This window comes from Phaethon aethereus (assembly GCF_964289735.1).
Source record: "Phaethon aethereus genome assembly, chromosome: 6".
Lineage (NCBI taxonomy): Eukaryota > Metazoa > Chordata > Aves > Phaethontiformes > Phaethontidae > Phaethon > Phaethon aethereus.
The window spans coordinates 35,368,439-35,440,527 of record NC_138580.1 but is presented as its reverse complement, the minus strand read 5'-3'; the positions used below and the strand labels follow the sequence as shown (position 1 = coordinate 35,440,527).

Here is a 72,089-nt window from a genome sequence, read left to right as displayed (position 1 = left end):
TGGTGAGAGAGGCAGCAGCGGCATAAAGGGTCATCGAGGATTTCCTGGTACCCCCGGTCTCCCTGGTCCACCTGTGAGTATTTTGCATTGGGTTGGGAATTACATCTGGTTTTAGTTCCTGTGGTTTGGGTCCCAGGTTACTAGTAAGCTTCAACTAATTTACGGAGGAATGAAAAATGTGTAAAGAACCTGTGTGTAGTTTGGTTGTCAAGTGTGTTCGAAAGTCCAGATTCCCTGAACCAACCTGAGAGAACCGTTAACGAAGAACTGGAAGAAGCTGCTAGGAGCTAAAGCCGGGTTTGCTAAAACCCCTTTGAGCTACAGGTCTGCCTTTGCCTGGAACAAACGCTTCTCCCGTTTGTTTGCATAGGCTATTCCTGATTAAATTGTAAAAGATAGAAATAGGGGTTGAAATATTTGTCTATTAGAAATCTGTGCTGGACGGACATCTTAAATGCAAGAAAAAGCTACTCGGAGTCCAAAGACCTCTCTCTTGTCATGCATCTCTTGCACCAATTAATACTAGGGCAAAATGAGCACAAAATCCTAAAGTTTGTAAACTGCTGAATTGTAAACATGCGTTACCATTTTGAGCAGTTCTTAATGGCTAAGAGAATTGAAAGGTAATGGACAGGCATGCCCTAGGTATTTATGACAACTAAAAACTGATTTATACCAAAAAGAACTATTAATAGCACTCATGATACCAGCAAGAATCAAGGAACTAAAACTCACCTAGTTACTTTACCAATGATGTCAAAAAGGTGCAAGAGTTAACTCTAAATGCCACCAATACCAACCTATTTAACAAGACAATATAACAGGAGTAAAAAAAAAAAAAAAAAAAGTCTGATAAGTGCTCATTTACGCTATGACAGCAAGATGGTCAATCAGTTTTAAACATATAGCTTAGTTCTTTGTGGTGCATACAGAGCAAAGTTTTTAATGCATTTGAAAACATGTTTGTCTAGTTATTTAAATAACTTGACTGGTAATATGATTTTATGGTAATATGCAGACTTTGGGGCCTCTAGCTATGTATTCTTACGAATACAAGATTTCATCCAAAGCTCGTTGATGTCGGTTGGCTTTCTTGCATTTTGGATGATACTGCATCACTGATATTTTCATACACAGAACATGTGATAATTCCTTCTAGTTAAAAAATAGCAACCATTCTTTCTCATACCTGACATAGGGTTTTTATAAGGATATGTTACATAAAATCTTAAAGATGTTTCAGCGTCTCTCTATTTAAGGTACATCCAGCTAGATACAAAATATTCCTGGGAGGTGTATGACTGACTTCTCTTTTCTTCATAGGGTCCCCTGGGTCCACAAGGCGCAATTGGAAGTCCAGGAGCTTCAGGTGCAAGGGTAGGAAAAACTCCTTGCTTAGCGTAACTGGAAGGAAGATTCAGGCTCTGTAGTTAAAAACCAGAAAAATATATTTTTTTAGACTTTGCCATCTTAACAGGCAGCAGCTGAAGGCAGACACCTGATAAATCATACAGAACTGTTTGAAATCTCTCACAAAGTATTTCTGAATTTGAGATTATCTGTTAAACTATTTTGACCATGTTATTTGTGTTCAATGTTGTTCTAGGGTCCCCCAGGACCAGCTGGGCCACCTGGAAAAGATGGTACAAGTGGGTATCCAGGTCCAATTGGTCCTCCTGGCCCTCGCGGTAACAGAGGTGAAAGCGGCCCTGCAGTAAGTAACTTGTGCACACTCAAACAAACAAGTCTTCAGGAATTACTCATAGAACATAGGGTGCTCTCCCACTTAAAGATCTGCCTCGGGAAATTCTGTATTTCATGGACAGAGTTAGTGCTAGGAGGTATCTAGCCATCAAGACTAAATCCAAAAAAACCCCCAGATCATTGGGAGTTCAGTGTAACCATTGATGCACTTGGGCTAGTCGCAGACAATCATTGATTTTTCTGTCTACCACGGGAAGGCAGGGTCTCCACTTCAGACCACAGACTCCCTTTATGCCTTGGAAGCTACGAGGCGGGTTTCCCAGACTCCTCTAGAGAGGCCAGCACTGCAAAGGTCACCGGCGTAGTCGCTTCTCCTAAAGCCAAGAAATGGTTACGCTCTGGATTTTGGTGGAAAGGGTTCCTTCTCCTTCTCAACGCCCAGCCAGAAGAAGGACAGTCGCAGCTTGACAAAATTAGGAAAAGAAAATTCCCATTTTAGGAAAATAAAGGCCTGAGAAGTCTAACACATGTTTATACCTAGCAAGTGCCATTATTTAATGAATAACTAAGTCAGATGTTTATGTGAGAATTCTCATTTTTTTTCAGATTAGGGCCCATACCGACTTTTAGTTTTAACCTGTGATCTCTAGTCAGCGCTATGTTCACTAATTTTTTAGGGTCCACCAGGCCAGCCTGGTCTTCCGGGTCCTTCTGGTCCTCCTGGTCCATGTTGCGGTGGTGTGGCTTCCCTGGGTGCTGGTGAAAAAGGTCCAGTGGGCTATGGGTATGAATATCGAGATGAGCCAAAAGAAAATGATATCAATCTGGGTGACATCATATCTTCAATGAAATCAATTAACAACCAGATTGAAAACATCATTAGTCCTGACGGGTCACGGAAGAATCCAGCTCGTAACTGCAGAGATCTGAAATTCTGCCATCCTGAGCTCAAGAGTGGTATGTGCAGTTTTCATTTTCACCAGTGGCAGCAGATGAATGTATTGAGTACATTGTCTTTGAGTATTTAAGCGCAGACATCTGCTATAAAAAAAATCTTGTGATACGTTTTTTCTTATCATGACATTTGTTTAAAAATGATAAATATAATAATAATTTTAAATTTTAATTTACTAGGCACTTACGCAGTAAGTGCACTGACTTCCACTCCACTCCATACATGCTTATAAGTGAACATTTGTTTAAATAATTTTATGGAAAAAAACCCCCATGACAAGTATAACTTCTATATTTACTTCAAATGTCAGTCATATTACAGTATACTGAGTATGAACTCAGTGTATTTTTTGATTATCTTATTTTCTGTGGCATCTCTTCTATCAAAATTAATATGCTTCCTAACTTGGCTCAGGAATCTGGCAGACAGATAAGCTTCACCATCATATAGTCAGATTCTTCTCCAAATATATTAAGCCCCTTAACTTTGTGTTTTACCTCTAGGAGAGTACTGGATTGATCCTAACCAAGGCTGCAAGATGGACGCTATTAAAGTATATTGTAATATGGAAACTGGTGAGACGTGCCTCAACGCTAACCCCAGCACTGTGCCAAGGAAAAACTGGTGGACCAGCGGAAGCAGTGGAAGGAAACACGTTTGGTTTGGAGAATCTATGAATGGAGGCTTCCAGGTAAGAAATTGCCACAGTTAACAGCCCAAAACGTAGTACACATATTGTACTCGCGGAGTACGTCGCAACACTCTAGTAAATAATCCTGAAATCAAACTAAGCTAAACTATTTAGTATGTGAAATAATAACTATATGGACTAGCCCGAGCCGTGACTAAACAAAAACTGTTGGTTATGCCTTGTACTCTGCAGTTCAGCTATGGAGATCCCGAGCTTCCAGAGGATGTGTCGGAAGTTCAGCTGGCCTTCCTCCGCATCCTCTCCAGCCGCGCCTCCCAGAACATCACCTACCACTGCAAGAACAGCATTGCCTACATGGATCAAGCCAGTGGAAATGTTAAAAAAGCTCTGAAACTGATGAGCTCTGTGGAAAGTGAGATCAAGGCTGAAGGAAACAGCAAATTCACCTATGCTGTTCTGGAAGATGGCTGTACTGTAAGTAAACAAGAATTTAGTATGATAGTTTAATAAATGATTCCCTCTAGAGGACTAGACGCACTTTGCATCACCTGGGTAAGGAAAGGACACAGTTACACCTAATTGGGGCAATTTAGATTCTGTAGGCCAGATGTGCCACTCCTGTAGCAACTGTAGAAATGAGGTGTGCTCCCATTTAAATCTGTGCTTTACAGGTATCGCCTTGCTTTAGAGTCAAAGTCAGCGAAGTCACAGTGACCAAGTTTTGAACCATCCTGTGTCAAGTTTAAAACTAAGTCATACCAAAAAGGGAAGGCCAGCTGATGCAAGCCATGGGCTATGATTATGGGAAGGGGCAAACACAGTCATTTCACAGGTGCAACACTGCTTTACTGTACCTTGCTCACCGCAGCAGAAAGTGCTGGAGAGGCGCAGTGACATCGACGGGCAGCTGCAGCCTTTTCGGTAACAGATCCAAAACACCATCTACACTTTCTCCCTCCTGCTGTCTAAGGTCCCAAAAGCACAACCACCGCTGACATAAATGGCAAACCTGCCATTTAAGGATGCACGAACACATCTGCTTTCTAGCTGTTTTGTGGCCATTTAACATGAACAGCTACCTCATTATTACTACTGTCACTTTTTCCTGAGGCTAAAACCACTTTCCAAGCAGAGCAGCCATTTTGTACCATCGCCCAGCAGGCAGAGCACAATTTCCCTCCTAAATCAGGGCACCGGCCTCACTCCAGAATACTCTGCTGCCCATCAGGGACCCCATCCCTTCTGAGGCGCAAGGTCGGCAGCCCCCCAGGACCTCACATAAAAGGTCCAGAGAAGAATGTCTGTCTGTTCATTGCTACAGAGAGTACAGCCAGTTTTCACGGTGTGGAGGGGGACGCATGACCAGAGAAAGTATGAAATCCAGTAAACTGTAGGATAACTTTCACATAGCCCAATGCTGATTTCTCTAATGTGTGGTTTTGTTTGTTTTCTTTTTAACTTCGCAGAAACACACTGGTGAATGGGGTAAAACAGTCTTTGAATACAGAACGCGCAAGACAATGAGGTTGCCTGTGGTTGATATCGCACCCATAGATATTGGTGGTCCTGATCAGGAATTTGGCGTGGACATTGGCCCGGTCTGCTTCTTATAAGTCAAAGATCCTGCTCTTTCTGAAACCCCAGCAAACAGATTCACACTCCAACCGTGCTCCTTTGTTTTAGCCTTGTCAGCTAGTACAGGTGACCATCTGTAGCCCAGTTATTTATTAACAAAATTTCTGGGGGAAAAATAAATTTGATATCAAGGGTTATTTTTTTTGCTATTACACAAAGTACAGTAAAAATGCTTTTTTGCTCTATTTTTTTTTACCAAATTCCATCTTCAAAACATGTCTCCGTGGTGCTATAATACAACTTCAACACTTAATAAAACAACACTGTGTTCTATTAGTTGAATGTTAGCCAATTTACAAAGCACTGATTGCTCCCAGTACCAAAGTTTACCCTTCTTTCTAAGATGCAGTCCATGAAGCTAGTAAGGCCTCCCTGTTTCAACTACCTCAACACGGACAGAAACTGGGATGTGTCTGATGAGTCAAACCAAAAATCAATCAAGTCAATCAAAACATATCAGACCCATTGGTCAATTCAGTGGAATCATTTGGTACAAAATTGTCTATTTCTGTACTGATTAGCTGTGAAAAAGTACAGTGTATTTTAAGACTTTGATACCTTAATGGCAGTAGTCACCATAATTTTATTGTTGGATTGTATTCTGTTATCAAAGGTGCTTCTCTACTTTCCTGTCGTTGCTGGTCAAGACCACTAAAATTAGGGAAGTGTAAAAGACTAATATGATGGTGCTAATGTATTTTTTCACTCCTAACTCTGCAAGTCAGGGTTATTGACTTGCTTTTTTAAAAAAAAAAAAAAGTAAAGGATTTAAAGCAATTGTAAATGTCTCCTGTCAAAGATTGTCATTGGCATGTCATAGCCGAGAACTTTGTCCCTTCACTCTGTAAAAGTCAATAAAGATGCAAAATTGTGAATTTCTTCTGTCACGTTAACACATTTATAGTGTTGAAGGTTAACCATCTTTGTAAGCTTTTATATGGTTGTTGGTCTATTCCTTACAGAGACACATAATAAAATATCTTAATAAAACTCCTTGTTGTTTCATAAAACTGACGACTTTTTTTAATTCTACTATTTGTGTCTTTTTTTTTTTTTTCCCCCAACAAATTATTAAGGCAGGACACAGCTCTGGTACCACTCTTACCTCATTTTTCTAAGATAATTTGTTTGAAGGACAGCTTGATGATCCTCAGGGATGCAGTTGTGAGTGCATCGTACTATGAAATGTTCGTTCTTACTTTTTCCACTTCTCTCCATCCAGTGGCTCATTTTTTCGAGCGTGGTGAGCTTCTCTGACTATCAGCATGGATTTGGCTCCAACAGCAAGATCCAAAACAGCGCCCATCCACCTAGGCAGATCAGTTTGGACAAAATGTAAGAGCTTAATCCTCCCTCCCCACAAAAACCCTGCCTCGGTCTAAATAAATAGGCTGTCATAGGCTACTAACTTTTCAGATGGCAGCTTTAAATAAATGGCCGAAGGGTCTCCTACAGTTTGATGTAGGAGCTGCACCAGCAGGCTGATGGAGCGGGCAATCTGAGCATCTGGATATTTTTTATGGCCGTTGGAGCTGCACAACTAAGTCCATCCCCAGATCTTAGCAAAAACTCAAGGAGACACAATTACCACAGTACTTAAGCTCCAGGTCAGAAGGAGGAAGCCGCACAACAGAATTCGGGCCATGCAATCTCTCCCAGGGGTGGATGCCGATAGACGCTACTCAGTCTTTCTCGTGCAGGAAGGTACAGACGCCTGCTCCCACGTCATTTACTGCACCGCCACGCGTTGCTCTGCAGCCCAGGGTCATTAAGGACCCTCCAAAACAAGGTGAGACAACAACAATCGGAGAGAAAGAAATTCTTGAGTCTTAAAGGTTCTCATTGATGATTATGGATCGTGTATCCTCTCAGAATACTTTCTGGATTGGAGCAAGCTGGAAAACGGGGCAGAGAAATGCTGTGTTTTTTAAGAAATCTCACCAGATTTGAGCCTGAGCCAAGACACTGCCCTGCTCTCGCATCACAGGATTTGGACATGCCCAAGTCTGGGGAGACCTTAACAGCACTTCATGCAACTTAACGCAGTATCGACACAGGCATGACTGTACTTAATGCTACATAAGAGTGCCAACAATTCATACAAAATACTGGCTTTCACAGGAAACCCCCTCATTTTCTGGTGAAAATGGTCACCATTCATGGATGATGAGAAGTACGTGTACATAATAATATTCATCTGACACAAATTACGTGGTAGGAATTCTTTTGATTGGAGTTGAAATTTTATGAAAGCAGCTGGTAAGAATGCTGACTGGTGGAAAAATGCATTGGAAAAACCCAGTCTTAATCTGCACGACAAAAAAAAAGCCTCTGTAATCTCCAGTACTAATGTGAATGACTAGTAGCAATTACTCAACATTACAACTGGAGCTTTGGGGACTTTTTTCCTAAAGAAAACATCTAGTAATCAAGTCTTTGATTAATAATTTCTACTGGTGATCACTGGAACATTTGCAGAAAACACAAAGAAACAGTCAAAACCACCATTAAATAATTCACTTGATCTAAATACCTTCATTTTTTTCCAGAGGGTCACTTATTAAGCCACTATGATTCTGATGTTTCTATTATCTCAAAGACCTTTCTATAACAGTACAGAAGTATGAAACAGATCAGGTTAATAAACAACAATTAGCTTAGAAAATAAAGCTAGCCTTCGGAAGGCTTGCATTCTAGGCTCTGATTTACTGGATCAGCTTGCAAAAGGCTCTAGCTTTTATTTTACATGGGAAATATAATTAAAAAAACCCAAAATCTTACCTGACGCTTTCAGGCTAGCAGCACCATTACTCCCTGCAGCACATCGAGTTCCTAGCGTACAGCACTTCTGGGAATAACCCCCTTTTGCACAGGTAACTAACAGAGGTCTTTCAAGGCTGTACGGAAACACCAACACCTGCTTTCAAGCTCTAAGACAAGTCGATTTTTGCACATACTCAAGTGCATCTTCCTTTGGCATATGAATTTAAAGTTGTATTGGAGAAAAGAAGGAAGAAGAATACCGTAGTCCACATCGCTGAAAAAAAGGCACGAAGTTGAAACAGAGGCATGAACAAACAAGGAAGGAAGTTGCCCACACAGTGACAAGATTGAGATAAGAAACTTCTCATTCTGATCCACAGCTTCTTATTCAGTCCTATGTTACACCCGTTCATATTCATACACTTCATAGCACCGCATTACTATGGCTCTTTGGGGAAAACAAGAAAAGAAACAAACAAAAAAAAAAAAATCCAAAAACAACCGTGCATCAAAGAGTTTCCCAGAGCACACCAGCAGCTTTAAGATATCACTAATTTAGGTTTTGATACTTGCTTGGAACTTCACCTTTCCAATGAATTGCAGGTTATCACCTAAAGGTGTTGCTCTTTCATAGGACAACGGAGCTTTTCTTCTGGTGAACGTGGACTCCCCGCTTACTGTCTGTGGCATGGGGACTATTTCAACACCTACTTTCTAGATTATTTGTGGAAATTACATTCACAAAACCGAAAACACAACAACAATCTAGCAAACTGTGCTGGTTTTGTCTGGGATAGTGTTAATTTTGTACACAGTAGCTAGTACAGGGCTACGGTTTGGATTTGTGCTGAAAACAGTGCCAGTAACACAGGGATGTTTCAAGGCCTTTTCTGCTTCTCACCCCAACCCACCAGTGAGGAGGCTGGGGGTGCACAAGAAGCTGGGAGGGGACATAGCGGGGACAGCTGACCCCAACTGACCAAAGGGATACCCCAAACCATACAATGTCATGCTCAGTACATAAAGCTGGGGGCAGGAGAAGGAAGGGGGAGGACGTTCGGAGTGATGGCGATTGTCTGCCCAAGTCACCGTTAGGTGTGACAGAGCCCTGCTATCCCGGAGATGGCTGAACCCCTGCCTGCCCATGGGGAGTGCTGAATGAATTCCTTGTTTTGCTTTGCTTGCGTGGCTTTTGCTTTACCTGTTAAAATGTCTTTATCTCAGCCCACGAGTACTCCCACTTTTACTCTTTCTTTTACCCAATTCTCTCCCCCGTCCCACCACGGGGGAGTGAACGAGCGGCTGCGTGGTGCTTAGCTGCCTGCTGGGTTTAACTGCGACACAAACCCTTCTCTAACAGAAAAATTTTGCTATCTGATTAGGCCCCAATTTCAAAAAGTTTATAAACACCTGTGAGTCACTCACACAGCCTTACCTCCCTTTGGGCGATAGGTAAGGCATTCTCCGTGCCCATCATACCTAGGAGCTCCAGGCATGGCTTTCAAGTCCCACAAGCCGCCTTTCACAACCTCCAGTGTGCGCAGCGTGAGGAATCGCTGCAGAAGCAGCTTGGCTTCAGCAATCCTCCCCACTGGAGGTAAGCGCCTGGGGACAGCTACTGGCAAGAGTTTGTGTCTCTGCAGCTCTTCATCTCAGCGGCAAGTCTGCAGGTAGAACCAGGCCAGAGCCTTGCTTATGTCTGGGTTGTGATGGTTTCTGAATTTGAATAGCTACTAGGAATTTTCTTCTGAAGCGGGCTAATAATCAACAGCTTTCCTTGCTATAAAAAGGACGTTAGACATTTAAATAAGCAGCAGTGTCATTTGTAACCCTCACTTTGTTGTGACATCAGCTAAGTAGCCTTAAGCCTCCATTTGCAGGCAGCAACTTGGAAGAAGAGCTCTCTATGAGAGCTTTGAATTCATAAAGGGTAAAGACCTTCCCAACGCATGCTTTGCCACGCTATGGCTGTCCTGATAGCTTTTAGCAGAGAAATTTCGTTTCTAGTATTCCTTGTCAGCTACACATCATTCATATAAGCTGGAAAATGTGTTATTTTGGAGGACTGGTTATTATTTACGATGGTAACACAGTTTCACTGTAGTCACCAAATTAGAATGTATTTCTTATTACAGATAACATACCCATTTCAACCAAGACTGAAAACATAAGGGCTCTTTCAAAAAATCATATTCATTTCTCGTCACCAGGAAAGAAGTCAGGTCTGGCAGGCTCTGATTTTTGATTTTTAAATGAAGTGCCTCTCTCCTGTGAGTAGTGAAGCATTTATTGCACAAATCCTAAGCTACAGTAACATATGAAATATTTTCATTATGATTTAGCATTTTAATTCAACATGTGCTTGTAATCACATGCCCTTGATTATATGTTGTTATGCTCTTAAAGAAAACCTGTAGAAACCTAGATTTAAAGTATTAGAAGAGGAAAATATCTGGCAGGAGGTTTTGGGGTTTGGGAGATTGAGAGACGCTTACTGTGTTTCCGCCTACCTGTTCACTGGGAGGAGAGGAGATGTAGTTCACCCTACACTGAGGGATTGCTGTTCTCAGATGAATGAAGTCCACCAGAACAATTTCCTGGTGGTCTGGTCTTCCCACCTGCACTTTTTGTCTGGCAGTAGCTTCAGCCTAGAGGATGTCTTCTGGAAGCATTGACTGTAACCCACACTGCTTGTGACATCTCCTTCAGAGAAGGCCATTGGTCACTTTTTTTTTTTTTTTTTTTTTTTTTGCCATAAGTTGTCCCAGACAAAGCTATGCTTATCCAAAATTTTCTCTGCCAGAGGAGCTTCATGAGAAACTGTTTTCAGCATACCTTTAGCCATGGACATCTCTAGATTAAGGGACAAAATTTAAGTTTTATTGCTGAATCCATGTCCACATCCCCTGAGAACTCAGTCATTAAAAGATCACTCTTGGTGGCACTGGAGGTGTTCCGGTTCCAGTGAGGTTTTGTGATTGTTCCTATCATAACTCACATTTTGGCTTTACTACCTTAACAGTAACTCCAAGATACCCGAAAAAGTCTCCTCATTCCTCATTTCAGTTTGGTAGCATCTGCAAAGCAGAGATTAAAAGTCCTATCAGGAAATGGCTGAATTGATAGGGCAGCAGGAAAAGCTTTTGACTTACTCTGATTTTTGTGTAGAATCACACATCATGTTCCTTAGAGGGCAGAGGCTCCTAAATAACAACGGCTCCTACACAATATTCTGTCAATGTTGTTTTTCTTTGTTGCAGGGAAGATTGCTCCCTACCAAACACGTAAAAATATTTTGCTGAAGTTTCTAGACTTAAAAATTATGTTCTTTTGTTACGGTTGGTTAATTTTGTATCAGATTTTTCACTCAGTTGACTAAGGCCGAAAAGCAGTTCTGTGATGCTTTGTCAGATATGAATTTGCATGGTTTTTTTCCTGCACAGACACTCGTAAACAGGGTTGCAATCTTCCCTGGAGGATGGATAGTTATACCTCAGTTAAGAACTAATTTTGCAATAGAAACATCTGATAGCGCACCATTCTCTGATATTGGGAACACAGCAGAACATATGATTATGAAATAGTATTTAGAGAAACCTTAAGCCAGAGCTTATGGAAAGATAGTTTCTTACTGTAAGAGCAAGGAAATAAAAACGTGCAAAAACTTAACATGGGGGGGATGGAGGAAAAAATTGACTCTTCCAGCACCTGGATCAAACTAGTTGCCTGATACCTTAATAGTTTTCCAGACCTTCTCCCAACAAATGATAAAACATGTAATGGTGTTAGCACAACAGATGCATTACCAGTCAAGCCCCCTGAGATTTCTGCTGTGTTGTGTAAATCTACAAAGCATTTCAGTTTTAATCCTTGCATCACTCTGCTCAGGTCTTCCTCAACACTGTCCAATCCATTGGCTCTACTGGTTTGGGTTGTGGAAAAAGCAGATTGTTTCTTTTACCATTCCTAAAGATATTGGCCAATAATCACTTCATTAGTGATATTCTAGCTTCACTAGAAACTGGTCTTTTGTACCTAGTTTTCCATTTGTGACCATACATATGCTCTCTCGGGGCAGTCAGGTTTTAACGTAGGTGATTCTTAATCATAATTCATGGTATCCTTCTTAAAGGTTCTCACGATCTCTATTTGATAAATTAAACAGCATTATCTCCGATTTTAACACGTTATATTTCTGAATAGCATGATAGCAGGTAAAATAGGCTGACTAAAAACATTCTACCTTTTAAAAAACTGAATCTAACCCTCTGGTACCCATCTAGCAACTTTCCTCAGGCAGGCTCCTTTATAGATATTCTGAACTCCGCAGAATATGCTTGAAATCACACACTTCAATACAATCTTTAAACTCCTAGCAAGCACATTGCGATCCACTGGACATAATAATCCAGAATCAAATTTTTTTTTTTTTTTTTTTTGTCTGTAGCATAAACACACAGTTTCGCCAACAGGGTCAATGGGTCTGCAGTTTCTTTGGCATTTCTATTTCAGCTGTTGAACTGCTGATTTTGTCTTATCTTTTCTCATGACAGTTTTTAATGATAATACCGTCATCGTCTAATATCATCATTTTTACCTTGTTTTCTCTATGGTATTTGCCTACTTGCTGGAAACCTTTCTTTACTACCATTGCCACTTCTACGCTTCCATGTAGTTCTGCTAAAATGTTTTATAAATATAGCCTCTCTCAGCATGACCAACTGCCCACTGAGTATTAAACCTTCAGTATAGACTTAACTGCTGAAAATAATAATAATTTTTAAAAATTCCTTAGATTATGAGAGTGTTTACCAGTCTAATAACTACTTTGCTCAGTCTCGGGCAGCTACAGGAGATAAAAGAAACCTAGCGGCCCTTATCCAACAGAAAAATAATACTTTTTGCTTTTAATCCATTTTTTGACTTTTTACTTGCCTTCATAGAGTAAAAGTCTTCCTCACTCTCTTCTATTTACTTGCTATGCTTTGTAGACTTTGGTTGTGTTGTTTCTAGCTGTAATGCCATGACAATTTCATTCTTGCATTTCTGTGTTGCTTGATGCATTCTTGTACTGCACGTAGTACTCCTGGTACTCTACAGAATCTTTTTAGTATTAAAAACTTAGAGTCAAATATTTATGATAGCTACAAGGAAGCTAACAGATAGGAAAGGAAGGAGTTTGGGAGGGAGAGGCCATGAGATTTGAACTTACACTCTCATCCACCCAGAGATAAGAGAATAACCACCAAGCTAGAGGGGAGTACCGAAACAGAAGAGAAAGGAAAAGGTCTGCATGGAAGGAGGCTGGAGGAGATGCATCATAAGCTGCTCCACCAGCCCTTTCAAAAGAGCAAACATTCACCCAAAATATAAACTCTTCTTCATAGTTACTCTAAAACTGAAGTGCATAAATCCCAAACCATGATTTGGAAAAACCCTCTTGTTCAGGGAGGACTTAAACCATCAATTCCTTGTTTGCCTTACATTTTAAGGATCCAGAAGCACGCAGTATAGAGAGCTCTCTGCAAGAAGGCTCTGATGTAGTAGGGAGGCTACGATCACATTTGACACATGCATTCAGAGCTGGGGTCCTGAAGGAAATACTGAAGGAGCAAGAACATTCTTCTTTTTACAATATTAATATTACTTAATTATACAGTCTATAAAACAATATTAATACCGCCCAGTTAAACCACTGGGCACGCACGTTAGCTGATGTATCCAATAAACTGTAGCACTGAGATCAATTCTATCCTCTGTATCTCTTTCTGCTCAAAATAAATTAAGATAAAATATCAAGCAGTAATAAGAGAAAAAGCCTTGGAGAAGGCATTATTAAACTCCTTACAAAATATAATATATATTTAATATAAAGGTGAAAGATCATTAAAACTAGCCAATAGCAAAATAAGAATATGCTCAACAATACTTGAATCTCAATTCTTTGTTTGCTGTGCTTGCAGATAAACAAACTCTTTCACTTCTGGGAACATTTATCATAACCTCCAAGGCCCACTGAGCTTATCTGAAAGATCTTTCACATTCTTTCTTCCCTCAGCAAGAATGTATTCTTTCAAAGTTTTAAGTCGAAAAAAAGTTAGAGGTAAAATACACTGTAAAAAGCGGTCAGCGTTAGGAGACACTGCTTGAGCAAAGAAATCCAAAATGGACTCTACTGTGCAGCTGTAGAAAATCTAGGCCGTGAATGTGAAAAATTAGTGTTAAAAAAATCTCTATATAGAGAGATTGGCCCTGTAGACCAAAGCTGTTTCTTTTCATACTTGGCTGCTTTTTTGTTCTCGGTGAGATATTAGGAAGGACAGGCTCCCATTCCACTGATAGGGCCCCTCACACTAGGGGAGCTCTTCTTGGTCCCAAGTCTGTAATCAACTGTATAATTACGTACAAAATCTGGTATTTTATGTCTAGAGTTCAGTGGCACGGGGATAGAAGTGATGACACAAGCACCCTCGGAACAAAGATCGCAAATCCAGGTAAGCTGGTTAAAATCAAATTACAAAAGAATCCAAATGTCTTTCTCCAGAACTACCGCATCATCAACTCCATCACCGATGTAAACAGAGTAAGTGCCAAATTATGAGTAGTGAATAACAGAATTTTACCTTCTAGATGAGATTTTAATGAATAGCTGCCACACAACTATTGCATTACTGGTTTTGAGAGACCGAGAGAGAAGGTGTCAGCTACTGGCAGTCCTGGGGTTCATTTCTCACTGAGGACAGGTCAGCTATGGAAAACAATAGCAATAACCAACTCTTATAACTCGATTTTAATTTAAATGCAGTCGCTGATATTATATTATCGTAATCGCTATGCAGTGATAAATAGCTGATACTTACTTAATGCTACTTTATAGATTAATCAAACTTTTGCAAACTATCACCTCATTCATTCTAGGTTCAGGAAATTGAAACTGTATTTACGTGAGGCTACGCCCCATTGCCCGGATAAGAGGCAAAGCAGTTTAAAGCAGTGAAATTCCTCCCACCCACCCCCCATTTTATTTTGAAGTGCTTAAAAAGATTCTACTACGCTTTGAAGAATGCTTAAACAGGGAAAGACATGAAATATGCGTGTATCCTATAAACATAGTCAAGAGAAGAAAAAAACCCAAACATGTCCAACCACTTGTATGACAAAGACTCCTCAGTTAACTACTTGTATGTCCTGAGAGCTCACACTTCAAGTGAGACTTCAGTTCAGTGATTCTCCAGCGATGGTTTTTATAGATTAGAGTGCTTTCTAGTTAAAGCTCTTTTGCAGTGCTCAAGGCACCCAGCTGAGGAAACACTGCATGCTTCACATAGAGAGACAGATGCAAAGAGAGACTTGAAAAGGAAAAAAAAAAAAAAAGTACTCTTCATAATGAAATACTCCAACAACCTCACAAAACTTTTATACTAATAATGGACTATAATACTCTGCTGATGAAAATCAGATATTAAAAATAACTTTCAAACGTGCATCTATGCGTGAAACGTTATTTTGCGCATCTGGATAAACGTCCTGTAGAGGTATGAACACGCCCAGTGGATAGCTACCTTTGCATGAACGTGTTGGAGCAAGCCATTACACCTCAGATTATTCAGTGAAATTAGCGTTATCTGACACCCCTCAAGGATCCAATGCGATAGAAGCTAACTCCCGACATGTATTTATAACATTTATTTCATGCTAGTAAAAAACAAATCATAGAGCTCCTGCTTGGGTACTACAAGCAAACAGGTAATATCAGTGTGAACCGGTCGACTTCCCTGTTCCCAGGCCCTACGCATGCATATGGACAACTTGGAAAATTGCAAAGCTCCTACCCTTTCAGAAGGGGGAAAGGAATGCAAATTCTTGCCTGCCTTGCTACAACGCAACTTTATGGCTTGCCCACTATCAGCGATAGCTTACATTGACACTGGGAATTGGCTAAATCACATTTTATTTAGCCTTGAATAAAAATCCTCTTTCCCTGCAGTCTCAAACAATACTAGTTAGGTAGCTTTAATAGGACTGCTGGTGGAGATTACTCCATACAGATTGACACCTGTCTTGTAAAAACTGGCACAAAGAGGGTGTTATTCAAAATACCTTAATATTCCTATGCGTAAAATACTTCAGGAGAATACATTGCAAATGAGTTATTCAAAGAGCAACATAACAAAAGTTAAATACTTCTGTTTTTAATTTGCTGGAAATGAACTGATACGGGACACAACTGGAAGGAATTCTACAAAAAGGAAACCACTTACATAGCGAGAAGCATGTATTTAATTAAATGCTTTGCAAAGATACATGAATAAAGCTATGTGCATGACTTTCTTTAGGGATGGCCCCAGCTGTTTATTTTTTTTTAAAGGAACAAACAAAAACTGTGGAGAGCACAGATGCAATAAAGAAACAAGAAACTAAGTAAGTTTGTACCCACATACTTTACAAAATAAAGCATGCCAGCGGTACAAAACATTCTATATACTGTATGACCAACAAATAAATGCACTGTAACATTGTTCTCTCAAACACCATAAGCCTAACAGCTAAGCTCTGAAAATGACATTGACAGTAGGCATCTTTATTTCATCAGCCTTCTACAGAGTCATTTAGCACCATCACTTTTCTGTTGATTTTGCCCTGTCTATCTCCTTTCTCAAAATAACAACAGAAGCATAGCACCTTTTAACAGCTAAAATAAAAACAGGAATATTAAATGCATCCCAACTTCCAGAGATGAGGTAGCTCATGCTAAGAAACGATGGAACTTTCTTGCCTTGACAAGTCAAGGCCAATACGTCAAATTACTGGTGATGCATGTCTGGATGTCAGGTAAAAACAATGAATTTCTAAACTTTCTTTTTCTTTATTAGCAATCGGTCTGGTATACATGTGAATGATTTGCAACATACATAAATTGGCACCATATATAAGACATCTGTATAATTTGATATGTAATGGCTTCTTAGATGGGCAAGTATTGGAAAAATCAACAAGTATTGGGTTTAAGATGTATTTTGAAGATTAAGGATAATTTAATAGAATTACACAGATACATTGCAAGAAGTGAAGTCTGGCCTTAAAATTTAAGATATGGGACACCCCTACTGAAAACTCGTATTTACCCCAGTAGTGAATTAATCGTGGCTATGGAATACTCTTCTGAGCAGACTATTACATAGGAAAGTGCAGGAAAGACAAATGCCAAATTAAGATGATCTTGTCTGAAGAGATTTTCTTCTACAAAAGACATAGATTTCTGTTAATGATTATCATACTGGCAACCACAGGAAGACAAACTGGGGTTAAGGAAGTAGGTATGATTGAAGTATAGCCAACGGTTCACAGAAGTGCTCTACTTTTCTGTTATTCAGTATGCATCCAAGCAAAAGAAACAATCCTTAGAGGTTTACGTAGTCCCACATTAAAACTATCTGTTTTGAGTACCTGTAAATTTCAAAATAATTTGAAACAAAAGCGAGGAAAAAGATTCATACTACTTTTAAAAGGTGGTCATCGATCCTCTTAAAATTGTACTGTTGTACTAAAAAGTTGGTTTCAATCATTTAAGATGGAAGGTTTGTAAGTAAAATAAATATTCAAAAGGAGGCTGGGCATTTAAAAAGAACCGTATATACAATGCTGATCCAATATCAGCCATTACTTCAAGAGTCTCAGGATTAACTTCAATCAGTCTAAGTTCATGTGTTTAATTGCTGCTGTTGCTGGGTAGTGTGTTAATTTCCCCCCTTCCTCTTAGACAAAGCAAACTGGCCCAATTTCAATTCCAAATTCCTGGTCGGTACTGCCAATGTCCACTGGTGCAATATCTATGATAGGTAAGCGTGCCACGTTCTGCGTTCTGTACTCAAAGACAGTCTTGCCCACATTGCCATTATGTTTCTGGAGGAGACAAAAAGAGAAAAAAAAAAAAAAGAAGAAAAACTTAGGCCAGAGCTTATGTCAGAAACAGCCTGCATTCCAGCTGGTGTGTCTGTTGTCGGAGGTCGTTCAGACAGATCTCAGTGTATCTTCACTGAGCAACACACCCCCGACTGTACTGCACCTTGGTTATTTTAAAATGCATATATTTTGTTTTTACAGTGATGAACAGGCCCGCCAGATTGACACAGCAGGATTTCGCCCTCAAGCTGGACTGATTTTTCTTTATGTTATGTTATGGAATTCTTCTCCATGTGTTAATACGTACCTGCACACACATTCTTGGTCTATATTACTTTAAAGCACAGAGAGTACTCTAAGTTATTTTAAATATAAAACTAATTTTAGAAATATTTTGCCAGTATCTTGGACTTGGCCGAGAATGCTAATGAACATAAAAAAACTTACTACTTGCTGGTTTTTATGCCCACTAAGAATTTTTTGGGGGAACATTTTCCTTTCCAACTCAGTCAGTCATAGTACCAATGAGTTTCCTCCAGTGTACTGCTGTGATAATGTTACCCATCTGGCAGGCAAATGCCTGAGGTTATCTGACCTCTTTGATTCCACACAGAGGTACACAAATGCTGGAAAATGCAAAATAGCAAGATACGTATCTCAGTATGCTCACTACTAACTAGTAATTTGTAAACATCCTCTAAATACTGCAGACTTCTACTATGTGAAGCTAGAATTGTAGTAAAATACCTATTTGATCAGTTACTTCTACAATTCATGGTGAAATTCTGCAGCATTTTAATTACACCATTCTATGGATTTTTTCTAAATGAAGGAAGAACTGAAAGCATTAGAAGACAAAAGTCCTTCTTCTCTCTAACAAATGACCAAAAAGCCAAACTTACAGAACAGCTGTCATGCAGTACAGTATATCTGAATCGGCTGTTTCCCTCCGCTTTGATCTCCAGGTCATTGGCCCCTTTCAGAATTACAGCTTTTTTCAGGTTCTTAGTCTGGTCATCCATGTACCCAACACTGTTTTTACAAAGGTAAGTGATATTCTGGGAAGCTTCCTTTGATAGGAGGCGCAGGAACGTCATCTGAGTGACAGCTGTATCCCCATACACAAACTGTGAAGATAAAGAAACAGATCAATGTGTATTACGTGAAAATTCATTAAGAGTTCATGCGTTTTAGGAACATCTGTCATTACCGTAACCCTTTCCAGACATGACTAGCAGGAGCCCTATTGCATAAAATCTAAGAATGGTTTCTTTTGTAACTTGCTGCCAGTTGAGGATGAAGAAATGTAGACATCCTGTAATAGGGATCATTTTGGAGAATTTGACCATAAAGCTCTGCAGCTGAACCACTCAAAGGCAGTTGGGCCTCCACAGACATGCCAAGTTTTGGAACGTTTCTGCTTTTTTTCACCCAGGGATTCAGTAGGAGCTAAACCTTATGTATGAAACAGTGCATTAGAGCAACCTCAAATTAGGTAAGAGACGTCAAGCACAGAAAACCCTTTTACAGTGTGCCTGCTATATTGCAACTTTAGCAGCTTGTTTTCGATGGGCTTTGTATTCTATTTAGAAGCATCACAAACAGCCAAAGTTTGACTATATAAAAATACCTATAGATTTGCATATCGACTTTATCAACTAATTAACTTACACAGAAGTTTGAAAAATATTTTGTGACATGCTACTCTTTCTATAAAAACAGAAGCAATTTTACTACCAATAACAAAAACTCTAAAATTCCTGAGATATTCTCCCTACCTGTGCAGGTTTCATTTTATTCATGCTTTATGAATCATTAAAAAAACCCCAAAAACCCAAAAGCATCATGAATGACTAAAACTGTATATACTTTTCTCTGAAACTGGTAAAGAAAAAAGGAAAATCTTATGCACTGACACTGTCATTTTTTATCTCTGTTTAGCGATCTCGGACATATTTATTAGTTAGAACCCGTAAGGAATGCATATGACTATTACGCAGATAACACTGTTAATTACCAAATCTGACAGTGTTTTCAAAAATAAAATAGTCTTTTAGAGTGATCCTGAAGATAATTTCTTCCTCCAAAGAGCATCTGACTTACAAAAAACCCTACATGGAGCTCTGGAGGCAGCTAAATGTCAACTGTGACATCTTGGACCATGGCAAGTTCTCCTGAATTTAGTAATAAATGAAAGCATCTCAAAAAAGCAATCAATAACACATCTGTTCTCAATATCACATCTGTTCTCCACTGTTGAAGTTCTGAATTGTCATCAGGAATCCAACTGATAACAGCACTATTACTTTTACACACCAAATACTTATTTTAAAGATATATAATTACTCCCTATGAAATAAAAATTGAAATAACAATTTTCTGAAAAAAAGGGTAGAATTCAATTAAAACAGCAGGGATTTAAATAATATATTAGGGTAAAAGTACACTTTTTAAGGACAAGGATAGTGAGTGACTGAAGTAGACTGCTGGAGAAGTTGAAGTTTTTAGGATCAAGAGAAATAATCTCTTCCAGCACTGGTATACTTAAAGCCAATCCTGCCTTAGATGCACTCGCATTGTTTCTCCCAGCTCTCTCATATAATTATTGTATGATACGAACCAATTGAATATAAGCCAATCAAACAATAGTCATAACGTTCTGACTGCAGCAGAATCTGCTCAGATAGCAGATGAAGTTCTAAACCAGGACAAAACAAGTTTCATAAAAGCCGGTTCTTGACATTAAGTATATTTAGTTACCTGTGATCCCCGGTTCATATCAAGGCCATACCAAATGGGCTTTACGTCAGATGACCTGCTGGCCCACCACGTTTTACGTGGTATAGTAGACGGGTTTGCAGAAATACAGGTCTCTCCAGTTTCCATATTGCAATATACTTTTATAGCATCTTCAACACACCCCTGGTTAGGATCAATCCAATATTCACCTACAAAGAACATAAAACGTGATTCCGTGACATTATTAAGATTCTTGAAATAACTGGAGAGATAGAAGCAAAAGTATGTCACGTCAGTAAAAAACACAAGGAAAAGAGGCATATGTTTCACGTAATCTGATGCATGTTTTGATATCTGTGTCAGATATACACTATAGCATTACTTCAAGATACAAGCTGGCAAAAGCTGGTAAGGCCTGCCACAAATTCTCTCTACCTTCCAGTCTGTTCTGATTTATAGCTGGTAATCCATATAAATCAGGGAAAGTCTCAAATGGCACGTTAGCACATTACCACCTACAAATTGCCGCTATGGAGCAGCAGCAGAGAATTCTGGATGGAAAGCAGTCGCAGGTTATCAGCCCACAGGTAACATTTTGAGCTAATAGCGATTAAAGAAACCCTCACAACTGGTGCACCAAGCTAGCTCTGTCATCATGTAAGTGGTACTCCATGGTGAGAACACTTTCAGAAGCAGTGTTCCACGGAAGTATAAAATATTTCAGATTTTAAAATACATCTGAATAAATACTGAATAAATAAATAAGGGATACATCAGCATATATACTTCATTGGCAGGAAGTAGTTTGCAAGTTCCTAGTCCGAATGTCAATTTAGACTATCAAAATCTATATTACCCATTTTTTCCAGTGACCAAGTATCTACTGGAAATAAGACAGAATCATATGGCACACACAGGACACTGTGTGTTTATACGCACCGCTCTTCTTGGATGGGTGGCACAGCTTCAGGTCATCACAAGTCCGTGCTGGATGTTTCTTTGAACCATCTGGGCTGCGCATAGTCTCAATCTGGCTGCTCAGTGACTTCAGTGTGGCATGGACTCCTGGGTCCGTTTTATTATGGTCATCTGGGGCTGCTTCATCTTCAGTAAACTCTGGCAGTGGATCTGCCATAGCATCATCATAGTGTCCCATAATGTCACCAATGGCAGCAGTGAGATGGCCTGGAGGTCCTGGAGGGCCAGGAGGGCCAGGATCACCTGGTGGACCCTAAGTTTAAAAGAAATAAAATAAAAAAGGCAACAGAGGCACAGCAGAGTAAATACTATGCAAAATGATAGCAAAGCCAGCCACTAAAAAAGCAAAACTTTACAGTCGGTCACCCTAATGCACAGGGAAGATTCAGATATAAACAATTCACATGTCCAAGAACAGGCGTAAGAGATTAGAACTGCATGTAAGGTACTCTCTCTGCTTCATGCCCTCTGTACCTGCCTGAATATCTTGCTCAACTTTTTCTTACTCCTGATTTCAGACTTAACAGCTAGAAAAAGCCATAGAATCATAAAATAGCTTGGGTTGGAAGGACCTTTTAAGGTCATCTAGTCCAACCACCCTCCAATAAGCAGGGACATCTTCAACTACATCAGGTTGCTCAGAGCCCCGTCCAACCTGACCTGGAATGTTTCCAGGATGGGGCATCTGCCACCTCTCTGGGTAACTTCCACCAGTGTTTCATCACCCTCATTGTGAAAAATTTCTTCCTTCTATCTAGTCTAAGTCATCAAGGAATGGCCTCCTCATTCCATTTTTTAAACCACGTGTCCCTCCTTGTTCAAGTCCCTGCCTAATAAGTTTATTTCTTAAAATTCCCAAGTATTTTATATATTTTATATATTCCACGTATCTCTCTCTGTAAGAGATTTTTAGAGCCATGTAAAATTCCTGCTTCCTTTGAGTCGCCTCAGGCATATTTTCAATTAGTAAAGTCTGGATGGAAATTTGGCACTAGAAATACCTTTACATTTATCCTGCACAGTGTTAAGCCTTCTGGCCACAGATATGTGAGACAGAATCTACATCATCCTTACTTGGCAGAGCAGGTGTTTTCCTGACTAAGTACATTTTCCTGAATGACTGGTTGTGAGGTCCTTTTGTCAACCTGAATTGTGACACCTGGGGAGGTAACCGAGTCTTGAGACAGACTGTATCTGTTAATAAACGTATGTCCACCTGCAGGCTCTGCCAGCTCTTCTTTGGCTGCAGAAAGTCTGTAACATACCTTCATTGTAACTTTGATGCTCTGGTGCATCAGCTGGTACATCAGAACATGGCATTTCCTTTGTGAGTAATTACTTCAGAATTCACAACTAGTGCTCCAAATGTTTACTACAGGGCACACACCCAAACTAATACACTCCGTGTCTGACAAATGAAATCTTAACTTTTATTTCTTGCTTTGTGGTTCTAATTTATAGTTGCAGCAAGCCACCATGGAAAGCAAAACTAAAGTTTTTGGTATGAGATATTTCTTGTATTGTCTCCTTACACAGATGAAGGATCTGGATACACATTACATTCTTAAGCTCTACCATAGATTATTCATTCATGTCATGGTGCCTCAACAGGAGTGGAGATACTGATAACTGGCAGAAATTCAAATGAAATAGGGCAAATATTAGCACACAATAAGCACAGGAAACACCATGTCTTACAAGACAGAAAAACAGCAGAAACTGCCTTCTCTGTCTTGCTCATTATTTTATCCCACCTTTTCCACTTCTCCCCCAAAGTAAGCAATACCAGTCTTTTAATTCTTCACGTGATCATCCAGATCACCCTTTCCTCAAATCCCTCTAGTTTCCTAACTTATCTTCCTTGGGATAACATAACTTACATTTTATGCCTTAGGGTGTCGTGAATTGGTAAACGTAGAATATGCCCGGGGCGTTTAGCAAAGGTTTAGGACTTTTTCCAAAATGGTCACACCATTTTTCATTACTGTGAATCAGCTCACAGTTGATGTCTGTAAACCTCAGATCAGGCTGAAGGTCAGCTGAGCTGAGTGTTCGAGTTTGGGCTGTTCATTTGGACTGGAGGATTTCCTTAAGGCAAGGCACGATGGAGTACGCTGCTGGCAATCAGTCACATGGCTGTTCTAATTCAGTGCCACCTCTGCAGGACTACTGACTTCTAACTACTGCTGGTTCCAGATACACCAACTGACCTATGCTTAGGCCTGAGGTTTTAGGACCCAACTTGCCAAATAGCCATGTTGAACTGCAGATCCAGCAGGATCCAGTGCTAACTCCAGATGTAGCCCCAGGCTGGCCTAAGGAGAGCACTGGTGGATGAGACTGAGATTTCACAGGTCCAGTAAGAAATAAGCCTTCCAATACACAGTTACCCTGGCTATTTGTTGGAGAAACTGTACCAAATGTTACCATTTGTCTTGAGCTCATGGGTGTTTGAGAAAGTGATGCAATGGACTGTAAAAAAATCTCACTATTCGAAGTAACCTTTTCCCTCTGTATTCCCATCAACTTACCTCAGGTCCGGCTTCTCCTACACTCCCTCTAACACCAGGAGGTCCAATTGGCCCAAGTGGACCAGGACTTCCATCTTTGCCAGAAGGACCGACTGGACCTGGAGGACCCTAGAAAATGTAAGAGAAGGAAGGAATGTATTTTAGCATTTAATAACAAAGTTCTATAAAACAGCCCTTTACAAGCAGTATCTTTTGAGGAAGCAATCCAATTATTTGTGTCTTTTACCAAACTTCTAAAAATCACCCTTTTTCTTCATTGAAAGTAAGATGGCAATTTCAATGCTGTTCTTCTGAAGTCAATCACCTCAGCTGTATGGGGTTTTTCTAGACCATTTAAGTGGGTTCAATTCCAGGTGCTATGCAGACCGGAGTAGCTGCTGTGTGCCCACATGTATATGGGCTCAGAGATACACTGTCACTTGGGAACATCCAAGGGAGTCATATTTCTCCTTTACTCTTGAGTGAATGCCATCCATGGGGTTATGAAAGGCAGAGTAGCAATTAGCAGAGCTGCCACATACGTGGCTTTGCATCAGCTGCTGCAAAAGTGTCTCTAAAAAGAGACTGTAGCCATGTAGTTACTCTGAATTGAGCTTTTTATATAGCTGTAAACTACACTTATGGCAAAGCTTTACTATATTAAACAAGGTAACGTCTCTCAGCAAAAGACAGTAGGGTAATCACCACATGATACTGAAGTCAATAAAAGCCAGTGAAATAAAAGTGAATCAGAAATAGAAATCTGATTGTGGAAAAAAACAAGCAAGACAAACCTTAAACCTGAAACATTCTACTCACCCGAGGGCCAAATGGACCTGGGATGCCAGGACTGCCCTGTTCACCAATAGGACCCTGAACAGAAGAAATTATTGTATCATTGTGACCCTTAAAGCGTATTCCTTTAGTTAGGATTATAATATACAGGAACAACGGGTAGTACCCTTTCCCTCTTACGATTCGTTTTCACTCTATTGTCCTTTGTCACAGAGTTCCAACTGTAATCACAATTTAGATTAATAGAATTTACTAGTGCTTGGCTACATATAAAGTTGTTTCTGCAGAAAAGCCTTGCTTTCATGACATTTAGAATCACATTGCTTTACAAAAGAGTAACTGACAGAGCTATTATGAAGGGGAAAGATGCTTTAGGTGTTCAGGGTTTTTTGTTGACTCTTTTCCTGCATGTTGAAACTTCCAGCTCTTGCACAGGATCAGTGAACAGATGTAAAAAATACTGTTTTCCATGAGGTTACCATTCAATTGCCACCGAAATAATGAAGCTCTTGCAAATATTACCAAGAGATACTATGACAGTCCTCATGGGGTTTTGCATTTGATTCCTTGACTATAAAGAGTTCAAACACTGGGAAAAAGCATTTCCTACTCTAATGTGCTTATCTGACTATCAACTTTTGTTATCACCTTGTGCTGACAGGTCATAGACTGTCAGTGATTGGTCGCTGCAGGAATGGCAGAAATGGAACAAGAGCAGGAGAACACCTATCTTATAAAGCACAGGTTTACTTCATCATGCAATAGTACTGTAAAACTGCATTAAAAATACTAGCAAGTAGACCGCCAGCCACTCACAAATACCTTGTGGGAAAAAATAACTCATGTTTGCTTTTATTTCCATTTTAAATAACTATGTTCCTAATACATTATTGTATCCAGGAAATAAAATTACAGTAAAACCAGAACAACTTACAGGAGGACCAGGAAGACCTTGAAGACCAGTGAAACCCCTGTGTCCTTTCTGGCCCCTATCACCTCGATCTCCATTGTCACCTTTGTCACCACGAGGTCCTTGGGGACCCTGTAAATATCAGTGATAAAATGTAAAATTCTGAACTGGAAAAAACCTCAAAAACCCCTCAGTCGCTTTTAGACACCTCATTCAGAACTCCTTCACTCCTAAAGCTAGAAAGAAGTTCATGCTGGGACACATCCAAGAAACTTGAAGACTAAGTAAATAATTACAGAAAATTGTGTTGTGCTTAATCATACTTGCGGTAAGTTTAGTCTATTTAGCTTCATAATACAGTCAACCCCCACCCCAGTAATAACAAAACTAAATAATTTACATAACAAAATTTTTAAGATTGAGAAATTTCTTTGCCTTACTGGATATGGCAAATGATTTTTATAGATGTGACTGAAATATTGTGGATCTCTCACACACTAATAATGATAAAATGTATTTTCAGTATGAAATCCTCCATGTTGCATCTTTACTTCTCACAGCTCCTTTCACCTTAACGGTGATTAAAGTACAACCGAAGTTACATTCCCTGACTACAGACAAAAATGTTCAGAATCCCCAGTACAAATAGCTTGGTTCTACTGCCATCACAATTTCATTCTTGGTATTTTTGATCGTTTCAAACTTTTCATACTAATTTAAGAATCACTGGAAAAAATGGCTTCTGCTTTCAAGTCTATATTTCTCAGCCCAAATTGCATGCTAAACTTCTCAGTGCCAGATTCCAAATCAATGGCATCATTATCTCTAACAACTCAATAAACTTTTCCTGTCTCTCATATGACATCTGCTTAGGGACAGGGCAACATTCTTTTCAATTTCCCATGTTTGCAATTAATTTTTGTTCCAAACTTGGATTGTAGAAGAGTTATGTAACACAAAAAGATGGGTTTTGTTTGTTTTTCCATTTGGACTGAAGTCAGAATCTCATGAGTTGAATTAAGGCAGTTTCATCGGAACAGGTGATTTTATTACAGTTCTGCCATTTTCATCTAAAAGTGTGCCTTTTTGTTCAGCATTCGTTTCTTTACCCTTTATTTGCGTTGTCAAACACAGACTCCAGCCATTTGCTAACTCAGGTCCTACCATCCAGACAGCAACACAACTCCAAATAAAAAGGCTTCCAAAGCATTTGTTATTTCTCTGCAAAGTATTTTTAAAGAAAGTGTAGAAATACTAGTGTATTCAAACAGATTTGTACAGCTTTGCAGCTCAGAAGACTACCTGCATGCACTTGCAGTTGGAACACCAAAAGTTGAAGCCCTATTTAGCATTCTAACTTGGGCTCAGTTTCTCATACACTTTCCTGTAAAAAGTGTCTCAGATAAAACCACAATGACCACGGAGAACTTACAGGCAAACCTCTTTTTCCTGCGCGACCTGGGGGACCCATTGGACCTCGAGAACCCTACAAAGATTGCATACAGAAGATATGTGAAGCAATAAACAAAAGCATACACAATAGTTTTTTGATAAACAAAGTATTAAACAAAAAAAAGTCTCACTTACAGTTTCACCTCTTTGACCCGCATCTCCTGGAGGGCCAACAGGACCTGGAGTTCCCGGACCGCCTGGGGAACCTGGTAAGCCTGCAGGGCCAGGTTCACCACGATCACCCTGCAAAACAGAATTTCAACATTATTTATCTAAAAACGACTGGACTAGACTAAAGCAAGAGGTCTCTAGTAGTGCTAATCTATTTTCTAGCAATTACAATCTACAAAGATATGCCTTCTGTAAGAACTCAAGTCTGAGTTTGTGGAGGCAGGTGTTCTTAGCCTCTTAGCCACGTTTCCTCAACTTTGAGAGGTACTACTTATTCAAAGCTGTGATACACTTTCAGAACAAGTTCTCCATTCAACTTAACTGAATGAAGATAAAATCTACAATAAGTCAATAATATAACTGAGATTTCCAGAAGTGACTTAAGAAAATATATTCTTACACGTTCTCCAACAGCTCCATCTCGTCCAGGAGTGCCATCATTACCAGCAGGTCCCTAGAGTTATGGAATAAAAATAGGGCTATTGATTAGCTCGGTAATCTTGCATTTCTGTAAAACAGAACTACAAACTTCTTCTCCACCTCTAACTTCAAGTCGAGGAGAATAACCACTAGACTGTCCTTTTTGCATGTTATGAGGCTCTAATACTTACTTCTGGACCAGCTTCACCTACAGGTCCAGTGGCACCTGACTGGCCAATAGGTCCTGGGGGACCTTTATCACCAGGTGGCCCTGTGGGACCTTGTTTTCCTGGTGTACCCTAAAAAAGATGAGAAATACCATATAAAAATTTTAATCACAAAACACAGAAAGCACAAACTGCTGCCTGCAAAACACTACTTATTACTCCAGTCTGAAGTACCACCAGCATTTGTAACTTTCAAAAACAGATAATTAAGGAAAATGTTCTTATAGATTTTGAATATATATTTAATATACTGTGTATTTTAAGCAGTTTAATTGTGTTAGTTGCTTTTGAATAGGCTTTTACTGACTAGAAGCTGCACTTTAAGTTAGTCTATCTAGTAGCAACTCTCTTAAGCACACACTCCCTCGATAGATCAGTATGTCTGATGGCATTATTTGCCATAGGTTAAGTCTTTTCAACTCTGGAAAAATGTAATGCAGTCTGAAATAAGTAATATGATTTTTTTTTTTCTTCTGTCTCAACATCAATACATCTTGTTAGCTTGGAATAATTTCTGGCCAACTTGAACTGTAAATTGACTTTGTGGATCCAGTGGTAATGGCAGATCCTCGATACCATCCCTTTTACTAATACTCTATTTAATGACTCAATCTCCTGGATTATCAGGCCTTCCAATAAATATCTATAAACCCTACACAGAAGCAAAGAGATGGCAATTTTGAAGGTTGTAGTTCACAATTTATGAAATAGCAGTTACAGAATATTTACATACAAGTGACCTTTGGGCACTTAAATGAAAAGTCTGGGGTTGTTTTTTTCAAGGACATAGTTTTGAGCCAAATAGGAACATTTTAGCCAGAAGTCTTAATGCTATTACCCACTTACTCTTAATTCAGGTTCAGATATTCCATTGTGGTGGAAACAAAATCTCCCACCTCCTGTATTTGCATAAGATTTAGTTATTTACTATTCTGTCTATATTCGCTCCTGCAATTGGAGTTTTCCAGCTTTCTCCTTGTGCTATGAGGCACTATGCTCTCAATCACAAAGACCGTGAGAATGCTCAAGCTGGTGGTATATTGACTTCATTATTACTTACTGCAGGACCCGGCAGCCCTGGCATGCCTCTCTCCCCTCGCTGTCCTGGCATACCAACAATACCTCTTTGACCAGTAGTTCCTGCTGGACCAGGGGGGCCATCTGGGCCCTGAAATCCACAACAGGTAAAACAATGTTAATGTCATTTCAGTAGCAATAAGTATAAGTAACAGTGAGACCAAGCCTAGAGCTGGTCTAGGGACAATTAATAACATCACCCCGGACATACCGGCTGCCCATCTTCCCCTGCATCACCCTTGTCTCCAGGACCACCAGGAGGCCCAGCAGGCCCTCGATCTCCCACACGGCCATGAGAACCAGGATCACCACGAAGACCTGGGGGACCCTCTTTTCCTGGCTCACCAATAGGTCCAGCAGGCCCTGGAGCTCCCTAAGAAGATTAAAACACCTCATTGGAATTTAATCGTCCTGATCAGAAAAGGGTCCAATGTAAAGGACTGTGTTTTCATTAACAATATGCAGTTTTCATTATCAATATACATACTCTATGGAAGGCCCAAAGTGTGAATGAGCTAAGAGCTATTATAATCTCATTTATGACCAAATAAATGAGATTAAGTAATCATCTCATCAAATTACGTCCAAGCTCCACGCCCCCCCAATTTGCAATTGCAAACTCCCTCCTTTAAAAGACACTCTTCTTTTTGTTTCTCTCTTTTTTTATTTTTTTTTTACCTCAGGCATATAGCTACTTCTAGAAAACTCACCCTTGCCCATTCTTTCCAATATCATCAAGCTAAAGACCATATTCAAACTTTTCATTCACATGGTTCAAATTAGTGCTTTAATGGACCTCTGTTCATTTCTCAAATACTTTTAAAAGACTTCACCTTTTGATAAACTCACACCAAATTCAAGTTACTTTTCTCATCAAAACAGTAAAAGGAATATGAAGAGAGCATCACAGTTCTGTGTGGAGTTGAATTCTCACTTGTTGATCCACAGCTAATTCTTTTTTTAGTGTTCCTGAATATGTTTAGACATGACAGATTTTATGAGTATGTTTTGGAGTTTGGGGTTTTTTTTTTCATTTATTTTAAGGGATCTTATGAGTATCTCCACCGATACCTGAACCCAGCAGAGGCCTCTTGCAAAAACTCCCCTAACTTTAGTCACTACTGAAGAGACAAAAAAGTAAAAAGTACAGGAATATGTAGGTTGTTGTTTTGTTCCCATAAGCAATTAAGTCATTAGAGCAGCTTGAACAGCTCAAAGCCTACTTAACTCAGTGAAAAGTCATGCACTAATTTGGACACGCTGACACTGGATCAAGTCCAAGACTAATGAGTTTTATCTAATGAAGTCGGATGCAAGCATGTAGTCACAGAAGTCAGTGCTGACAATCTGTTGTCTTCTATAGCATCAGGCCACAAACACTGCTTCACCTTTCCTGCTTCGTTTAGTCTTCAGGTTTTCAATGACCAATTCATAAAACACACCTATTAGGAGTATGACAATTGACTTACAGTAGGTCCTGGCGGCCCAACTCTTCCAGCAGATCCTGGGAATCCAGTGGCACCCTAAAAAACATTTTAATACCAACTTTATTGAAAGAAATACAGCATTGGTTACCTGAAATGTTCTCAGCCAAATTAGTGAGCAAATGTTCTAATTACAGACTGTGAAAAACGAGCTGAGCTGAGGAATGATACACATATTACATAAAATTTCAGTATTAGATTATCTGCAGTCAGGTCAAAAAAAGTAAAGTCTACTTACAGGTGGACCCTGAGTTCCTCTACCACCTTTCAGACCAGGAACACCTGGAGGGCCCTAAGAGGAAAGGAGAAAGAGAGGGATGATAGTGAAAACCCATTTTTAGGACATGTATGACATCTTAAAGAAGCAAGATCAGCCTATGCCACTGGTTCTCTGACATTGTTATTTATACTTACTGGTGGACCGGGAGACCCAGCAAGACCTTGTGGTCCTGGAGATCCAGCATCTCCTTTCTGACCAGGTTCTCCAGGTTCACCCTTCACACCTGGCTGACCATCAGGGCCCTGTAAGAAATAATATTTAGAAGAGACATCAAGTCAGAGCGTACCAAATCTTTCCAGCCAAAGTCATTTTGTAGGGTATTTCCAGAAGGCAAAAAATAACAGGAGAACAAATAAGCTCACAAAACAGTGCATTTGCTCATGGTTCAGATCAAGAGAACTGTAACAGTTCAGCACAGTCTTCATATGATCACAGATGGGATTTTCTGAAGTCTGTGAATTCAGAATTTCCATTTAAAATATTTTCTTATCTAACTCACATTTTTCTTTCCTTTAGATTTTCTATTTTCCTCAGCAGCTATTACATACCTTAAAGCAAAAGGGACTGAAAAAACATTGTCTTTTCTAGTCTTTCTTTTCCCACCAAGGGAAACAGCTGCCTGACTCCTTGTGAAAGGTCCGAAACTTAATATCTAGGCTGTGGGAAAGTTTGGGCTATTCACCGGAAAACTCACAAACCTTCCATTTGGTCCATCAATTCATTCCAGCCTTCACTACTCACAGAGCAAATCTTTGCTACCTTCAGTAGATGACACTTTATAACTTGCCTCATTTAAATCTCAAAGGAGCAACAGAGCACATTCATGAAAATTTGAAATCTCGTTAACAATTACACAATTTTATCAACAAAACCACTTTTCAAGTGTCTAGGGTATTTATTGGCCCTTTTCTTTGCTTGATACACTGATGGGAAAAAGAAATAGCTCTTTTTGCAACAAAAATGTGACTCACGTTCCAGAACACTGCAGTATTATTCATAATGAAGGAAACTAAGATGTCAAAGCATGACTAAAGGAAACTCATTAGTGTTACAAAACACATACCGGAGGACCAGCAAAACCAACAGCGCCAGTTGGGCCATTTTCTCCTCGGGAACCCTAGTTAAAAAATTTAGAATAACTGTATTTAACATACAAGTCTTTCTATATACAGTATAATTTGCAGTTAAATATACAAGAAGGCATGTTAACTATTTACTGTCCAAAATGCGATTATACTTTTGCTCTATTAATCAGAATCAAATGATCTTTTAATCACAAAATAAATGATGTTAACTATGATGTTAAGATCTGCCATGTATTCAAGACTATATGTAAACTTTCAGAATTTACAGATGTGAGTGCAAGCACTAAAACTACAACAGGAGAAATTCTGCTCACAATGACTTCCAATGATAGCAGGATTAGCCAAAGTGCACACGCTTTATGCAACCTACCGTTCCAATCAGATAGACTGGGAAAAAAAAGAATATTTCAAAGATGTGCTCTTCTACACGGTCAGGATGGGCTATGAGCTGCTTCAGCTGAGCTTTCCACACAATGTTTGTTTGGAAAAGGAGAAGCTGAAGGCTGCCAATCTCCAGCATGCCCCAGAGGGGTGGAAGCTATTCCAATTTACACTGGAAATAAGGCTGTTCTCATTTATGACAGAGACGTAATCAATTCCAAGCAGCATGAAGGACCTAGAAGGGCTGAGCCTCTAACTCCCTACTCAGAGTCAAACCTTAAAATCCTTAAAAGCACAAACAGACCAAAGATGACAAGAGTTGGTGTAATTAGATGAAAACTAAGCCATACTTCTGTGTTTGGTCCATCTAAATACTTGTATGTGTATAATAGTATCTGGTAAGGGCATACTTCTAAAAATATTTAAATAATTAAAAGTGGTGGCATTCTTTCAGGAGTGAGGTAAATTAGGGTAACTCTATGTAAAGACTTCCCTAAAACAAGCATAGGACAGAGGAACAAAATCTGCCAATAGTTTTACAAGTGCACAGCATCAAGACAGAACTACAGATTCTGGCTACAAAGAAAGGGGAAGAAAAAAGAGGAAAATATATCAGCAAATGAGACAAAACCTGGAGTTTGGATCAGTGTTAGATATTGTTAACTTATGCCAGGCAAAAACTAAATATGTTTACTCACAGGGTTTCCACGGGAGCCAGGAGGACCAACTAGACCTCGAGGACCTGGTTCACCCTTAAAATAAAATTAAAGGTTATTTCCCAAGTAACTTATTAGACAAGTAGCAACAGTGCTAATAAAGTATGATAATATTAAGAAACTTCAATAGGGAATGGCATAAAAATCTATTTACCTTTTCACCAGTGGGACCTGCTGGACCCATGGGGCCTATTGGACCAGGGAGACCCTTTTGAACAAATCAAGATAAAAGGAAGTTAAAAAAGTGATGCTTCAAAACCGTTATCTTAAAAATTCTCATATGTTACTATTTCCATATGCTTTTTCATTTCTTTAAATTATTCCCCTTTATCTCTGAAATCTTGTTGGGTCTTTTAAAATTTACTTGCATTTTCTCTCCCAGTGACCAAAATCCTACATCTCAAAAGCCCGGCTTTCATTCATTCCCTCTTTCTTCACTAACTTCATCTTCTACTTTATGCAGTGTTTATGAATAAGGCCAATGATAAAAAATAAAGCCCTAGCTTTATTTTGCTCTCTCAGATGGAAATTCTGTCCTTTTATCCCCACTTGGAGAGAAGCTCTCTGTTTTATGCTAGTATTTCATTGCTTAAATCAATTTTAATGTGCCCATCATTACTTTTGAAGATTAATTTAATATCTTGAAAACTCCTCAGAAGTGTCTTTTTCCTCTTCATCGGGCAGTTAGGCAAATAGGTTCCAATCTCTCCATCCAAACCCACCAACTGCACATAATGATCCTGAAGCACTATTCATATTACCTTCTTGAATATTTAGCTATTCCAATTACAACTGTCTTTCACTAAAAGCAGAGTACCACGAACTTGCACCAAGTTTACCTCGAACAATATTCCCCCTCCCCAAAAATCTGCACTGTAAGTAACTTAGTTCAAACTGAAGAGAAATACAAAAAAGACAGTGTTAACAAAGGATACTGCATCACCATCAATGCTCTAGTGATCAGTAGCAGGTATCTGCAGACACGTAACTTTAGAAAAGGGATGTACATTTAGTTCACCATTACTTTAACTGTTCATTAGTCACTGTAAGCTGTGTTGCCTTACAATGGCTAAGAACTGTTCTGTATCTTTGGATACTGTCTGACTTAGAATGAAATTCCAGCTCACAGTTGCTAATTGTGAGTTAGTGCTTCTGTATGCTAGGTTTTGTCCAAAAAACTTCTCCTCTTTAACTAGAAGTTTAGTTCAGTCAGAACCCTCATCTTTCCCACATATCTCAGATTTCCAAAGGCCTAGCTGTTAGTACTCCAACTGGCTTGCAAAACCCAAGGATCTCAGATAGATGCACTTTGTGTAAAAAACTAACTGCAGCAGCTTACGGGAAGAAAATACAGTCAGTGCATATACAGCAAACCCAGTACATTAGGATTATTGCACGGTTGGTCTATGTAGAAGCATGCATGCAACCTGTCTTGAACATACTGGATTTACTGCATGTGAGCAGACCAGCCGTGTTATTCATGCACAGCAGGTTCAAAGCTTTCCAGAAGTGTCAGTGACTTACTGTCCATACGAGGATCAGAACACAGCAATTTTTGCCTCAGGACAGACCACAGACAACTCAATCCAAACAATAAAGAGGCATCTGTCTTACTCCAAGAGTCAGAACTGGTGGGTTTGCTTTTTGGCTATTGATCTCTGCCTGTCCCTTTTTTCATATTTTTACTATAGTCAGCTTAGCTGAATCCCAAATGAACACACCACTTCTGGGAATCCTTTCCACTGACATCTTAACTCCCATTATTGATTATACGTAACACAGGCTTGGAACACAGACATCCCATTACATTGTGTACAGCAGTCTTGAAAAACTTGAAGATAAAATTTGAAGGGTAGGGGGAATGAGAATGACTGTCAATCCATGATATCACCAAGCTGAGCAGTGTTTAACTCTATGAGCTGAATACCTCTAGCACAATAAACAATCTGGTGTGTGGAGAGTAGGTCTAAAAAGAGAGATAGGTTTACTTACTCTTGCCCCATCGTTGCCAGCTGTACCTTCAGCACCTTTCTCACCTATGCCACCCTACGGAAAATAGCCAGAAACTCTCAGTTATGACACTGAAAGCCGAGTAGTTCATACCCTGAAACAATTACAGTATTAAGAGACAGGTGATTCTACTCAGCACAACAGAAATAACTAGACTTACTCTATCGCCCTTGGGGCCCGGGGTTCCAGCAATCCCTCTTTCTCCAGGCATACCTTGAAGACCCGGTGGGCCTGGATCACCAGGCGTCCCACTAGGGCCTGGGCTTCCCTGAAAGAAATATGAACAAGTTGTTGTCTATTCATCTGAGAAGTATCTTTGTCTCTAGGCTGCAGAAAACACTGTGCCTGTGTTGAAGTCTCTGGGGTACAGTTTTAAGTAATAATTTTCTCTTAAATTTGGACTTTATTCATGTCCAAATACTTTTCTTTTCCCATTGTGTTACTCAGGAAGTTCAGCTGTAATACTGTAGTCCTTCCAAATACATTAGCATTTACTCAATGCATACTGGGGATGAGAACAGGCAAAAAAAAGAAGCTTGAGCATCTTTCTAACTTGCTCTTGAAACCACACGGATCTATTACACAAACTAGCTACGGGCAGAAGTTGGCAGGGGCAGAGGTGCTTTGTTTATGCTTTGCTTCTCACAGCTCAGGTCCATTACAGGTTATGTAAGGCACTAGAGGCACTCCCTACCTGGGGTGACCTTCCTGGGCCCAATTATATCAATTGCAGGTGAAAGAAATGCATGCAGTTTTCGGTATTTTCTTTTAAACACTCAACCCTGCCAAGTCTCTTCATGTAAATTGAAGTGGTTCTTAAAATGGACCCATTGCCAGGGGTTTTCTGCAGTTCAGAAATGGCTTTGCCCTGTTCTACTGAGAAACACAAACATAATTTTAAACTTCAGATGTATATAAATTAATACAAAATGTGATTTCTCAACACTTTAGTATCTTGCAAGTTATTAATATTGTTGTACTGGAATAACTTGTATGTCCCCCTAGAACCCTTCTATAAACAAGATACCTTTCATGAAAGGATATCCCTTTTTTAATAAAAAAAACCTCTCTCATGTTCGTGCAAATGAGCAGAATTATACATTACATCACAGAAGAATTATACACTACATCACATCCATTCAGCTTACCTTTGGACCATCAGGACCATGACCTCCAGCCATACCCTTTTCACCCTGGAGTCCTGATGCACCTGGTTCTCCCCTTTCCCCTGGATTGCCACGTTCTCCCTACAAAATGGAAAATTATTACATATTTTGAAGTCAGGGTACAGCTCTGGTAGACAAAATCCTACCTCAACCATAAGTGCAGCACTGCTATTTGAACAAAAAGCCTGTGGACAAATTCTAGGAGAACTGATCAAATAAAAAACCAGCTTTATGCTTTTGTTGTTAAAGGTAGGGGAAATAGCGTGTCACGCGGCAAACTAAAAGCTCTCATTTCACAGCCGTAAACCAAATCATTTCGCAGCTAGTACTCAACACTACTTCACGAGCTATGAAACCAATAAAGGTGGTAGATTTTACAGAAAACATCCTAAAACGTATCCATGTTTACAACCATTTTAAGGGGAAAAAAAAATCAAATATTCACTTTAGGTGTTAAAGTCTGTATTATATATAAACTTTCAACCTCAGAGAACTGTTATGAATGTCTAAACTGTGAAACAAAATACTTACCCTAGGGCCCAATGGACCAACAGCTCCAGGATCTCCAGGAACACCCTAAGCAGAACAGAACTCACCATTAGAATGAAAGCATTATTCATAGCCTTACAGTTATGGAAATTAGAGATAAACATTTTCATTTACAAAGTACTGTGAATGTAGATGGCTATTTCTGAACATTATCTGTCATGACAAGAGCAGATAGTCCAACTCAGTTCAAGAAGATGGTGTGATTCTAGCAATTATTTTATCCAAAAGCAGTTCTTAGACAGCTTGCAGACTACATCAGTACGTATTTTGAAACAGAGTGGGAAATTAAATTACCAAGAGAAGAAAAGGTAAAACTACTTTATGAAGTGAATTCTTGTTAAATTACACAAGAATTACCTGATCACCTGGCTTTCCTCCCTCACCTGGAGGACCTGGTGGCCCAGGCAAGCCCTGTAAAAAAGTCCAGATTTAATTAAAACACCAGGAATATGAACGTAGTATTATATTCGGTACAAGAGTATGCCCTCAGAGATCCCCAAGTGAAATAGTTACATGAATATTTCACCAAAGTGTTTTACCCCGCTCTAAACAAGACAGAAGCCCTTCTTTAACATTTGTAGGACATACGCATATCAGCCCTAAAAATAAAGTTCTCTATAAACAGAGATTGACTTGACTTAATTAATACTTCATTATCAAAACAATTCTTTTGCTCCATATTTGGAACATCTTTGGAAAATCTCCAAATTAAAACTGAAAACCAACAACGGTTTTCTCAAGGGATACAGAGATGGTATTTAAGCCTTTGCCAGGTCCGTTCAGTGCACAGCTGATGCGAAAGCTAAGTATCATTAATTATTCTGAGCATCACTGCCTCAGTTCTGAAGTTGTGCTTTGTTAAACACCATTTGATTGATTTTCTCCAATTTAAGATATGGCTATTTATTTTTTGCTTAACAAAAAAAAAAAAAAAAAAAGAATGCACATACCTGAAACCCTGTAGGACCTGGAGGGCCTTGTTCTCCTCTTTCTCCTGCCAGACCCTACACAAAAGTAAGTAGTAAGTATACAGTAGAAGAATACAGGCAGGCCTCACAATTTTTCTTCTCTCTGAATATGTGTATTTTCAATGTATTTGTTTATTGTACATTTTTACTTACCCCAAGCCTAGATATACCATATAAAAGATGTAATAAGATGTGTCTTATTTCTTTAAGATCCCCCTCCCCAAAATTCTGTGCTGATAGGAAAATGCTCAGTTCCATGGAAACCAAGGAAGCTAGCAAAATGAAGTACAAGAAAATTTTTCTCCTTGCGCTATTTTTTGTAACAGTCAGTAAAAGGAATTAGACTAGTGATATATATATTTTTCAATACAAAGCTTCCCATTTTTCTAGGAAATTTTTTTCATTAAATATTCTTGATACTTTTTGTTTGGAATCAACAACTGGCATGAAGATAAATAAAAACAGAAGCGGAAAGAGTAATGAATGAATGAATGGAGCGATGGATGGGCAGGCAGGCAGAGTGATAAAAGTTGACTTACTGGTGGGCCAACAGGACCAGAAGGACCAACTTCACCATCTTTACCAGGGGCTCCCTACATTAAAATGACATGGGAAGAAGTCTTGTATAGTGAACATATGTAACAGAAAAGCATCATTTTCTGTAATCACTGCAAATAACAGTCACACTCACTCTCTGTCCTGGAACACCTGCATTGCCTGCCTCTCCAGGTTTTCCAGGATCACCCTAATTTGCAGAAATAAAAATTACTATTTTTAGATACTGCTTCCATCCATTAAAATATATGCAGATATTTAAAGTTAGAGAGATCTTGGGTACCACGATCAGGTGCCATACTCACACTACTACCCTTTGGCCCAGGAAGGCCCATGCTGCCTGGCTGACCTCTGATTCCTATTGAACCTGCTGGACCTGGGCGTCCATCTTCTCCAGGAGCCCCCTACAGAAAAAAAGCATTTTCCACATTAAGTTGGAAAATGTTTGTATATATGAAAAACATAACATTAACCTGGTTTGGTGCTACTGTTATCAGTCAAAATGTCTTTAAAGCAGACACAGCTTTAGCCATACTGCTGGATTTAACCAAATACTACGCAATTATCATCATTGAGCCATTATGTACAAATACTTTATTGTTTCCTTAAAGAGACACTTAGAAAAGATATTTAGTTCAAAATTGTTTGAAAGTATTGCAGCAGCTGCTAAACAACAGACACTGCTACACAGACAAAACTGAAGTTATCTGGACTAATTTTGGAGTCGGGAATCTAAAATGAACACTTAGAAGATGAGTCTTCGGAAATAAAGAAAATTCAAGTTAATACAAGTAATTTCAGTGAGTTGGGACCTTTGAATTACTGTTTCCTTACTGAAAGGACTAATTTTTGTGTTGCTTACCAAGGGACCAAGTTTTCCTTCAGGGCCTTGAACACCTGGATTTCCTGTCAAACCCTAAAAGCAGGAATAATATTGCTGTTAAGTTGGGCATACAATTCTATAACAATAGAGAAATGTAAATAAATCCAAAAGATATGCTCGTGTTTGTACCATGGTACAAACACTAAGACGTTCTTTACACAAGAATATATTCTCTGTATCAAAGGTCTTCATCCTTGTCTTCACTTTACAGCTTCATACCCCGCTGTCTTTGATCTTCCCTTGTCCTATTCTTCCTTTTCTTGCTTTTACACCTCTTGAGTTTCTCACAGGCTCATCTTCATTTCTGACAACATTACCCAGGAATCTATATCACATCTTACACTTGTTGTTCCCTTTCTCTCCTTCTGTGATATTCCAAATTCCCCCCAAAGATTTTTCCTGAAAAAAATATCTAGATGACATGCACCACTCAACTATGTAAGTTAGCAATCACCAACTTAAAGTGAAGGCCAGACCTTCATTATGTTCTCTGTGGCAATTATGTGCTTTATGAGCACACTTCCTTCACGTGCATTAGCCGGTCTCAATCAGGGCTTTTCTTCTTTTTCAAAGGCAAATGGAACCTGTGCTTCCCAACATCGCCAAGACGACAGACAGGTATTTTGGCCTTTACCCTTTAAGTAGCTCCACTGAAACAAGTCTGTCCTTGTATAACAGCTTCTTAATTCTGAAAAGTTCATTGCTGCCTTTTGAAAATGAAAAATGTCATGGTTTATAGTGTACCGCTATTATTTCCTTACCCTTGCACCTGGGAGGCCAGGTTCACCAGGACGCCCAGGATCTCCCTGACCTCCTTTAGGACCAGAAGAACCTGCTGGACCACGCTCCCCTTGGGCACCCTAGAAAGAAACCAATGGGCTACTAGTTAACAGGTAGCAACAGTAAGAGGACAGTGACAGTAAGAGAAGGTTAAATAAAACCTGTATCTTGTATTAAGGACCTGTTTTTGCAAACAGAGTTCCAAATCATTAATACTTTTATTATTATTACTTTTTCCCCAAAAATTATTACTTAAAACTTGTCTCTTCCATAAAGGAAATTTATATAAGGATTTTAGAATCTCTGTATTTTTACCAAGAAGCTAGGGATTTACAGAAACACTAGACAAATACATATGTGAGCCACTTCCCTGGAAGTGTAACAGCACTTAGGAAAGCTAAATAAGACCACCTGTTCAAGGGACAAGTCTAGAAAAACTATACCACACACAAAGAAAAGGCAATTCTTCAAATAGTTACCTACTACAGAGTAATACATAAAGCAATATACTAGCAGAAACAGGTCAGCATCTCTTATTCCAGCACGACAGAGCATTCACATTCGAGCACGACAGAGCATTAGGTCAGGGACAAGCAAGGAAAGCTGAGTATCACACGAATAGAAAGTGACTTTTCCCCAAAAAAGTTTTAGTCTCAAAACATTCTGACCCCTTTTTGGCATTTGTCAATTCCTTTTGACCCTACTTCCAATGATTTTGAGAATCTGCCCATTTGCCAAGAAGCATACGTTTATAATGGAACGCCTTCTTTCTGTATATCTGTATGTATGCAAATTTCTAAAATTACCCAAATAAAAGACAGACACTTTAATTTCATTTACCTTTGGTCCAGGTAAGCCATCAGAACCTGGAAAACCACGATTACCAGGAGCACCCTACGAAAAGCCATAAATATAAGATTATCATCTTAATTTTTACATAACTTATTGTAAATAAAGTATTAGATTTATGGTTTGGTGGTTCAGCTTATTTCCTTACAATTTTATTGCTTCAATACTTTAAACTTGGGGGTTTTTTAACCGCTTGGAGTGGTAAAAATATCAATGTTTCATTCACGCATGCTGAACAGCTCCTATGTGAACAGCCTCATTGAAAACAAGATAGCCATTTGTACAGGGGTTAAGCAAAAAATCTGCTAATTAGCTCATCATATCGCCATTGTTTCTGCTACCATACTATCCTGTGCACTGAAACCAGAAATGAAAATATCCAGGGTAAAAATAATGCACAGTATGACAGATTTCTTTTCCCCCAAAATAACAATTAGAAGGAAGAACTATTCAGGATGCAAAAAACATCATGCCATATCCTGATCCTCAGGGTATCATTTTCAAAAAGAATATATCACAGAAGACAGCATCCGGAAATCACTAATCTGATCTAGAACCAAGTTATAGACACCAATTAACTACTGTTAGGAAAATAAGGTTTGACTACACCCACAATGAAGCTGTAAGAAAATTCATGGTTAGGTCAAGAGGTTTTTCAGCTTAGTAGTGCATTTCTCAAGACATACTATTCCTTTGGATTGCTTACCCTCTCTCCAACAGGACCTGGTGGACCTACTGACCCTGGATCACCTCGAGGTCCTCTTTTCCCTTCTTCACCTACAGGGCCAATGGGACCCTGGGGACCTTGTGGGCCCTAGTGAAAGTAAAATGATTTTTTTAAAAAATCATTGTTAAGCTCATCACTTCTCAGGTATATTGAAACAGACTGTCTTCTAAACATCATAAACATTTTTCCAAATAAAGGAGAAAAAAATATAGTTAGGTTTTGAATCAGTTAAAAAAATGCAGCTTTTCAGCATCAGTTTTTCTCTTTTACAATGTTTATAAGCTAGTATTTCAGTAAGAAGTGCACTATGAATAAACTGTAATTCTGCAGTTCGGCTGTACAGTGCTTCTTATAATGACCTGTTTGCTCAGATAACAACAATTGTATTCAGTATTATCAACATCATCATTATTTAGTATTATTCAACAATTTGTATTTAGTATTATCAATTGGACAAGATGCAAAGGATTAAAAATTCAGTGAGACTCTTGCAGAAATTTTCAAAAAAAGGAGAAGACAGTCAGTGGTAAGGAAACCATTACTTCATCTGTACAGTTTTGTCAGTTATTATGTGAACATTTAACTAGTGAGAAAGAAAAACTAAAGAGTGGTTGAGAAGTCAAACTGACTCCAACTCTGCAGAATCACTTTTCTTCCAAAATTCACAAGTTACAGCATGGAATTAGCCATGTTCTCAAATAACCTTTCACACACACTAGCTGTGGGCTAAACAGCTATTCATATCATCAGGTATAAATATTTATATTAATGTATAAAATATAATTAATATATCCATAACTACATACATATAAAATGTATTAAATCTAAGTTTAGAATATAAAGGAGTGGGGGTTTTTTTATGATTAGCACACAAACTGTGCTTTTAAATGTCCAGACGCACATCGATCTGTTTCTCATGAGATGAAGAAATTAGAATAAACTCATTCTGTGTGCACAGAAACCTCACTACATGCATTAATTGGTTTCTTTGTCCTTGAGTCCTGTAAGGTCTATACTGGGTAGGTGATTTATAACACCAAAGGCCCTTCTTCCCCGTTCATTCTTAATACCGTCTAGCCAGGTTCACTGTGGTTTGTTTTCCACAATAATTATGCAAAACACAAAAGTAATCTCATGATTACAAGCATTAGAAGTGTCTTGAAAAGTGTAAGGATCTATTCAAAAAACTCATACAAGCCTTTGTGATTCCTTTTCATGTTACAAAGCATATGCAGACTTACAGGTTCACCTTTGGGTCCTGCTTCTCCCTTGAAACCTGGGACACCAGGGTCTCCCTGAAAACAAAACATGAGGTTAAAACTCTGCATAAATCATTCAACCATTTTGGATTACGCTATGAACCAGAAGAACATTACCTAGTTTAGTAACTAGTTGTAGTTAATAGAATGCTTATAACTGTTTGTCTTTCCCCTAGTGTGCTTGTTTATTATCTCATAATCAAGACAAAAATTTAAACGAGAATTTCAGGAGATAATTGTTACTGTTTGTCCACGTTCATATAGACACTCTTCTTTCTTAGACCTCTAAGAAAGCAAAAACAGTACTGTGGACACACAGAAGATTCATAAGATCCAAGTCTCAGCATAGTCACTGACTAATTTATTTAAAGGAACCTCACTGCAAATCACTGTTTTCGTTTCATAGCATGACACATTTGCTAGACACCATAATTTCCACAGAGACAAAGACATCATTACCGGCTGGCCCCGAATACCAGGTGGGCCAGTACTGCCTTGTGGTCCTGGGGAACCGGGTGGACCTGATAAGCCAGGGGGTCCTCCAGTGCCTGGAGATCCCTATAAATAGAAATAACAGCAAGCACAGTAAAGAAAAGCAATAAAAATAAGGAAAGAAAATAAATCCACTTAGACAATTTTTTCAACAGGTGGTATGATCACTTACAGTTGGGCCCTTAGCACCTGGGGAACCATCTGTTCCTTCGGTACCCTAAAAATAATGTACCAGTCATTAAAATTAATTTTAGGGAGGAGGGTATCAATAACAAAAGCAGATGACAGTTATTTTATCCACTTCACAAGACCAGACAATAAAGACTATTAAATAAGCACAGTAACATAAGATCTACTTGTGCAAATGCTCATACGAGTAAAAAAGTGTGCAAATTAATGTGACTTTTGATCTTTAAGGTCCTATGTTTAAGCTTAAGCTTTAAAGTACTTGTAGAATTGTGACTGTATCAGGCTGTGTAACTTCCATTTTTCAAGGTTTAATTAAATAATGAAAACTTCTTTTCAACAAGGCAACAAAGAGGCAACATGCACAAGCTGAGCACCGAGGAACTCAATGTACTTACAGGAAGACCTTGCGATCCAGCTGGGCCCTGTGGACCTGTTTCACCTCTTTGTCCTTGAGGACCTTCAGGACCACGAGGACCCGTTGGACCTGCTTCGCCCTAAGATTTCACATGAGACAACAACTGGAGATTATTTTACTCTAAAAAGTAGCACTTCAAAGTAACTAAGGAGGAATACTGAGTTTATAAGAGAAAAACAATTCAAGTTTTAAAATAGTTTATTATCCTTAAAAATATATTTTTGCTTGTCTAATTCTACTTCTATGTGAATGTAGACTTTAAAAGTACAAACAGAATTTTTCCTCAATGTATGTAAGGACAAGGAAACTTCCTACAGAGAAGCAGCACTATATCCAGTATCCCAAATCAGATCAAGTATTTTAGATACACATCTGTCTAAAATTGCAGTATTTATCTGTAATTTGACAACTTTTTTTTAGCTTCATTAACAGCTAAGGCTTAAGATTTAGAAATGGGGGGGGGTGTTGCACAGTACAGATTAATTCACTGTTTCAGCACTATATTAAATATAAAATCCCTGTAAGATTGGATCTCCTTGAATTTTATATTTATATAGGAAATTGGCCTTTTGGAACTGACAGCTGTTAATATGACGTCTTCATTGTGTAGTCTGCTTAGCTTTTATGAGTTCAAAGCAGCTATTCCAATTTTACATCACCTGGTGATCAAACTTGAAGGTAGATCCTCCTTTTCAAAAGCTTTCATTGATTCATCATGTGGCAGCTTTTCCAAACATTTATTTAGGTATTAAGTAGTGCTTAGCTGTACCAAAACATTTTATGACATGCACTAAAAGGTCTATCATTTAATTGTATAAATTATGTTAATACTCTTATTAAGACTCGTTTCCAAAAAGCTGTTTTGTGAATGGTGCCAGCTTTACAACAACACAAAACATCTGCTGAACTTGGCTACCTGACAGTTTCTTCTTGTGTAATTTTTTCCTATCATGTTTTAGGATTGTAAAGGAACAAAGAGGAGCAACTGTGTGGAGGGCAAATATAAGAAGTATAAGGAAGCTATATGGACTGGTTTTTCTATCTTCTTTGCAGACATATGCTCAAGGCTGGGGGGGGGCGGGGGGGGCGGAAAGAGCACTTTCTTGAAAAACAAGAGAGGAAAGTCCTACAAAGACAGCGCTGCAGCCAGTGGAAGTTTTCCATTTCAGCCCAATCACACAGAGCCACAAAAAGTGGTAATCATCATTTGCTCTATTGCGATGAACTGCAAAAGTGTACTGTTTCCACACTGTCTTGGACTAGTCCTCGCAACTTAGCATGTAATAATACATCTTATTATTCTTTGAATATACTAGACAAGATTCCTGAGGCATAGCATGACAGTCATCTTATAATGCACCCTTAGCTCAAGCAAAAATAAAAGCAAAGAAAGTATCCTAACTGTGGTGAATTGCAATTGCTTCATTGTCTTCTGATGTCTATCTTTTGTCTCAAGGTCTCTGACTAAGACTGATTTCACAGCAACTCTTAGGGACCTGTATACATGTCAGTCTGAACTCTGTGTAGTCTAGTACGCGTTTTAATTCTGTGTTGTTAGACATACTAAAAAGATATTTTTATTTTGTTTTTTACCTTTACACCAGGAGCACCTGGAAAACCTGGAGAACCAGTTATGCCCAGTGGGCCCTATAAAAGACAGACACACGAAGCTCTAGTTCTGCAGTTTAGATCACACGGATTAGTATCTAATCACTCAGAAAATATGGTTCTGGCATTAAATTTATTTTTTAGCCATAAAACATTTGTTCATAACAAAATCAAAATACCTATAAATATTGTTTTTCGAAGTGATACACACGCATTTTATGGAATTGTGGTGTGGTATTTATTTCAATAATGTATTTGCTGACTTAGCAAATTTACAGCTCGATTCAGCTATTTATGCACAAATTGCAATGTACACAGTTGACTATTATAGCAATTGTTTTTCAATTTTTTTTAAACAACAAATTATATCTTCTTTTCATATCTATACTACTGTAGTATAGTAATGAAAAGGTATTTGTTAAATGATAATTTCTCTTACAGAAGGTAGCAAAGGACAGTTTCAAGTCTTTTAAACTTAAAATAGTAACCTAGAAAAAGAGAAATACAAGCCACAATACACTGAAACAATTGGGTTGATGGACAAGATTTTTGAGGTAAGCAACTTAACAAGTAAAAATATAATCAAAGGCTACGCAACTACATGCCCTGCTTTCTATTCTTCTGCCCCAAATTCACAAATTCATTTGCAAGCTTCAACACACAGGTTTCGTATCATATTTTCAAGGCTCTATAGACAAAGACATACAGCAGAGACAGTTTACTGCTTGGATCTTTGTTCATAGATAGGCAGGTATTTCTGGAAAAGGAAGTTGAGGAAAGGCTGGATTGTATCACATCATGATACGCAATGCTGTGCAGAGGTACATTTTCAGCTCCCAAAACCAGTATAGCTCTTCCCAAATAGCATTATAACTTGAGATAGTCAATGCTGTATCTAAGGACTGACAGCTTGAGCAGACTAGTACTCATGTGGCTATGCTATTTCCAGTTCTAGAGCCAAATTCTTGGTACATTGCGCTGCAGAGTGTAGGCACACCTCATGTGGCTGTGAGGTCATGAACTTTGGGCAGGGATACAAAGACCTGGGGCTGCATTACATGGTACAGTGTCCAAACTCACTAGAAAGCAATCTTCAAGTGTATACACTCAAATATACCTGTATGGTACGATGTAACCCTTGTTTTGCTAAACAGAAAGACTTCCAATTAAGGGCTTTAGATTAAATTTGTAAATTGTTTCCATTCTCATAATGCCTCTTGCGCTGAACAAGACATTCAACAGAAGACCTTTCTACTGTATTATAAACTCTCTGGATGGCGTCACGCAGTGGTTATAAATGTTCACTACAACACCGTTCCCAGATGATTCCTCTTTATCTTTTCCTGATTTTCTCTCTTTTTGTACAATATGACGCATACTGTGAAAAAATGTTCTATGTAAGAAAGCTCTGCTGACAAACTTAATAAGAACAATCTGTCCCACTGAGTATTACAGACAACATTTCTGCCATGACCTTGCACTGAATTTCTACAGAACTGATGTAACAGCTCACTAAGTAGGTTTCTGAAAATCTGTGTCCCAGTTTATCGGATCACGAATACACGCCTGCCAAATCTCTCTCCTGTTGCAGGAAGAATTCCAGAATTACGGTGTACCACTGCACTGACCCAAATAACAGTGCATTTCATTAACACTTCCTCCAATGAGAAACATACGCATTAAGTACCAGTATCTCCCTTGTGACACTATATGGGATTTTTACCAAAAATGTTAGCCAACCCATTATCATGTCCAGTGTAGCGGAGCTCATATATTATGCCAAATAAAAGTTTCAAGCTCCATGTAGAGTTTCATAGCTTGGGACACAGCTTTTTTTAAACGTTATAATTTGTTATCAAAGTTACTCTTCTTTCATGATACACTAAAAAGTTGCGTTTTGCAGCTTTTACACACTTACACTTATTTTTTGAGCTTCTACTACAGTTAATTATTTCTTAATGAACTTTGTAATAAAACAGTCTGTTCATTAAGATGACACAGCTAAATGAATGTTTCTTAAGACTTTCTTCTTGCAGAGAATGGGTGCAAGTTCATTTGTCAACTTTGTATGTGAAAGAAGACAATATGCAATTATAAACTGTTTTATATCACCGTGCATATCTTTAACACACTTATCTCCCTACAATATGGACCCCACTTCATAAAAGCAGCAAAGCATCACCCCCCTCCAGGGAAGATGCTATAGCCTACTCCTCTGCAAATTAAAACCTTTAGATGAAGCAAACTACCAAGTATGATTTCTCAGAGGACAGCATTAAAGCTATGGTGAGTAGAACTAGGAATGACTTTCAGATCATTCCAAGTGCACTTGCTGTTACCGGCAATCACCAACAATTTTTTGTACTTTTGGCAGTGTCGAAAAGCAAGTGGCAAACATAAGGTGAAAAAATCATGTGATTAAGAAACTTACCATTGGTCCTGGCTTCCCAGGCATACCATGCTGGCCACGTCCACCCTAGATATAAAAATGGACAAAAGGGAATATTTGTAAGAACTCTAACTAGTTTTTTTTCATTGTTTACTGTTAGCATTTGTGATGACAGCCATACATACTAAAGCGATCAAAGAAATGCTGGATTGCAGAGCCCTCCAAACACTGGCATGGAAAACTTCTGGAAGAAATTATGCTTCCCTTCCAGTAAAAATAGATTCCTCTGTTTTCAGAGAGGCCAGTATTTTGACAGTGTAATTGTAAGGAGCACATAACATAACTGGAGCACATAAAAGTCATGGGGAGAAATGCCAGAAAAAACACTTGACACTGGACATAAAGGAACAGAAAGAAATTTCTACTCAAATATGGTCTCATGTCAAGGCTAATCCCTCTTTTTGCTGAAAAGCAAAATAATTTTTAAGATAAATGATAAGACTTAATTTAAATTGTCTAAATTTTCGTTTTAAATTTTATTCAAGACAAATTCGATACATATTACTTCTAATTCAGTAATTTTTGGTGAAAATAGCCTCATGAGAAATTTCACAGAAACAAAGAAGAAATTTTTGCATCACAGAAGAAAGTATTGTGAGAGTGTTTGGCCTCATGGGCAGCTCTGGTATCAGAAATTACCATACAGCTAACGTTCTCCTTTTATAACTGTTTTTGACTTTTGAAATTTACAGTAAAGGTCTTACCCCACAAAGCTCTGCTCAAGCCCTAACTTTCTTAAGGTACAGCAGAACTTAACATGGAACTGACCAGCAGTCACATGAATAAACATTTTCAGGCTCAGACATCTAAATTAGGTAAAGTAAGGGAAGAATTACAGAGAAGCAAGACCCTACTTACAGGGGCACCCTGTGGTCCAATTCGACCTCTTTCTCCTGGCATTCCTCTAGGTCCCTTCAAGAGAGAACAAAAAGTGCATTATTTAGATCTCAGAGTAACAAGAAGTGAAAAAACATAGTTCACTTAATTTTGTGAACACACAACTCTCTCTTCTTTTTGTTGCTTTTTACTTTTTCATTAAACATTCCTGACTTTTCCTTTGCTTCAAGTAAGTTTTGCACTGTATCGCTCTTTAGTAATTTTCTGCTCAGTCTTCTTTATTTGCTTTTAACAAGAACATGATTAGGTTCACTGAAACTACAAACACGGTAAGGGCAGGTGATGTGAACAACTGTTACAGAATGAAGTTATTTTTTTACCTCCTGCAGGTGTAGCTTATGTTGTCCTGTAGCAGGAAAGAAGTAGCAGCTTACATAAATCCTTGCAGCCTCAAAGGCTTGCCCAGGGGAAGTTTAAGAGCCTGTAATCTCTCTTTTCCTGTTCCAACAGTATTTCTAGTTTTAAACACATTAGAATAAGTTCTGTATATACTCACCAGGGTCAATAATGCAATCTCATTTACTATGGCTCATTCACACACTAGGTTCCACTTCAGGGATATTACATTCTGCACGACACAAGATAGTGCTTCGCAGAGAGATGTCATTATCTGATATTAGAAAGGTGCTTTACTTGCAGAAGCACTGCTAAAAGTCGATTTTTGGCATGTTACACTCCTCACAAGTATTCAGTTGTCCAAAACCACATCTGAATGAAAACTACTCTGAGAAAAAGTTTCTCAGTTTCATTCCCATATCATGCATGCTTGTCCTCACCATAACCTCCAAAATCCTTTATCCGTGTTTTTTTTAGCTAGTGTATTTCTGACATGAATTATTCCATTTCTATCTCAGAGCAACCTAATCCATTTTTTCTCATGTTGAAATCACTCCATATGAAGCATCAACAAGTTAAAAAAAAAAAAAATATTGTCACCCTACACTTACATGAGTAGGTAAACAATCACAAAACCTACATCCAAGTTTCTGTTGAGCCTTCTGATTTATCTTTATTATCTATGTCTGTGAATTGTGAAGAGTAACAGCTTATAGTGGACCAAATGTGCTGTTAGTGTAATAGAAAACAAAGTCTTAATTAAGAGAAACTTCAGCTTCCTGACTTCTGTAATATCCAATGCACATGACACTCACTAGAGGACCCGTTGCACCCATGGCACCTGTTGGTCCGGATTCTCCCTAGAAATGAAAATGAAATGACACAATTAGAGGAAACGGGTTAGAAGAAAATGGAGTTACCTGTTTCATCCCTGTAGACCTAAGAGGCAGATTCGCAGAGTCACCTGTGTGCACCAAGGGCACTGTTCCCCAGGTTGACGGCAAATGCCATATTTACATGTTCTCAGTGAAGCAGATTTAACTCCTACCTGTTCTAGCTAACAGCCCACACCACCTACTGCACTGTTTCTACCAAGTCTCATGCTGTTGTTGCCTCCACAGAAAGTGGTAGGCAATCTCAGGAAAGAAATCTTTTCTTACACAAACTCTTCTTAACTACCGAAAATCACACTTCTTAAATAACACTTAAATTTCAATTTTGGAAGATTCATTTACTTTACTTCATTTACTACATTGTTAATCTAAAGGAATGGTTCTGTTCCACCTGCAATTACTGCCTACGCTAGGCCAAAACCGTTTCATCCGCAGCACTGATCAATGTGGAAAAGCATGAAAAAAAAGTGTTCTATGCTCTTTTAAAATAACTTTTAATCCACCTTGAAAGCATTGTCTCCATCTGGCTACCCTGTGTTACCACTGCTTTAAGCTGAAGTTGTAAGGGAGCTGCAGTACCAGTGAGGATCAAAAATTCTAAGATAATAAAATTGTTTGGTGAAAAATAGTTTGATAAAATATATTCTCTCTCCTCTCCAATTCCTGTTTCTTTTAAGCCAATCTCTAGTATGGTAATCCAAAAGAGAAGAGTCAGGCTTTAGTTATGCATTGCTTTATTTTATTAAAAAAATGCTAGAAAACTTTTTTCCTTCTCTCAGCTTGGTCACATAAAGCCAGCAAGAACCACAAACTGGCCAAGTGGAAAACTGCAAGATGTGCATGAGCTCTTCATTAACAGACTTGGCTGTCTTCATTACCACAGACAATTCACCTAGTGATACCTTCCAGGCCTAAAACTGAGCCCCACCTGAAATTGTGACTGGTACTATTGAATTCTCTTCCTGTATAAAGCCCAGTACATGTCATTGTATAGCAGTTTATATGGGTCCAACAAGCAGTAAAAATGTGTAATTCCACATAGCCTCTCCACTCTGTGCAAGTAGCACTGAAAGGCGAGGGTATAAAGCTGTATTCAAAAGATATAATATCTTTCATTATTTTGGTATTATAGAAAACATGCTTAAGCATTGAGTTCTTTGGGCAATGAAAATACCTTTGCTCCAGCTGCTCCAATTTCACCTTTGGGACCATCAAGTCCTTTCAATCCCTGTTAGAGTTACAAAAATACGGGGAAATTATATTTATATAAGTACACACACAGAGCATTCCTACTTGATACTACAATGTTAAGAATGGATCTGAGGTGGCAAGCACAAGAAAGGAGAAAAACAAAGAAAAAAACAGATGGAATAAGGTTTTTAAACATTTCCTAAATGGAAACCATTTGTACAAGGTACATTTCCTTGGATTTGGTTTCCTTTTTAAAACAAGAAGGTTTAAAAAAAATCCTGAAACAACAAGACAGAGGCTCTGAGCCATAGGAAACCCATTTATTCCTCCCCAAAGTAAAATTCCGGCCAGAAAACTTGGTAATAACTCCATGCTGCAAACATAGCCACCTTTCAAGTTCCCCACCCTGATGTGAGACTTGCCAACAAAGTGAAAGAACTGTCAGGTTTGTGCCTCCTGAAGCTTGGCAGGGCTCATGCAAGCTCCTTCCAGATTCCCAGATCATTTGAAAATAGAGTGAAGAAAGCACTAGAGAATATAATACAGAGGTCAGCTTGAAGGGGAATAGCGTTGATTTTCTGCAAGGCCCTCTTTCTCTCCAATGCCTGTGGTTCTGCCGCAATTGGCAGGACTAAGGAGTGTAGTCAAATTCACCACTAATATAAGAGAGTAGTACGAAGTAGAGTACCTTTACAGTGAAACTGCCTGGAAACATCATCTATAGGGAGAGGGAAATCTCTGTTTCTTACCCTGTGACCCTTGAGACCCGGGAGACCAGGAGCACCAGGAAAGCCTCGAGGCCCCTATGTAGGAAAATAGAAAAAAACAACCAAAAAAAAGCTGATTTCTGTAGATAAACCTAGCGATAATGCGGCTAATAGTGAAGAGGGTAGCAGCATTAATATTAATACTCCTATCACTCTTTCACCTTTGTGACATAATATAGTGAGGCATAGCATTGGAGTGCATCACAGATGATACTGCATAACATGCTACGATGTTAGATAGTCTCAGCATTATGTACATTTTCACTCATATTAAAACCTTTACTGTTTACATCAGTGTACGATTAAACCTCAAACAGAAGTAAGGACTAGTGGTAGATCAAGTTTTGAAGCTTAATATGGAGAAACCTTAATTTAACAGAGATAAAACCTCAGAGCTATCCTTTAAAATAAAATAGAAACTGAGACCAAAATGAAAATTGTACATGTTTGTTCAGAATATGTCAGTCAAGTAGCATGATAAACAACTGCTATTAAATCACATATAGTAATTACACCAAAGTTGCCTTGCACTTAAGTTTCCTACCAAGTTTCCCAATTTCTCTTTCAGGAAAGACTACGTAGGAAGGGAGCTAAGTCCTCATGCTAGAATATTGGTCGCATGAATTTATAATGGCAATCACATTAATACCTTCATACTCTCAAAAAACAACAATTCAGCAAACTGTTTAAACACATAATTTCTTCCTTTACGGTACCTCTGAACCAAAGTTCTCAAAAAGATTATAGCTCATCTAATCTTTTTTCATAGGTCTTTTGGCATAGCAAAAAAATCATAAAAGATACATTCTAGAAAATGAAGCATCATGAAGCAGCACTGATATTCAGAGGAGCCAAAAAGAACATCTGAGATCTCAGCACTAGAGTGGAGAACTTCACATACAGACAAGCTGTTTCCTTGTTAGCTTCATGGAACATAAGAAAGGTCTTTGCTTTCCCATAGTCACTTATATGGATAATATTTGATCACAAAGTTCAGTGGGCAATTACTCCACCGTTTGTGGACTCCTAGAAGGAAAATTCCTTATAAAGGTATGAAATTTTTGGAAAGGGATAGATTAGGTTGCTTGAAATTATTTATACTCAACGAGTTTCTCGGTGAAGGATGATCTCTGTTGTCACACAAGGTCTTGCATGTAAATTTGAAATTGTACAAATTATGCTTCTTTAGACCATATATCAGAGTATTCAATGGTGTTCTTTACAGTGTTATGTAACTGCAGCAAACTATTAATGAGATTTTTTGTGTGTGTGCAGTTGCAGTACTTCTTTCCTTCATTAGAAAGTCTTCTAAAAGATTGTTTACTGAGCAAAACAGCTTGATCTGAACAGAACAATACTCCACAGATAATATTTGCCTCAAGCAGCTCACAAAACATTGTCTTTGATCCATAAAACTTAGAAGGAAAGCTTAGGAAACAACACTGCCTTGTTAAAAAAAAACATTTCTCTCTCCAAGAGATTGTACTTCCAGTTGCTAACAAAATTGGCAGGCAATAACTGGATGCTTAAAAACAAAAGGCGGCAGCTGGAGAGGTGATGTGTACCAGGTGACTTCAGTTCTGGGATTTATCTGTCCCCTTTTCAACCATGCTACAGCTGCCTTCTAGGTACAGAAACTTGACTGATGAAGGTAGAACTCTTAATATGGGCCAAAATTATATAAAATTATGTCATCTTATTATCAGATATACCTGTTTTCTTTTATCTCTAGAGTGAGCCCTGACAATTATCCTCTGCAGTACAAGTACATATTATTTGGAAACCGCTTAATCATATATGCATATCAAATAAATATATTAAAATAAATTATATATCTCTCTGATACAAACCTTTCTTCCCCTGCCCTCAGACTCACTGTTTTAAAGGCAAACAGTGCCACCCCAACCTGACATCATTTTATACTCTCTGAGCACTTCCTGAACATGATTGTGAATGAACATGTGAAATACTAGGAAATGGAGTACAACTTGTATGTACTGTGGTCTGTTTTATGCATATTTCATCTATGAAACAGTTGAAACATGCACCTGTGAAATGACCGTCAGGATTAACTTACGGACCTTTCAATCACCTGTTTGGTTCTGAGCTATCACACTGATCTGGATCATTAGCGTACGCTGACACAAGTACTTCAGAAATTGAATAGCAGAGTTTTGCACTCATTATTAAAAGAAATAGTGATGACATGAGCGTGATTATTTTTCTAAAAGGTAAATAATTATGCTCTTACTGGAGATCCTGGAAATCCAGGCTCACCGGATTGTCCTGGTCTACCAGGTTCACCCTAAGCAAATAAAAAAAAGAACACATTAAAATAGCAAATGTGAAAATTACCTTATCAGTCTTCCATTCAAACAAACCAGGACATTCATATCAGGATTATAAATCTCCTTATTGTAAAAGTTTCAATGATATAAATCAGCTGCACACATGACCAACAACATGCCTTTGACACATTAACTTTTAAAAAGGTTTTAACAAAGAATTGTGGAAGCTGACGACTGAGTCCAAAATGCACTTCAGCAACACAAGATGGTGCTGCAACGTAGATTTCCTGTGAACGAATGAGGCAACCTTTTGTCATCCTCACGCAAAGTCAAATTACTTTAATTTTCCATGGGAACAGCAATCTAAAACTGCCTGCATTGTAGCTTGTTACCTCTCTTTCTGTTCCTAATGTTTTAAAATGTGTATAATTTCATTCTAGGTCAGTGACTATTTTGTGTGTGATAAAATAGGAAAGAAAATATGGTAGACTCAAATAAGTACATTTTGAAGGTTACTCAAGTCCTCCAGAGTCACAACCAAACATTCCTTTATAGGCATCAATCAGTTCAAATACATTTAGGACTCTGGGCTGCAGGAATATGAAAGGCTTCAGAAAAATAGTTTCTGGACAGAGAGAAGGTAAAGTGCTTCACAAATGCAATTAAAGAAACTCATCCATACATTGGAAATGGAGGAAGTTCTTAGAGCAGTATCAAGATTTGGTGTCACTGCACTGACAGTTAACTGTTTCCAAAGATCCTTAAAACTCTTTGTACAGTTTAATGGGAAAGCAGCCATTACACAAGCTATGGTAATTTTTATACTAAAATATCCGGCATCTGCAGTTTTCAACTCATTGCCAAGTTATAAATGACAACTCAGATGGATTTAATGTGCTTTGCAAACAAATAATAGACATCTATCAGTAAATTCTTAGGCTATTGTATATATACTTATGCGACATGCATAATACATACATCTTACATATATGTGTACATGCAGGTATAGTCTCATAAAATCAGTTATGAATATAATAAATTATTAAGGAGTTACAAAAAATTAAATACTTAAATTTTATTGTCCAGATCCAGGAGTTTGTTATCATTACAGTCGTTCTAACTCATCATGCAATCCAAAAGAGAGGAGATGCCTCCAGTTGCCCCCTCCTAACTGTGGTATATCATCATGTTTGGTTTCAAGAAAGGGATCACAGATGAATAACTGGCTGAGCCAAGAAATAATAAAGAGCCAGTGCTTAAACCTTAGGTATGACAGTGACATGTAAGGAAAAGAAAGGAGGGTTTTGAAAAGGGTTGCTAAGTTTTATAGTTATGACACTACACTTAACGAGGAGTATGATTACAAAGAAAAGTAAATAGATAAAAGTAGTTACAACAGGCACATCTGCTGGTTAGTCACCCTCTCAAAGATGCCAATATTTGTTTTATTAAAAATAAAACAAGATACGGAGAGTAACAAACTTACATCTTCACCAGGTTTGCCTGGAGGTCCCTCTGGTCCACGAGAACCAACTGGACCCTAAGAAATAAATATATTCGTTCAGAAGTCAATTTAGCCATCACTAAAATATCTATTTGCTCATTTCAAAGTCTGTTTTTATAAAAACAGATGTAAAAAAAGATTTTTTTTATGCCTAAGCACATTTGCTTAATTTTGTGGTGCTCTTTCTAACCATCCTGCATTGCATTATATAAGAATATAGGATGGATTCTTTAGGAGAAAAAACCCAAAACATTAAAAATCACAGTTGCCGTTGTTCCAAATTTCTGGTTCTTGCTTTTACTTTTGAATCATTTTATCACCTACAAAAAAAAAAAAAAAAAAAAAAAAATTCTTTTCATCATCCTTTGTGCAAGCTACACTATCAGGCATGGTTTTTACCAGGGCTTAACTATCCTCAGGTCTGTGCTGGAAAAGTAATAATGATTCTTCATATTATAATCATTATTATGCACGTTCAAAACAATTCAAATTCCCTGATTCAGGACAACATGCTTTGAACACCACAACTCCTGACAGAAGTTACTTAATACCTTTGGCTGAGATAACATACGCAAAAAAATCTCCTCTGAAGTAAGGAGGTATAATATATTGTTTGCAATTTTATTGTAGAAACATTTGTATTTATTGGTCTTACCATAGGTCCTGGATCCCCAGGTTCACCAGGTGGGCCTGTGGGGCCAGCACCACCCTAAAATTAAGCAAAGATGAATACAGTGACAAATTCCAAAAAGTAAAAATATAAGGATATAAATTAAAATCCATGATCAGGAAAATCAGAGCCCATGGGACAGTCTGGATTTTAATTCAGAACCAGCTCCCATGGCAAAATGAGTGAATGTTGGATACTAGAATCCTTCAAGCTTTAGGTAAGTCCTGTGCCATACACAAATCCCACTGGAAAGTTAACATCATGCCAATACTGAAACAAGAACAGTCACCATTTTCATTGCTGTGCCTTCATTAAAAAAAATGTGTATTGGGTTAAAACCTTGTTAAAGGTCTAAGAAATTAACTCAAAAAGAACAATTTACGTGTATAGAGTACATCTGGAGCAGAGCTCTTGAGATCAGCATGTTTAAATTCACCTCCAGACAAAGATGCCTTCATCCATGCAACACTGAAGACGAACATTGCCTCAGAGATGCACACACATCAGTTATTATGTGCATCTCTGGCCAATTATCTTAAATCCCCTGAGGTGAAGAACTTACTTGTTTTCCTTGGAGACCTTGAGGACCTCTTGGACCCACTGGACCCTATTGAAAATGTAACGTGTTACACACTGGGAAAACACCCTTCCCCAAGTAACATTCATCCTACAAAGACAGCAAAATGGCATGATAGTGACCTCCAGGATAACATTTCTATGGTCAAAGCCTCTGAAAGGCTTTTACTCAGGAGAGTGATGTTATGAAATGTGAAAGTACATAGAATGGAAATCTTCAAACTCAAAAAGCCACAGCAGTGTAAATTCATTAGAAGCTGAAAATATGGGCTTGCTCGCTTTCTGGAACCTTAGTGGAATCAGTCTCTGGAATCAGTCAGAATAACTGGGTTGCCTGCATAGCTGCACTGAAAAAAATGTAATAACAGAATAGAGTTGGGGGGAATAGTCTTCCCTTGAAGGGAATCTCATTACTCAAATTAATCTCATAACGACAAAATAAACTCATGCTGCTGTTCTCAGACGTGAGCAGCAACAAGCAGCAATGGAAGGATGTATTTTCATGAATCATAGAAACCACTGTAACAGCTTCCAAACAGTTGTGGTTTGTTGCAAAAATTTCAGATTTCCCCTTTAAAAGTTTCATGGGATTTTTTAGGAAAAATCTTGTGTTTAATTGTAATTCATAGAATGAAGTAAACATAATCTTGTCTGAAAGTATTTCTCTTGCTTCTAGCAATACAAAAATATCTATAGCAGACAGTAACTTGCATTTTGACAGAGGGTCAAGATTTATGTCTTTTACACACAACTCATTAATTTTTACTAATTTTTACAAAGACAATGTAGAAGAGTTAGTAATGGGCCATTTAAAAATTCTAATAAAATTTAAAACCAAAACAAAAAAACCAATGGTTCAGTGAATGACTGTCAGTTTACAAGGAAAGGAAAAAAAGCATATCACAGAACACAATGAACCAATCCGAAGACAGTAAGTAAGCTCCAGCTGACTTTAGTAGACTTTGTGTAAGGCCTTAGAGAGACCTAGATATTGAAAAATACCTTAAAAGAGATATTAAAACAAATCATATTTGAGAATGACAAAAAAAGAGGCAGTACAAGAGATGTAATGTTTTAAGACAAATTGAGTGAAAGGATTAAGGAAAATGATGGAGGGCAACAAAGTATGTAGGACAGGCTTGTGGAACAAATCATTTTATGTGCACACAGCAAATTCACTGAAGAGACACATTCATAAAAAAGGAAAGTTCTTTGAAGAAATCACCGCAAAAGTTAATCCTGAGGCAAAGCATCAGATTATCTTTAGAACCTTTAAAATTGTGTTGAAACTGAGTTTGAAGGTTACTAGTGAGGACGTGGAGGGATAAGATTCAGGTAGGCAAACTCATGGACAGCACAATCACTAAAGGATGGATTCCTTAGGAGCGAATGTCAAAAACAACAGCAAAGAGGGTAGCAGGATCTTCAAGATATCACAATGTTGACAAATACATGTAGTGAAAAGTTATAATATCCCAAAACAACCCCAAGAGTTCTAGCAGAGACAGCTTAGGGTGGTGAAAAAGCTTTCACAGACGGTAAAAATTTCAGTGTTACCATTAAGTCTGTGGTGCACTAAAAGTAAAGGGCATGTCTAAACAGTGAGAGATGTCAATGGCAAAACTGGACACACTGGAGAAATAGAATGTCTGTCTTAAAATAATAAAGCACAGCTTTCAGTTAACAGCTGGTTTCAGACATAATTTTTCAAATTACTACAAAAAATAACTTTTTGATATCACAATGTGAAAAGAAGCCTTCAAAGTTACATATTTGTTTATTCTGCTTTGCATTATATCTGACACTTTCAGTTACCCTGCAGTGACCCAAGATATGAGAAAATCAGGAGGGTTTTTTTTTTCCTGTACCTTACTGTTAGTAGCTGCTGTACTTCAAAAGGAAGGAAGGAAGACAACAAGAAGGCTACCGATGGGGGAAAAAAGCTTTCACTCTAACAGAAGGATATTTTTTCATTTTTTTCCAGGTACTGTGCAAAACTACACTAGAATATACCGTACACGCAGGTTCTAGAGGCATAGGAAGTTGAAGAGGATGAATTCCCCTTGGGGTTTTTGTATATGCACTCCACTTCCACCCTGTTCTACAGCACAGGGCTAATCTGGTCTTACCACTGCACCAGGCATCAGTCCCATCTGACTACCAAGTCCAGACTTCTCATCCAGTCCTGCCATCTGAGCTGAAAACGGCTGGAAAAATAAGGAGTGATTTTAGCTGTCAGTCATTTTGATGGTTCATAAGGCAAAAATCCATGTAACTGCATCTTCATTATTTACATTGCCTTTGCAGAGCTAACAACTAAATTCTTGTTTTAACCGTTACAATAAAAGTTGTATTTCCTGTAAATCTGAGGTGGTTTAAGGCTTCAAAGACCACTCAAATGCATCATATTGTTGCCTCCACTTTAATACTAAACAAATGGGAAAATGACCTAAAAAGAAGAAAGCCTTCTGTGAAATTCATTAGATTTCTTTCACCACCTTCAAATTTAAATCACACCTTAACTTCACCTGCAATATTCCTTTATGTTGTCTAAGCCTTTAATTTGTTTTCACTTACTGTGCTTCAGGTTCAGAAATATCTGAAGTTAAATGGAAATGTAGCTGGTTTTATGACTGCAAATTAGAATTTTTAAGCATGTTGCCCTTATCCAGCAAAGTTTGAAGGCCACTGCTGTTCACGCCAATTCACAGAGACAAACGAGTTAGAGGAAGAAGAATCTTCAGTGCCCTCCTTCTTTTGCAAGCACATTGTTGAAATCAACAGTTTTATTTTGCTTCATTCAGAGCCAGATCCTCGCTTGTGGCAAGCCAGAGCTTACAGCAGCTGAGAAGCAGCAACTGCAGAAATGTGCATTCAAGTCTTCCAAGATTTACAGTTTGTTCTGCATCAGGTTGGTCCCCAAACACATTTTCCACAAGGCTGGAGATTGCCTAACTTCAAAGACAGGAATACAAACCAAAAATGTCCTAGATCTCTGGACACACCCATTCTTTCTTATTTTCTATGGAAACCTATGAAAGATGGTGGTCTGACACCTATCCTGGTGCTTCTGTGACTCTAAGGGATTCCTCTGTGCTGAAAATATTTACTTGGGCTGAATCTGCTGGATTCAGGACTATTTGGAAAGGTGGTTAAGTCAGGAAATGCTGCCCAATCTTGCAAGCCATTGGCCTAACATGAATATTTCAGCTTATTGTCAGTATAACTACTGTTTTCAGTATCATTCCAGGAACAATGGAGTGAGAAATCAAAACAGGTATCTTCCAAACAGCAATAAATGTGTAACTGAGTATACTTGAGAAATTCAAATATGTATTTCATTATCAATCATAATTAGTGTCTGATAGAATTGGGGGACAGGGCAGGTGGGGAGAAAAAAAAAAAAAAAGTCTTGCAGAACACCTTGTCTGTACCTATGGCTGGTTAGCACTGCTTTTCACAAACAATTCCTTACTTAATCTTCTCAGTGTTGGTCTGAACAATTCCAGCAAGAAGTATACTTAACCACATTTTAATTTCTCTGATTAGTTCTTCTGTTATTTATCATTCATCTTGGCTAGATTGCTTGGGTTTAAGTCAGGTGCAAGTAACGGAACCCTACTGAGGGTTTTAGATTTGCGCACCTTGGCTTTTCTAGATGCTAAAACCCATTGCAAAAAGAGAGTCCTTTCTGAGGCTTCTCACATTTAACTTGCCTCAATTTTTGGCAGAACTTGAACTGCCGCTAGCTGCAGCTGCTGTCCCTCAAGACTGGGAGACAGGAACTGTGGGCAGAGCATTCTGCATTCACTGAAGCAAAGAAAAGTTACTCTTTGTATCATGTGGATCTGGCGCAACACTCACTTCACTTTCTACTAAAGTAAATGTAACACTTACCCTGCTTAGTCCATCTGGTCCTGGGTGGGTAGGATGCCCTGGAGGACCAGGGTCACCAGGCTGGCCAGGGATACCAGGTTCACCATCAATCCCTTGAGGACCACGAGGACCCTAGAAAGAAAAAAAGAAATGCCAACAGTGTGCAAAGGTATTCATTAAAATTATTGTAACTGGCAAACAACTGCCTCGTTTGTGATAAATCTGTATTTCTACAGAAAGATCTCAAACAACATCCCTCAAGACATGTTCCTACCTTCAGATCAAAAGCACTGGCTTAAATTAGTCATGAATCCAACACACAAGTAAACTGCAGTAATTTCTCTCAGAGGCTCTTTTAGAAACTTCCTATCACTCCACACTAGAGTACTATTCTTGAAAAACTATTTGGCTATGCACACAATATAGAATAGCAAGAATTTATGTCTAAAATACATATAGCTCAGACTAGTGTACATACGCATGCTTAGGAAACTCCAGTGTAAGGCTGGATTTTTACAGCCTCCTGACATCATGAATGGTTTAGACAGCTCATACTGTTGCTGAATTCTCAACATAGTTACACTGCCAAAAATGCAGAGTAAGTCCCTTGGTGTCAATGTTACCTTGACAAGTATTTGCAGAATAGGCTGGGAGGCCATCCCATTTTGATCATACACTTTTGATTTCTAAACTGCATTCATCATGTGTCAGAACCAAAAATACTGAAGCCACTAATAAAACATTAGTAGAACAAAATCAATAGCAACAAGGCCAATAAAGATATACTTCAGTCATAAGTATAGACTTTAAAGTGCTTGTCATTACTGCCTCCTTCATTAGAATATAAATGCTTGACTACGGCAAGGAAAAATTTTATGCTGTGTAATGACCTCTTCATTTTAAGGATCCTTAAACATAAAACTTTGGAAGCCTGGCTCAGTGAGTCATCTTTACAAACACACTTATAATCAGACAGATTGCTTGTATTTCCATTAAATGAGGACTATGCTTCTTCGCAATCTGCGACATACTTCAGTGGAATTTTCTTCTGAACTAGTATTGTTTGCACGTTAAAGAAAAAGCATTCCCTTCGGAAAGGGCTACACTGGGACAGCGCTGACAACAGGGTTCCTGGAAACTCCCAGTGAATGAGCTAATTCTTTTAATTCTTGATCTATCTTTACGGTCTGAAATTCCTATAAGCCCAGCAATCAGGGCAAAATCTTTTTCTTATCAGACATGCATGTACACACACACCCCTACGCACAGAATGAGTTGTGAATAGATGGTATTCTGAAACAAATGAGAAGATTTGTGCATGCTGGATGGAAGCAGAAAGTTCTAACAGAAAACTTTATTATTTAATATTTCTGTTATAAACAGAAGTACACAATGCCAAACCTAAAAGTGCATACTGCCCAAAGGAGGAAAAGAATGAGTTATTATTTCTTTTGTTCTGAAAATAAAAAGAAAACAAAGTTAAGCATTAGAGAAAAAAAACACAGCTGGCCTTAAAGAATTAAGCAAGTTTCTATACAATGACTACTGATTTTCAATATCCAAACCAGGACACTTTAACAAAATCTGATATACAAAAAGGTCTTTTTTTCCATTTCTTTTAAGGAAAGAACCTACTTTTTAGTCACCAAAAAGCAACCTGCTTCAAGAGCAGCTGCAATCCCCTACCCTGAAACCTAAAAAGCCCCCAAAAAGAATGTTTGTATTTGGAGGTGGCAACTAACCAGTGATATAAAACCAATGTTTGGGGTTTTTTTTAAGAAAATCTCGATCATAAATAATATCAAATAAATAAATGTATCTGTTTATGTGTGTATTTAAAAAAAGAGCTTTCATTTTCTTTAACCAGCTCAAGGTCAGCGAGGCTTAAAAAAAAGAAAAAAAAAATTCTCACACAAGCCACGAGGTGGCACCGTTTAAACACGCAAGTGGCTCATTCCGGCCCGCTGCTGCTGTGGTTCGGGAAACTATTACAGGTTCTGCCTGTAACGGAATAAAAGGAAATGCAGATCATGGTAGAACGCTCTCAACCTACTATGTATTTTAACTGCTACGGCAATTACAATTGAGTGTAAATCCGTATTGAAACAAAACATATTCAATAATTCCGAGCTTATTTTCTGTCTTCAAAAGATCATTTGTAAACACCTGAAGTTCTATCAGGCTCCAAAAACTTGCCCTCCCCAGATGCATTTTGCAAATATAAACATGCTATTCCCTAGCTGTTTCTCTCTCTTTGTTACACTAACAAAGAATTTGAAATAAAGATACGCTAATACTCCTGAATTCACTTTACAGCCAAGGGTCTTGCTTTTGTAAAAAGCAGAGATCTATAGCAAGGTTGAGCTCCTTCCACTCACTGGTCAGTAGGAGCACATTTAAAGAACAAAAAAGAAAAAAAAATCCAAAGAAAGAAACTAAAGGCTTGGAAATGTGCTTAGGATTTTGTAATATCACCAGTCAGTAATATATTCATCCAGACTAATTTTATAAAGGGTGTCTACACAAGGTTACCTGCTCCATGAGGTATTTTAAACAAAGTGCAAACAATGTGCAGAGAGGTTTTCATAATACATACTGCAGGTGTGAGGTAACAATCACAGAATCCTTTAGGTTAGAAAAGACCGTTAAGATCAGTGAGTCCAATCATAAACCTAACACTCCCAAGTCCATTTCAAAACCATGCCCCTAAGTGCCACGTCTACACATCTTCTAAATACCTGCAGGGATGGTGACTCCACCACTTCCCTGGGGAGCCTGTTCCAGTGCTTGACAACCCTTTCAAGGAAGAAAGTATAAATAAAAAATCCTGCCCTTGCAGCCACTCCATAACTAAAGCAGTGCTCTCTGGTCTCAGACTTACACTCTGACATACACAGAGCCTACCAGAATCTTTGATGTAACATTTTCATAGGAGAGGACTCAAAACTATTTACAGCCTTTTGGTATTTTAGGTGCTTCTAGCCACCACTCTGTAGAAACATTCAAGGGGTGCATGGCACAGAATCAGAAATTATTTAGCATGTCATTGATAATTTATATGTCAGGAAAGCACTTCAGAAATCTCTATAAACAGAGTCAAGATTCCTCTGTGCACCACAAGATTTCACAATTACTCCCAGAATTTTTTTAAGCATCTTGATACTCATTCAACAGATAAATGTCTTACAGTGATCTAGAGAGCAGCTGTGGCTTGGCATCCATCTCAGAGAGGCTACACACTTACTCCACTACTTTAGAAGTGGTGTCATTACCATCTATGGACAACAGGCACACACCAGAGGAACAGCACAAAGGAGACAGTTTTAGGCCCATGCCTAAACTCTGTATGGGCCTGCTCTCTCCTGAGGGACAGGAAAATATCCACACAGAAACTACACTGATACAACTCTAGAATCTGGTTTTAGCAGCTTCTGCTCTTTGACCTAGCTTTTTCAACAGAAACATGTCGTCTTCGGTATTTTCAGCACTCCCTTTTGGCCTTTCTGTGGTTCTCCACATGCAGACACTGAAATTCGCTTATGAAGTCTTTATTTCCACTGAGCAATCTTGATTATATTATCCACCAACATACCAACATATGTAGTCACATATTAACTCCTGCTAACTTCCTGAGCTTTGGCTCTTCTGAAATATTCAAAGCCACACAGTTCATACCGCTTCTGATGCACAGTAGTAACCAGTAAAAAGTCAGCGAGTTCTTAAACAGATGAATGTGATGTTCCAGTTTTGTTCTGTTCTTTTCTTTTTTTTTTTTTAATCCTGGAGAAAGCCATACTCTCAGACACTACTTTGGGTAACTGTTGAGAAAGTACGGCTTTTAGTGGAAATACTGCTAAACCTCTGTCAATTATCTCAAAACATGCAGGTTTCAATTGACCCAGAGAATGGTGAGATGAAAACTTTTTTCTGTTTTTTGCCTGATTCTTGGAAAATATGAGGGAAGCTCCAGTAACTCTAGAAGACATGGAGACAAGTTTAAATTCATCTAAACTTTTGAGGTTAGTCCAGTACTTAATTTCTGAGGTATTTAGTAACTTACAGGTCTGCCTTTTGGTCCTCGTTCTCCTCGTGGTCCTTGTGAGCCTGGAGGTCCCTAAAAGAAAGATTAGAAATTTTAAGTACCTTTTAAACTAGCCAACGATTAATAAAGCTCTGAAAATATGAAACGCAATGCTTATTTGAAAATTGATTTGTGGTTCTTTTTTTTCCACGTGATCATAAAGAAAACAGTTACAATCATTGAGTATTCAATATTTCTTCTCACTTGTACATTGCCTGAAGGGAGCAGAACCAGAATGCATGGATCTACAAAATGGTTTCACCTCTCACGTGCTCCTCAGGCTCTTAATGCAGAAATGTACAGGTTGGAGACACCCATCCAGAACTGCTCTCTGCTTAGCCCAACCAAGGAGCACACTGCATCTCCTTCTACTCCTGCTAGAAAAGCATTCCCCAGAACCAACCTTGCACAAAGGTCCTCAGACATACATGTACTACAAATACACATCCATTCACTTAGGGCACGGGCTGATCTGACACTAGTAAAAAAATCCCATAATCTTGTTGCCTCCTCAAATCCAGCGGCTTTGTAGACAATACCCCACCTACAAGCACAGAAGAGTCCTCCTTCACATCATCCTCACAATACAAAGGAAAAGTGGCAGAAAGGGAAAATGCTATCATCAGAGAAACAGAAGTTCAAAAAGTACTCACAGCTGGTCCCGGGCGGCCTCGTATTCCTGAAACCTAAAGAAGGCAATATAAATTGAAGCTACCGCACAACATTATGGCTATATCTGTCATGACTATCTTACAGAAAATTAGTTATTTTTATATAGCAAGAGAGAAAATTAAAGTACCACGCAAGTTGTAAGGCTTTTTGAAAAAAAAAAAAAAACATTCACTGGTTATCTTTTTCCAGTTTGAAGTCTAAAAAGACAATAATGTAATATAAACAAAATCTTGGAAATACCGTTATTCTAAAAAAGATGAAATAAATAAGTGAATTGCAATGATTTAAGTCTCAACTTATCGATTATTTTGTCTTCATGCTAGAAAGCGATAAAAAAAGACAGAAAGTGACAATTTATTTCACCAGTTTTCTCAAGTGTCTCTATACTTTCCAGACACTAATTTACGATCATGCCTCCACAAAATTCTAACTACAATAATAAAGACTATGACAGATTTAACTTAATATGGTTTTTTCCCAAAATGCAATTGACAGGAATTTCTAATGTAACATATGTGAAACAATGTAATTAATTCCATTCCTTTCATTCCTAGGCTGTACATTTTTGTTGTATTTCCTTAATTACTGCAATTCTGCTTTAAAGCACTAAAACACACACTTCTAGGGTGTGCTGATAAATGAAGGGAAAAAAAAATGGACTTACAGGTGGCACTATTCCAGGTTCTCCTTTTTGTCCCTGTAGGAAAAAGATAGAAAAATATAAGATGGTAAAAACCAAGTGAAAGTGCAATTAACAGTACCAGTTTCACCAATACCACTCCTATGACTGTGACAAATGCTAAGACTTCTCCAAGCGTACAACTGAGACCAAGTTAAGTACCTGCAATAGCTAATCCATACTATTTTTTATGACTATGGACACTGACCAAAGGAAGGCTATAAATTAACAGACCAGCTCCTTAACAAACTGGCTGAAATAAGAGTCAAACTAAAATATTACCATGATATTTAAGTACTAGAAAACATGTTATAGTTATGTTATTGGATGATTTGATTCATAGGAAATGCAGAGCCCAAAGCAGCATTCAGATTCCATTCCTTCAAGTTATTAAATTAAAATTCGTATCATTAAACCTATGGACATAGAAAACCTGCATGTCCATCTGCTTCGTAGGGACAGAATACAAAATGATATCGCATAGCTTCAGAGTGAAAGATCCAGTATTTGCCCTTCGACTTTTCGTTGAGCTGAACGTGTTGACAATGATTACGTTACATAAAATAAGTGGGATCAGACCTATTGGTGGTAACCGTTTTATTAAGGAAAACCAAAGGACTTTGTAAAGATAAAAAATTTCCTGCCTTGTTTATCACATAATAATAAGCTGATCACAGTCCCTTTATTTCCATAAACCATCTCTGCATCAAGAGCTACGTGGTTTTAGTGAGTATATATACTTGATCACCTAAAAATTATTTCAATTATTTCTTGTAGCTGCTTACTATCTCAGAAGCTCATTTATCAGAACGTATTTTAATTTCTCTTGTAAGAATAGATCTTCTCTTTGTTTAATTACATACTATGAGAGATGCTGCCTACAGAAGTGTGGCTCTGTGCAAGAACACATCATCCCAGTTCTTCATCAGTGCCTGGACCAAGCTTCCCTGTTGAGTACTCAGGTTCTGGCAGACTCACCTGCTCTAAGGGACCCTCACAAGTACTCAGGTAATGTTTGCCAGTGTTTCACTTAGCGTTGACTTGAACATGGCCATGATGTTATGCAAGCTGCCTTGGGCAGCCTGAATTATTACCACAGTGAAAGTAGAAAGGATGCCAAAAATCTGTTTTCAGCATGGTTTCATACATTTAAATACAGCTGAGGAGTATTTTTGTATTTGTGCAATCCTCCAGTAATTTATACAAAACCCCAGTTATTCATGGGCAAGAATATGAAATAATGAAATATAACAGTAAATGTAAGAAAACCAAAATTCTTATTAAAAACACTATTTAGATCAAAAAGCAGTGTGAAACGTTTTTTAAAACTTGAATTTTTAAGTGCAACTTTGCATTAGAGTTCATCACATCAATGCTGTGGGGTACCAGCTGGAGGACAGAGTAGTTTTGGGGCAAGTTTGTTGACCCTAGCTATTCAACAGTGTTACTTAGGTTCCTGTAAATCCACCTGACCTCAAGTGTAGCCGTAGGCAAGATGGGCTGCAAAGTTGACATAGCAGCCGTGTGGTATATATTCAGCCACTGAGCCACACCTCATTGTTGCAGTACTGCAACAGCTATCTTGCGATTGATACCTGAATTAGGTATAGGTCAAGGCTAACAGAAGGACAACTAGACAAGATGCAGTAACACCTTGCACCGTAATACACACATGCTTCCTGCACAAAGTTTTAACAATTCCAGCAGGAACAGTTAAAGAGACGTTGTGCTACCTACTGCACACTAGGCAGCTAAGTCTCAATAAAAAACAAGCTAAAAGTTTTAATAGTTTGGCTTCTAACAACCTAGTGCTCCCTTCCCTCACTTTGTGGCACTGCTAGAGATGAAACAACAAAACTACTCAACAAAACCGGAATTCCTTTGATGTAGGCAGCAGGGATTTTCAGTTAAGGGATTCTCTATATTATGACCAGGATTTTTGCCTGCATCCCAGCAATTTTTCTATGTGGACTGGAATCTCCCTAGCCACTAAGGAAGACCAAGAGGAAAGAATTAAGTGTTTTTAACAGAGCTTATATTTAATTTCTCTGAAGTGCTTCAAGGAGATGCAAGAGATTCTTCGAACAGTTGTAATACACACACACACACAAAAAAAAAGAGTGTAAAGGAAATCTTACCTTTCTTCCTCTACCTATTAAAAAGGACAACAGAAGAAAAGAGAAAAAATTAATGTTTTTACTCAGAGACAGAACACTGTAAAGAGTTGATTGCAAGTGTTACAGCTAGAATCATCCCTGATCCTGGATGCACAGAAGATGGCACATTGCCTACAGGAAGCTGGGGAAGTTCCCAGGGACATGCATACACCCTCGTTCAGGTGTGAGGAATCAGAACAGTTTGCAATGATGTTCCCCGATTCTCAGCCTTTTTAAGCATTGCACAGAATAAGAAAAAGCACTTTAGGAAAGCAGAATATCTTGTGGAGAATTCTCAGAAGCTGGCCTAATGATTGACAGTGAAGTCAAAGGAAGTTTTATTACTGACTTCAATACAACCAATGTTGATGGATCCACAACATATTACATGGTATTTTTCAAAAGACAGAGCTGACCGAGGGATTTTTGACATTTTCTTGTTTGAAAAGCACCTGCAATGTCACATGCCTAAATTCAGAGTCGTATAGCCACACTCATATCCATAAAAATCCTTCAGAGGAATATTTTATTAATATCTTGAATAACAGTATGGAGTTCTGGAACATATCCATACTGCTTTTATATTTGCTTGGTGTACTTTGTTGGCATTGGCCTAATGCCTCCCACAACACAGCAGGATGCACCATCTATTTATTAATGCTTGCCACATCTTGCTCCATTGCTCAATTACACAAGTCCCTACTACGTGCTCTTTACCACTACTTTGTTCTATATTAAGCTAATCAACAGCAGTTCTCTCTCCTGAAGAAATTTATTTAATTACTATATATAGAGAGAGAGAATGTAGTTCAAATAACGCAATACACAGTAGTAATGAGCGTTAATTGCAAGTTAAAAGATTTTCTTTTAGGCAAATTGAGGGAGGACTGCTTCATCCAAGTTTCTCCAGGAAGAAGAAACGGCCTGGAAAAGACACCATCTTTAAGGTATATCACAGAAAGTATGCAAACAGGGAGTTAATTTTTTTTCTTTCGTCTCACAAAAGGATCACATGTCCATGTTTTCACTTTGGGGAAACACTTCATACTGTTTACATATAATGTTTACATTTATTCATCTATTGGAAGGGCCTTGAATTGAGCATTTTATTAAAGCATACACTTATTTGTAATATAAAGCTATATAATATTTACATAATAAATATATCTTAATATAGACTTATTAAATATTAATTTTCTAATAAATATATATTAATATAGGCTTATTATAAGTATTTATCTTTCAGTTCAGATGAACCACAAAAAGAGGCCAGAATGGAAGCTCCTTGAAATAACAAGACAGAATTCAGTCCAACCTTTTAGTTGGCTTTATAGCCATTTGGGCTTGTATCAGATTCATAGTCAGAAGAAAGCTATTTCCAGAGCCAGCTCAGGTGCAACCCAAGACAGAAGATAACTGCCAAGTATCTACTCTCTTTAGATTTAAAGTTTCACCATGGAAATGCTATTAGAAATTTCAGTATCATGAGGTTCCTGGTTCTTTGGGCTGTCTCTCCTTTTAAAAAAGCAAACTAGAAAGCAATCTTACCAATGGTGGTATCAAAATCACGTGTTGTATGGGGACACACAGGACAGCACTCTCCTGGGGGCACCTGCGGGTTCTCACACTCCAGCACATCTTGACACTGGATTTCATCACAAAGAATAGCTCCGTTGTCACAGACGCAAATTTGGCATGGTGAGGGCTTCCAAATATCCCTGTTCAGGTACATCTGGCCATTCTGAGTGCAGGCTATTTCTTCAACATCTTCTCCTGGGGTAGGAGAGAGAATATACAACACATTTTCCAACTGTGAAATCAAAGGAGGATTAGGTCTGGACAAGGAAAGAGCACATCTGGACATATGAAGCAGCATCACATACACAAAGAAAACAGTCCACCAGCATAGCTGAAGTTGATATTAAGGACTTTTAAGTATCAGTCACTTTAAGTATCTTTCTTATTTTACCACCTTATTTCTTGATCAGAAAGAAGTAAAATACAGGCATCATGGAGTGCACAAACTCACCACAGTAGCAAATGAACACTGCCTCACAAGCTTCTGGATGTCATTCTGCGCAATGAGGTACTAACTCTGTGTTGAGGAACTCCTGCCATGTGCCTGCTCTTTGCAACTGTTGTGCACAAGGCATTAGAGATGTCTGACTGTGGAGAAGCACCTGTGAGACTTCTGTATGAAATGGCATACGCTACCTGTTCCCTGCTGCAGGTACCTTACACGGCCAGACTTATGACAGCATTGAACAGACATGGCAGTGTTTGTTGAAAAGAAAAAAAAACTCCTATCAGGGTCTTGGTATAAGGTAATACCAACACGAAGAATCAAATCTTCCAAACAGGGCAGTCAGTCACAGTTACCATTGCAAGGTTACTTGCAGCAGTTGTCTCCAGCTGAGTGAAGAGAGGCTACTCAAAATACTTACTTTGCTCAGTTTTTATAATCCGGTTGGTCATGGCCCTACATGATTGCCCCAGTACAGGCATAAATTATTGCTATGAATATATATTAACTACATACAAAATACCTCTTAAATATTTTAACTATATATGAAAGACTATCCTATATGGCCATTTAGATAGGAACAGCATTGACCGACTCTAGGCATATGTCCTGTCTATCTACATATTCATATATTTGTATGGAGGTCATTCTTTTACTGAAGTTGCATATGTCATTTTTAACCTAATCCACTCCATTTACAGAAGGTTTACTTTCATTCATGTCTTAATACTATTCCTTGAACTCCAATTTAGAATTAATTTCTTACTAATTATTTAGAAATGCATTCAGTATAGTTTTTGCTCTCTCTTCTCCAACCAATCTACTGTGACCAAGTCAGAATGACTTCTCTGGGTTGAATTTATAACTTGGACATTTCAAAAATTTCCCTATTTGACTGATGGCTGCATTGAAGGGGACATAACCATCTGTTTAGGTACTGTTCTACCCATACCTAAATCTATGCTTTTGTTTTCTTCCTACTCTGTAGGCAAATACTCCAAATATCTGGATTATTTTTTTAATCATGAGGTAAGTATATTTCATTATCTCCCCCTAAAAACAAAACATGTTTGATAAAGAATTCAAAAACCAAGTGAAGTGGAAACTTTTCTTTGGGTATCCAACATTTTACAGAATGTCCTATCAGGGGAAAAAAAAAAAATTCACTTTGGCCCATGAGTATTTCATCCTCTAAAGGAAAACAAAAACCCCCAAAAGCAATGAACTATCCCAGGCTGTCCCTAGACAATGGGTCACAAACCTGCAAACCAAGAACCCCAAGTGCCAAGATGCCCTCCTCCGAGTCATACACAGCAAAGCTGTCACACACAGTCCAAAATGATTCTCCTGACGCCTGGGATGCTGCAGAGAAGACTAATCTTCCCTGTGTGGGAACTCCACCTGACTACAGAAACTCTATCAAAAATGTTGTTGAAACCGGACGATCCAGTTAAAACCGTTATCTGAAAATGCCCGAATAGCCCTAATTTCTAACTAATACAAGACTGGGAATAGGGGCAATTCTATATATAGGACATATCCCACAAGTCAAAGATCATAACCATCATATTTGAATAAGATGTGTTATTAGCATGACAATTAACAGCTCTAAGCACAAGGACAGTTTCACTGTTCTATGCATTTCTGTCCTAATTTAAACCAGATGTAAACAGAAAAATCACAAAGTAATAAATACGAACAGATTCAGAATTTCAGCTTCATGCCTTAGCTCAAGTCCAGTTAC

At 38.4% G+C, this 72,089-nt stretch overlaps 1 protein-coding gene across 1 annotated transcript; it reads right to left on the bottom strand.

Annotated features, from left to right (window-relative positions):
* Positions 1–17,465: 17,465 nt before the first annotated feature.
* On the bottom strand, positions 17,466–70,797 carry COL5A2 (collagen type V alpha 2 chain; the record flags this gene model as incomplete). The annotated part of the gene is made up of 52 exons (XM_082001576.1): positions 17,466–17,612; positions 18,515–18,739; positions 20,373–20,560; positions 21,291–21,582; positions 23,861–23,968; positions 24,659–24,712; positions 25,569–25,676; positions 26,977–27,030; positions 27,132–27,239; positions 27,568–27,621; positions 27,779–27,886; positions 28,875–28,982; positions 29,103–29,264; positions 30,361–30,414; positions 30,614–30,667; positions 30,790–30,897; positions 31,719–31,772; positions 32,820–32,873; positions 32,992–33,045; positions 34,830–34,883; positions 35,008–35,115; positions 35,996–36,094; positions 36,545–36,589; positions 36,920–36,973; positions 37,513–37,566; positions 38,070–38,123; positions 38,222–38,275; positions 38,391–38,489; positions 38,948–39,001; positions 39,730–39,828; positions 40,589–40,642; positions 41,304–41,411; positions 42,566–42,619; positions 43,043–43,141; positions 43,248–43,292; positions 43,660–43,758; positions 45,273–45,326; positions 47,719–47,763; positions 48,595–48,648; positions 49,785–49,829; positions 51,037–51,090; positions 51,803–51,856; positions 54,072–54,125; positions 55,595–55,648; positions 56,268–56,321; positions 58,988–59,065; positions 60,756–60,866; positions 64,795–64,848; positions 66,152–66,184; positions 68,305–68,318; positions 69,871–70,095; positions 70,767–70,797. 52 exons carry the CDS (start codon positions 70,795–70,797, stop codon positions 17,466–17,468), a joined length of 4,341 nt encoding a protein of 1,446 aa, XP_081857702.1.
* Between the last annotated feature and the right edge of the window lie 1,292 nt (positions 70,798–72,089).